Raw genomic sequence first — 59,335 nt, 5'->3', positions numbered from 1 at the left:
AGGTTTCACGACCAGTACATGACCAATTGGGACCCCACCAATCAGATCAAAGGTGGCAGCCTGCACCGGTCAGACCGGTCACAGCCTGCACCGGTCAGACCGGTCACCACTGACCGGTCAGACCAATCTCATCAGAGGCCGGACAAAGCTCATTCTCCAAGACAGGTTTACCTTGTCAAGGAGAAGAAAGAAGAGGTACAACCCACTGTTGATTGATCCAGAGAAAGCTAAAGCCGATGATGTTGTGCAGATCAGCAATATTACAGTGGCTGCCAATGATGCGGGTACAAGACCGATGGTTTTTGAAAAATCGGTCCATCCTTCTATCCAAAGGCCGACCATGGCTAATGATCATGAGGCCAGCGGCAGTAGTTAAACATCAAAGTACTTTCAACCAAGATGGTGTCCTCCAGGGTTGACTCGTACTCAAAAGAGGAAGCTGCAACGCTTACGCTTTCAAGAGAAGGAGTAGGAGTTCAAGAGGCTGAGGGACAAACAATTCAACCTTTACAGACCAATGGTCCCTCAGGGCAAGGTATGGAGGGTCAAAGGAGTTGACAAGCCAGCACGACCAGTCAAACCACCTCAGGCGACCGGTCTGACCGGTACAAGCGACTGGTCTGACCGCCCAGAGCAACCGGTCATACCGTTTGAGGTTGCAGTAGAGCAGAAAGCCGAATTGGCAGTGCCCGTTCTGGCTCCTTGCGATGGAGAAACACCGCTAGCATTCTCGGTATAGGGCGATGAAGAGCTAGTGGATCATGAGGCTTCACAAAAAACGTAGCAATATGGAGCTCGACGACATTTAAGTGCTCGGGGGGCAAAATATTGGCAACTGATGATTTACCTCATGAAGTTTCTATACAACATATCAGTTTGCAAGGGCCTCTCAAGACTTTGATTATGTGTTTGAGGTCTTGAGCTGATTGAAAATTGCAACATCAGCAGATAAAAACCAAATTAGAAGTTTTTCAATTCGAGCTAGAAAATTGGCAAACTATTTGTAATGAGGCATATTGATGCTCTTACTTCTATTCTTTGGTTAAAGAATGAAGCCAAACTTACTTGGGGGGCAGAACAGCAAGAGGCCTTTGAAAAGATGAAGGTTTATTTGTCTTCACCACCTGTACCCAGGGCGTCTAGGAGAGGGGTTCCTTTCAGGCTTTATGTGGCTGTTGAAGATGAGGTCATTGGGGCTGTTTTGACTCAAGAAACCGAAGACAAGGAATATTTTATCACTTATATAAGTTGACGACTTATTGATGCATAGACAAGGTATACTTTTAATAAGAAGTTATGTTTGTCTCTCTATTATGCTTGTACCAAATTGAGGCATTATCTATTATCTAGTACTTGTATAGTAGTATGTCAAACCGATGTGCTCAAGCATATGTTACAAAAGCCGATTTTAAGTGGTAGAATCGGCGAGTGGGCTTAATGCTTTAGTTAAATATGATTTGGGTTGTGGACCCTTGAAATCTATGAGAGGCCAAATTGTAGCGGATTTCATTGTTGAGGATCGGATTAGTGATAAGTATGGTTTGGAAGTCGGTTATGTTACTTGCACACCATGGAACTTATATTTCGATGGATCGGTATGTGATGATGGTCGAGGAATTGGTGCTGCTCTTATTTCTCTGAATGGTGCTATTTTTGAGTTCTCAAACCGATCAAAAGAGGATTGCACAAATAATCAAGTTGAGTATGAAGCGCTTTTATTTGGCTTGCAATTTCTGCAATCTATGGGCGTGGAATGTGTTGAAGCTTTTGGTAATTCACTTCTGGTGGTGCGGCAAACATTCAAGGTATGCTAATGATACAATGGATATTTAAATGCATATCTTGACAATTGCCTCGATATTATTTCTTCCTTTGATGAATTTGTTATAAGATATATACCAAGGGAAGAGAATGGACAGGCTATTGCTCTGGCTAAGCAAGCATCTGGCTAAGTGTGGCAGTACCGCCCTAATTAATCCGGCTCAAGTGCGCTAACCATCATCTTAAAGAGAATCCCGGCTAACACGCACTTAAAACGGAGTAATTCGGCAGTGCTGTCGGGTAAAGTCCCGAAGAATCCACCTTAGCGTCGATCGAACCCAAAGCTTACATGCAACCCACACGAAGGTGAGTCCAGAGAGTACAACATTTCACAAATATATTACATTACAGAGTCTTAACTTAATTATTACAAACCAAGTTCGAAATCTTTGAAAGGTACTTGAAATTCGAAATGAAAGTAGTTTAGAGTTCACTGCAGCGGAAAATAAAACGAGTTCTAAACGACGATACATGATGTCATGATGAAGCCCGTACATGACATCACTCGGCATTGCCATCGTTGGCCGGAGTCGTATCCCACTCCACCGACCAACCAGGGGGGTAAGGTACACGGCCAAGTCAAGCTAGCAATCATGTCCTCAAAAGTATTACCTGAAATAAAATTTAGCCACAAGCAAGGCTGAGTATACTAATACTCCGCAAGGCTTACCCGACTAGGATATAACTAACCCTCTAACTAGACATGCAAGGCTTTTGGCTTGAGGGGTTTGTCTTTGCCGAAAAGCAGTAAGTCCTTATTTTCCGATTTTAGCTTTCAAGTTCTATTATGCTTAACCATTCTACATTAGCATCTATCCTAAAGCATACATGGTGGAAAGCAATTATTTTTCATCATTCAACCATATTTCTCATCATCATTGTTCCACTTCTTACTCTATGTGGCAAAAGGGTTAAGCAGTCTCAATATCCGTGAGAGACGGACGATTCGAATCGAATTTGTTAACCTGGCCAGGCAGACCTAAACACACGCATGGGGAATGCAATCACCCACGCGACTTTTCCCCTTTTTCCCCGGGCATGAAACAGGCCCACCGTCCTAGGGTGCCCTGCACCCGTGCGTGACCATAGACCAGACAGTGGGGAGTATATTCCACGGCCGGTTCCATCAGGTACTTAAGCTTACCGATTACCATATTCTCGGCATGTGATTAGTACGTTCAAACGCTTAACCACCACTACCACACACCGCGGCCTTATCCATTTTCACTAAACAGACGGGGTATCACAAGTACAACAACCCCGCCCGTAAACCTTATATTGCAGTGTGTAGTAAGCATTCAACTCCTATGAGCTCGCGAGTGACAGGAAATCACTCGACTTCTACCGAACCATTAGCATAGCCAACTAGCGACCTACACATACTAGAGTTCAAGCATAGGTACCTAGGATCATGCAACTAAGGTTCCAAACAATTCCTGCAACTTAAATGCATAATAAACAGGAATACAAATAGTTGCATAAATTAAAATAGGTAGGACATGCTCCGGGGCTTGCCTTCCTGAGCGGAGCTAGCCTTGGGCTCTTCTGAACTCGGGTTCAGGTCTGCAGTGGCTTCAGTTAGATTCACTTGAGCTTCACGCTGCTCACTCTCGGACTCCGGCACCAACTCGTACGTACCGTCAGGAAGAGTAGTCGAATCTATATGAAATGCATATGCGTGAGCTATTTTAGTGATACGATTTAATCAATTCTTCACTATAGAGTTGTAATCCAACGCAACTCAAGATGATTTGCAATATATTCTGTTACATCATTTTGGGCAATCATTTATAGAGTAATAAACAACAATTATTAGTTCATAGAGTCACTGTGGGGTTTCCATCATTTACCAACACATACCAAAAGTCATTTTCTTTAACAAACACTAGAGATGCACGTGCTGTCCAAAACTATAGTTACACAGTGCTTATAGGGTTGAAATTTTTAAGTATTGTACTTCAACAAGTGTAGGTCCTACTGTACAAATTTCAGAAAGTTTCACGCAAAAATAAAATTTATGAAAAACAAAATACACAGCCACAGCTAGGAACAAGATTAATTTGTATAGATCAAACCATGTAAGTACTAGTACTGAAAATTTAACTGAGTATTTATGATCCTATTATGAACCTACTGGAAAATTTTCAGATTTAACTAAATATTACACAAGGCATGAAAAATAGCACAATGTACAACTGCAGTAAAGAAAAATAAATTCTATAGGTAGTTACACTGAGTACCAGGAGCTCAAACATTACTAGCATGATTAAATACTCAAAATAAAGGTTTAGTAAAAGTATCAGATTTTTCTAGGCACAGACGCTATTTTTCTCAGTTTAGTGCATTTATTCATAGCATAAATCACTTGAGAATGTTCTGCTTGGGTAAAAAGTCTATAAATTTTTCTAAAGCATCAAACTAACAATTACAAATCACTGAAAAAGTTTCAGCTTATGGTTCAAGGTGGAACAACTTGGAAAATTAAAACTATTTATCCTAGGCATACATAAAGTCCTAAATAAAACCTACATCTAGGAGTGTCAAATGTCTATGAAACTTTTACACAAGGCTATAAATCTAACATGTAACACACTGACCAAAACTGGCTAACATATCATGCATGTAACTTGAGATCTAATAAAAGCTACACTTTATTTGTATTTTTAATATAGCAAAAACTATTGAGCTAAAGAAAAAGTGAATGTAACGAAAGTTGTAGGTTTTGATCTAAGGATTCCAAAACATTTTAGTTTGCATTTTTATGATTTTTCTACGATTTTATATGGAATTTACAAGTTTGCTGTTTTTGAAAACAAAAGAAAAAGGAAACGAACTTTTGCATCTAGGCCCCTGGAACTTCGTTTTCTTTTAACCCGAGGTCCCTGGTTGGACCAGGAACAGAGGAGGGTCGGCGCAGCTTTTTCCCGGCGAGGAGAGGCTCCGGCGGCGTGGGATAGGTGGGGGAGGGGCACGAGGAGGTCGTCGCGCACCTGCTGGCGGCCTTGGCTCGCGAAGAGGTGGTCCGAGGCGGCACCTCCACGAGCACCAGTGGCCGGCGGCGATGGGGCTCACCGGCAGCGGCGCTCCGGCGGGCAAGGGGTGGCGGGCTTTGGCTGATGAGCTTCACTGGGATTCGAGGATCCCGTTCCCGGGCTCCGTTGGGGCAGAAGAAGGCCGGAGGTGGGAGCTCCACGGGAAGCAGGCGGCCGGCGGGGTTCTGTGCCGCGGCGACGGCTTGCCGGCGGCGATTGAGAGGGGCGGACGGGTTTGGGAGGGTCACTGGGAGGCGGTGGTCGTGCTGGGGTACTCGGTTTGGGGAAAGAGAGGGTGATGGCGCGGGGCGCCGCGGTGGCCGTGGGCGGCGGCGGCCATGGCTCACGGCGAGCGTGGCGTGCGAGCAGGGGCCTGCCTCGGCTTTTATGGGCGAGCAGGGTGAAGGAGAAGGGAATGGGCGCGGGCAGGGGGGGTCGGGCAGCTCGGGCAGCGGCTCGGTGCTCGGCCGGACGCGGCTGTCGCCGAGCGTGGCGTGTGCGGCGGAGCGGGGAGTCAGCGAGGGTGGCGTGCGCGCTCGAGTGGGGGTGATGGCGCGGCGCAGCGAGGCAGCAGCGCGGCGGCAGCAAGCGCAGCGAGACAGCAGCGCGGCGTCGCGTGGGCGGCGCAGTGAGGGCAGGCGCTCGAGTGCCCTGCCCTGCTCGGCCCTGCGCCCGGGAAGCAGGGAAGCAGGAGGAGGGAGAAAGGAGGGAGAGAGAGAGAGTAGAGAGAGAAAGAGAGAGAAGTAAGAGAGTTGACTCTAAATTTTCTCAAAATTTTCAATGGGAGCTCGAAAAAGTTTGAATACGAAAGTTGCTCAAAATGTCGAAATCTACAACTTTTGTTTCAGGCATTTTCCCATTTGAGGTTTCATTTGAAAGTTACAAATTCAAATTTAAACGCAAAAGAAATTACCCTAAACACATCGTTTTTCGAATTTCTCTCCAAATTTTGTGTGCTAACTTGAAAAACTTTGAACATGAAAGTTGTTTGTTATATGAAACTCTACAACTCTGGTTTCGGGCAAAAGTTTAGTTGAGCTATGGTTTGAAAATTATTTTTAAAGCATGTTGATAAAGATTTGAATTATTTCATCATTTCATGTGACCACTTTAAAATTTGAATTTGATTATTCTTGCAAAAATTTTAAACATCACCTAAGGTGTATATCGTTACATTCTATTTGTCATTTCATGGTGAGGGTGAAAAATACATGAGCACTCTATTCTACACATACCTTGCACACATACACCTAGATACACATACATACACATGCATTTGTAAACATACAAGAAATGCATTATCTAATTTAATCTTGATGATTATGCATGATGCTATGTTTAATATTTTATGTTTAGTGTTTTAAACACCCGGGGTGTTACAGCCTACCCCCCTTAAATAGAATCTCGTCCCGAGATTCGGGTGAGTAAAATTAGAGGGGAACTTGCGTGTGCCTTGGAATGAGATTGGGGAAACACGAAAATTTTGGTTTGGGTAACTTCCAGTGTTACACGTGGCTTCGTCTTCGGTATGGTGACTTCTGAGGATCTTATATGTACATAATTGAATAGTTGCACCGGCACATGCGTAGCATGGAAAACAACAGGATCAACTCTACTACTACTTGAGGCACTCCTTTTCTAGGCTTGAGATCTTATTCTTGGGTATAAACAAAGTTTTCTCAAGACACTCTTGCTCATGGTTCTTTTATTTAATGGAGTTGATGTTTGTTTGAGAAAGATGCACACTTATTCAATGTCATGATGTGTTATAGAAATGCCAATATGCCATGAGACTGTTGGTACGAGGTGGAAACTTATAGAGCATATGTGTGGTTGCAATTAGTTAAGGCACCCATGGGATTAATGTTTGCGATGACGCATTGCACAGATGCAATAACTTATGCATTGATGAAATAATGCACATGGTGTGAGGCCTTAGTTATGATGTGCCGGTCATGATGCATGACGGATGGTGCACGTGTTGGAATGCATGGTAGCAACCGTGGGAGTCATGCTAGTACTCCTTATTATTTTTTTATTTTGACCCGAATTAGAACCCAAGACATCACATTATGCAGGTTACGAAAAATAGTATGTCGCGGAGTTGCTATCGCGGACCATGGTACCAGCGCGCACCTAGTGACACAAGCGTATGGCTGTAGCGCATACGAGGCCCTAGGTTCCGTCGCGGCACCATATGTCAGTGACAAACACCACGACAAGATGAAAATATAGCAACCAAATAATGTGCATGGCCAGGAAGGAAGATAGAGCCAAGTGATAATCAGAAGTCCTTCCTAGATGCATATGATGTTAACGGAGACGGAGCCCCAAAAATGCAGGTGATTCGGCAATGGCAATGCCACAACCATGCATGTAATGATCCTGCAGGATATTCTCGTATTTGTATGCAGCATTTTTAGTTTTTCAAAAGAATTATATGTGCAAGAAGGGCAATTGAGATTTCCTCAAACTTGTCCAAGGGGGATACCATTACTCCTCTTTGATGGGCTGACTAGGGAGCCAGGCTGGATCCTGGGATCCCCGCAAATATCCTTCTCAAATTCTACCTCCACTTGTTGTCCAACAATTCTCTCAGATTCTACTTACCAGATTCCAACTCAAAGCTAGGCTAAAAGTATGCGGGCTGCTAGGTGCTTGTTCTAAAAATTCAGAAAAGGAGTGGCACAAAGCTGATCATAACTCGAAGTGGGGAAAACGATAAATGCTCAATATCACACAGGAGGTAGGTGACACATTCTCCCCTAGACAGGGTTGGCCCTCTAAAGAAATGATTTGGTGTGTGATATGGGAAAAACTTGTGAATCAAGATGATAAAAACAGATTCTAGGTACTGCACTAAAGTAGCCATAACTCAAGGAGTTGATGTCCAAAAATTCTCAAATTTCACCCGAACATGTCTAAGATAGTTGTGCACACTTTGCTAGTCAACTCAAGAGCTAGATCAGAGCCTAAGAAGGTCTTATCCTTATAGTTTTGCTTTGTTGTCAGCCCGAATTTTTCAGGGACCAGAGAGCCAGTAAACTGAGTGCTGAGGACAAATTACTAAGCCAAAAATTACCAAATTTTTACAGAAGCTTGGTAAATACATTTGGCACAAGTTTTGTGTTGAACACTTCTGCAGAAAATATCTCTAGGAAGGCCTAAAAATTCGTGCAACCCAAGTGCTCAAAGCTGACAGAAAAACTGGGTGTCAAAGTTTCTAGTGTACCCTACTGTATACAAGTCGAAAAATTCTCAAATTTAAACAGAAGCTAGTAGACAAGTTTTGGAGCAAAATTATCCACTGGCGCTTCTACAGATAAAGTCATATACCATGTCAAATAAATTCATCTTCCAGATTATAGCAGAAAATGACAGATTTCTAGATAGACCTTAAGTGAGAGGAGAGGAACCGTGCTCACGTGCAACCTTAACATTCCGACTAACCCACATCTATTTTCATTGGCTTTCAATTTTATGAGAATGATGCATGCACGACCTAATCGTCCTCCCAAAGCAAACAATTGCCAAATAGTTTTGGGCTTACGGGGTTAGCACCGGTGGCATGGCACAACTTACGTCTCTCCCTATATATATATTTCTAGCCGAGTTCTAACCGTGCTTAACTTACGTAATCGCGGTTAGTGTACCTACAGAAAATTGACAGATATAAATTTCATTGAACCTTTCATGCCAGCACACATGAAAGCGTCCCCATACATTACCGCTCACTATAGAAGCGGCATCCATGCGTCCAACACTGCATGGACAGTGCTCATACGCCACCGAGGTGACGTATTTACGGTTTCTTTTACTCCCAATATAATCGACTGAGGGTCGTTATATTGGCAGCAGCTCAAGTAGGCCACTGCTTGAGCGTAGCGTTCGGTTCGCATCACCGACGGGAAGGTCAGACTCTCTCAGCTGACTGAGTATACTTTACTCCCAATATAGCCAACTAAGAGTTGGTATATTGGCAGCACCTCAAGTAAGCCACTGCTTGAGGGCAGCGTTCGGCTCGCATCACCGACGGGAAGGTCAAACTCTCTCAGTTGACTGAGGATCCTTACCGTCTTACCTTAGCGTAGGTGCGTCGTTACATAATGTAAAGTACTGAATTTAAGTACAGAAAGAAATGTGCTGGAAGTCAGTCATAAATAAACCATAAGTTAGATAGCCACCTAAAAACTCCCATAATATCCCTAGGGCTTTACGTACTATACACAATCCTTAACGAACCAACGTATTTATCAAACGCGATTATGTGGCTAAGTTTTAAGTAAAACTTTTAAAATCTAGTCGCACTCTCGGGTGTGCGCTTTATTCGGCTCTGATACCAGCTGTGGCAGTACCGCCCTAATTAATCCGTCTCAAGTGCGCTAACCATCATCTTAAAGAGAATCCCGGCTAACACGCACTTCAAACGGAGTAATTCGGCAGTGCTGTCGGGTAAAGTCCCGAAGAATCCACCTTAGCGTCGATCGAACCCAAAGCTTACATGCAACCCACACGAAGGTGAGTCCAGAGAGTACAACATTTCACAAATATATTACATTACAGAGTCTTAACTTAATTATTACAAACCAAGTTCGAAATCTTTGAAAGGTACTTGAAATTCGAAATGAAAGTAGTTCAGAGTTCACTGCAGCGGAAAATAAAACGAGTTCTAAACGACGATACATGATGTCATGATGAAGCCCGTACATGACATCACTCGGCATTGCCATCGTTGGCCGGAGTCGTATCCCACTCCACCGACCAACCAGGGGGGGTAAGGTACACGGCCAAGTCAAGCTAGCAATCATGTCCTCAAAAGTATTACCTGAAATAAAATTTAGCCACAAGCAAGGCTGAGTATACTAATACTCCGCAAGGCTTACCCGACTAGGATATAACTAACCCTCTAACTAGACATGCAAGGCTTTTGGCTTGAGGGGTTTGTCTTTGCCGAAAAGCAGTAAGTCCTTATTTTCCGATTTTAGCTTTCAAGTTCTATTATGCTTAACCATTCTACATTAGCATCTATCCTAAAGCATACATGGTGGAAAGCAATTATTTTTCATCATTCAACCATATTTCTCATCATCATTGTTCCACTTCTTACTCTATGTGGCAAAAGGGTTAAGCAGTCTCAATATCCGTGAGAGACGGACGATTCGAATCGAATTTGTTAACCTGGCCAGGCAGACCTAAACACACGCATGGGGAATGCAATCACCCACGCGACTTTTCCCCTTTTTCCCCGGGCATGAAACAGGCCCACCGTCCTAGGGTGCCCTGCACCCGTGCGTGACCATAGACCAGACAGTGGGGAGTATATTCCACGGCCGGTTCCATCAGGTACTTAAGCTTACCGATTATCATATTCTCGGCATGTGGTTAGTACGTTCAAACGCTTAACCACCACTACCACACACCGCGGCCTTATCCATTTTCACTAAACAGACGGGGTATCACAAGTACAACAACCCCGCCCGTAAACCTTATATTGCAGTGTGTAGTAAGCATTCAACTCCTATGAGCTCGCGAGTGACAGGAAATCACTCGACTTCTACCGAACCATTAGCATAGCCAACTAGCGACCTACACATACTAGAGTTCAAGCATAGGTACCTAGGATCATGCAACTAAGGTTCCAAACAATTCCTGCAACTTAAATGCATAATAAACAGGAATACAAATAGTTGCATAAATTAAAATAGGTAGGACATGCTCCGGGGCTTGCCTTCCTGAGCGGAGCTAGCCTTGGGCTCTTCTGAACTCGGGTTCAGGTCTGCAGTGGCTTCAGTTAGATTCACTTGAGCTTCACGCTGCTCACTCTCGGACTCCGGCACCAACTCGTACGTACCGTCAGGAAGAGTAGTCGAATCTATATGAAATGCATATGCGTGAGCTATTTTAGTGATACAATTTAATCAATTCTTCACTATAGAGTTGTAATCCAACGCAACTCAAGATGATTTGCAATATATTCTGTTACATCATTTTGGGCAATCATTTATAGAGTAATAAACAACAATTATTAGTTCATAGAGTCACTGTGGGGTTTCCATCATTTACCAACACATACCAAAAGTCATTTTCTTTAACAAACACTAGAGATACACGTGCTGTCCAAAACTATAGTTACACAGTGCTTATAGGGTTCAAATTTTTATGTATTGTACTTCAACAAGTGTAGGTCCTACTGTACAAATTTCAGAAAGTTTCACGCAAAAATAAAATTTATGAAAAACAAAATACACAGCCACAGCTAGGAACAAGATTAATTTGTATAGATCAAACCATGTAAGTACTAGTACTGAAAATTTAACTGAGTATTTATGATCCTATTATGAACCTACTGGAAAATTTTCAGATTTAACTAAATATTACACAAGGCATGAAAAATAGCACAATGTACAACTGCAGTAAAGAAAAATAAATTCTATAGGTAGTTACACTGAGTACCAGGAGCTCAAACATTACTAGCATGATTAAATACTCACAATAAAGATTTAGTAAAAGTATCAGATTTTTTTAGGCACAGAAGCTATTTTTCTCAGTTTAGTGCATTTATTCATAGCATAAATCACTTGAGAATGTTCTGCTTGGGTAAAATGTCTATAAATTTTTATAAAGCATCAAAGTAACAATTAAAAATCACTGAAAAAGTTTCAGCTTATGGTTCAAGGTGGAACAACTTGGAAAATTAAAACTATTTATCCTAGGCATACATAAAGTCCTAAATAAAACCTACATCTAGGAGTGTAAAATGTCTATGAAACTTTTACACAAGGCTATAAATCTAACATGTAACACACTGACCAAAAATGGCTAACATATCATGCATGTAACTTGAGATCTAATAAAAGCTACACTTTCTTTGTATTTTTAATATAGCAAAAACTATTGAGCTAAAGAAAAAGTGAATGTAACGAAAGTTGTAGGTTTTGATCTAAGGATTCCAAAACATTTTAGTTTGCATTTTTATGATTTTTCTACGATTTTATATGGAATTTACAAGTTTGCTGTTTTTGAAAACAAAAGAAAAAGGAAACGAACTTTTGCATCTAGGCCCCTGGAACTTCGTTTTCTTTTAACCCGAGGTCCCTGGTCGGACCAGGAACAGAGGAGGGTCCGCGCAGCTTTTTCCCGGCGAGGAGAGGCTCCGGCGGAGTGGGATAGGTGGGGGAGGGGCACGAGGAGGTCGTCGCGCACCTGCTGGCGGCCTTGGCTCGCGAAGAGGTGGTCCGAGGCGGCACCTCCACGAGCACCAGTGGCCGGCGGCGATGGGGCTCACCGGCAGCGGCGCTCCGGCGGGCAAGGGGTGGCGGGCTTTGGCCGATGAGCTTCACTGGGATTCGAGGATCCCGTTCCCGGGCTCCGTTGGGGCAGAAGAAGGCCGGAGGTGGGAGCTCCACGGGAAGCAGGCGGCCGGCGGGGTTCTGTGCCGCGGCGACGGCTTGCCGGCGGCGATTGAGAGGGGCGGACGGGTTTGGGAGGGTCACTGAGAGGCGGTGGTCGTGCTGGGGTACTCGGTTTGGGGAAAGAGAGGGTGATGGCGCGGGGCGCCGCGGCGGCGGCCATGGCTCACGGCGAGCGTGGCGTGCGAGCAGGGGCCTGCCTCGGCTTTTATGGGCGAGCAGGGTGAAGGAGAAGGGAATGGGCGCGGGCAGGGGGGGTCAGGCAGCTCGGGCAGCGGCTCGGCGCTCGGCCGGACGCGGCTGTCGCCGAGCGTGGCGTGTGCGGCGGAGCGGGGAGTCAGCGAGGGTGGCGTGCGCGCTCGAGTGGGGGTGATGGCACGACGCAGCGAGGCAGCAGCGCGGCGGCAGCAAGCGCAGCGAGACAGCAGCGCGGCGTCGCGTGGGCGGCGCAGTGAGGGCAGGCGCTCGAGTGCCCTGCCCTGCTCGGCCCTGCGCCCGGGAAGCAGGGAAGCAGGAGGAGGGAGAAAGGAGGGAGAGAGAGAGTAGAGAGAGAAAGAGAGAGAAGTAAGAGAGTTGACTCTAAATTTTCTCAAAATTTTCAATGGGAGCTCGAAAAAGTTTGAATACGAAAGTTGCTCAAAATGTCGAAATCTACAACTTTTGTTTCAGGCATTTTCCCATTTGAGGTTTCATTTGAAAGTTACAAATTCAAATTTAAACGCAAAAGAAATTACCCTAAACACATCGTTTTTCGAATTTCTCTCCAAATTTTGTGTGCTAACTTGAAAAACTTTGAACATGAAAGTTGTTTGTTATATGAAACTCTACAACTCTGGTTTCGGGCAAAAGTTTAGTTGAGCTATGGTTTGAAAATTATTTTTAAAGCATGTTGATAAAGATTTGAATTATTTCATCATTTCATGTGACCACTTTAAAATTTGAATTTGATTATTCTTGCAAAAATTTTAAACATCACCTAAGGTGTATATCGTTACATTCTATTTGTCATTTCATGGTGAGGGTGAAAAATACATGAGCACTCTATTCTACACATACCTTGCACACATACACCTAGATACACATACATACACATGCATTTGTAAACATACAAGAAATGCATTATCTAATTTAATCTTGATGATTATGCATGATGCTATGTTTAATATTTTATGTTTAGTGTTTTAAACACCCGGGGTGTTACAGCCTAGCCCCCTTAAAAAGAATCTCGTCCCGAGATTCGGGTGAGTAAAATTAGAGGGGAACGTGCGTGTGCCTTGGAATGAGATTGGGGAAACACGAAAATTTTGGTTTGGGTAACTTCCAGTGTTACACGTGGCTTCGTCTTCGGTATGGTGACTTCTGAGGATCTTATATGTACATAATTGAATAGTTGCACCGGCACATGCGTAGCATGGAAAACAACAGGATCAACTCTACTACTACTTGAGGCACTCCTTTTCTAGGCTTGAGATCTTATTCTTGGGTATAAACAAAGTTTTCTCAAGACACTCTTGCTCATGGTTCTTTTATTTAATGGAGTTGATGTTTGTTTGAGAAAGATGCACACTTATTCAATGCCATGATGTGTTATAGAAATGCCAATATGCCATGAGACTGTTGGTACGAGGTGGAAACTTATAGAGCATATGTGTGGTTGCAATTAGTTAAGGCACCCATGGGATTAATGTTTGCGATGATGCATTGCACAGATGCAATAACTTATGCATTGATGAAATAATGCACATGGTGTGAGGCCTTAGTTATGATGTGCCGGTCATGATGCATGACGGATGGTGCACGTGTTGGAATGCATGGTAGCAACCGTGGGAGTCATGCTAGTACTCCTTATTATTTTTTTATTTTGACCCGAATTAGAACCCAAGTCATCACATTATGCAGGTTACGAAAAATAGTATGTCGCGGAGTTGCTATCGCGGACCATGGTACCAGCGCGCACCTAGTGACACAAGCGTATGGCTGTAGCGCATACGAGGCCCTAGGTTCCGTCGCGGCACCATATGTCAGTGACAAACACCACGACAAGATGAAAATATAGCAACCAAATAATGTGCATGGCCAGGAAGGAAGATAGAGCCAGGTGATAATCAGAAGTCCTTCCTAGATGCATATGATGTTAACGGAGACGGAGCCCCAAAAATGCAGGTGATTCGGCAATGGCAATGCCACAACCATGCATGTAATGATCCTGCAGGATATTCTCGTATTTGTATGCAGCATTTTTAGTTTTTCAAAAGAATTATATGTGCAAGAAGGGCAATTGAGATTTCCTCAAACTTGTCCAAGGGGGATACCATTACTCCTCTTTGATGGGCTGACTAGGGAGCCAGGCTGGATCCTGGGATCCCCGCAAATATCCTTCTCAAATTCTACCTCCACTTGTTGTCCAACAATTCTCTCAGATTCTACTTACCAGATTCCAACTCAAAGCTAGGCTAAAAGTGTGCGGGCTGCTAGGTGCTTGTTCTAAAAATTCAGAAAAGGAGTGGCACAAAGCTGATCATAACTCGAAGTGGGGAAAACGATAAATGCTCAATATCACACAGGAGGTAGGTGACACATTCTCCCCTAGACAGGGTTGGCCCTCTAAAGAAATGATTTGGTGTGTGATATGGGAAAAACTTGTGAATCAAGATGATAAAAACAGATTCTAGGTACTGCACTAAAGTAGCCATAACTCAAGGAGTTGATGTCCAAAAATTCTCAAATTTCACCCGAACATGTCTAAGATAGTTGTGCACACTTTGCTAGTCAACTCAAGAGCTAGATCAGAGCCTAAGAAGGTCTTATCCTTATAGTTTTGCTTTGTTGTCAGCCCGAATTTTTCAGGGACCAGAGAGCCAGTAAACTGAGTGCTGAGGACAAATTACTAAGCCAAAAATTACCAAATTTTTACAGAAGCTTGGTAAATACATTTGGCACAAGTTTTGTGTTGAACACTTCTGCAGAAAATATCTCTAGGAAGGCCTAAAAATTCGTGCAACCCAAGTGCTCAAAGCTGACAGAAAAACTGGGTGTCAAAGTTTCTAGTGTACCCTACTGTATACAAGTCGAAAAATTCTCAAATTTAAACAGAAGCTAGTAGACAAGTTTTGGAGCAAAATTATCCACTGGCGCTTCTACAGATAAAGTCATATACCATGTCAAATAAATTCATCTTCCAGATTATAGCAGAAAATGACAGATTTCTAGATAGACCTTAAGTGAGAGGAGAGGAACCGTGCTCACGTGCAACCTTAACATTCCGACTAACCCACATCTATTTTCATTGGCTTTCAATTTTATGAGAATGATGCATGCACGACCTAATCGTCCTCCCAAAGCAAACAATTGCCAAATAGTTTTGGGCTTACGGGGTTAGCACCGGTGGCATGGCACAACTTACGTCTCTCCCTATATATATATTTCTAGCCGAGTTCTAACCGTGCTTAACTTACGTAATCGCGGTTAGTGTACCTACAGAAAATTGACAGATATAAATTTCATTGAACCTTTCATGCCAGCACACATGAAAGCGTCCCCATACATTACCGCTCACTATAGAAGCGGCATCCATGCGTCCAACACTGCATGGACAGTGCTCATACGCCACCGAGGTGACGTATTTACGGTTTCTTTTACTCCCAATATAATCGACTGAGGGTCGTTATATTGGCAGCAGCTCAAGTAGGCCACTGCTTGAGCGTAGCGTTCGGTTCGCATCACCGACGGGAAGGTCAGACTCTCTCAGCTGACTGAGTATACTTTACTCCCAATATAGCCAACTAAGAGTTGGTATATTGGCAGCACCTCAAGTAAGCCACTGCTTGAGGGCAGCGTTCGGCTCGCATCACCGACGGGAAGGTCAAACTCTCTCAGTTGACTGAGGATCCTTACCGTCTTACCTTAGCGTAGGTGCGTCGTTACATAATGTAAAGTACTGAATTTAAGTACAGAAAGAAATGTGCTGGAAGTCAGTCATAAATAAACCATAAGTTAGATAGCCACCTAAAAACTCCCATAATATCCCTAGGGCTTTACGTACTATACACAATCCTTAACGAACCAACGTATTTATCAAACGCGATTATGTGGCTAAGTTTTAAGTAAAACTTTTAAAATCTAGTCGCACTCTCGGGTGTGCGCTTTATTCGGCTCTGATACCAGCTGTGGCAGTACCGCCCTAATTAATCCGTCTCAAGTGCGCTAACCATCATCTTAAAGAGAATCCCGGCTAACACGCACTTCAAACGGAGTAATTCGGCAGTGCTGTCGGGTAAAGTCCCGAAGAATCCACCTTAGCGTCGATCGAACCCAAAGCTTACATGCAACCCACACGAAGGTGAGTCCAGAGAGTACAACATTTCACAAATATATTACATTACAGAGTCTTAACTTAATTATTACAAACCAAGTTCGAAATCTTTGAAAGGTACTTGAAATTCGAAATGAAAGTAGTTCAGAGTTCACTGCAGCGGAAAATAAAACGAGTTCTAAACGACGATACATGATGTCATGATGAAGCCCGTACATGACATCACTCGGCATTGCCATCGTTGGCCGGAGTCGTATCCCACTCCACCGACCAACCAGGGGGGTAAGGTACACGGCCAAGTCAAGCTAGCAATCATGTCCTCAAAAGTATTACCTGAAATAAAATTTAGCCACAAGCAAGGCTGAGTATACTAATACTCCGCAAGGCTTACCCGACTAGGATATAACTAACCCTCTAACTAGACATGCAAGGCTTTTGGCTTGAGGGGTTTGTCTTTGCCGAAAAGCAGTAAGTCCTTATTTTCCGATTTTAGCTTTCAAGTTCTATTATGCTTAACCATTCTACATTAGCATCTATCCTAAAGCATACATGGTGGAAAGCAATTATTTTTCATCATTCAACCATATTTCTCATCATCATTGTTCCACTTCTTACTCTATGTGGCAAAAGGGTTAAGCAGTCTCAATATCCGTGAGAGACGGACGATTCGAATCGAATTTGTTAACCTGGCCAGGCAGACCTAAACACACGCATGGGGAATGCAATCACCCACGCGACTTTTCCCCTTTTTCCCCGGGCATGAAACAGGCCCACCGTCCTAGGGTGCCCTGCACCCGTGCGTGACCATAGACCAGACAGTGGGGAGTATATTCCACGGCCGGTTCCATCAGGTACTTAAGCTTACCGATTATCATATTCTCGGCATGTGGTTAGTACGTTCAAACGCTTAACCACCACTACCACACACCGCGGCCTTATCCATTTTCACTAAACAGACGGGGTATCACAAGTACAACAACCCCGCCCGTAAACCTTATATTGCAGTGTGTAGTAAGCATTCAACTCCTATGAGCTCGCGAGTGACAGGAAATCACTCGACTTCTACCGAACCATTAGCATAGCCAACTAGCGACCTACACATACTAGAGTTCAAGCATAGGTACCTATGATCATGCAACTAAGGTTCCAAACAATTCCTGCAACTTAAATGCATAATAAACAGGAATACAAATAGTTGCATAAATTAAAATAGGTAGGACATGCTCCGGGGCTTGCCTTCCTGAGCGGAGCTAGCCTTGGGCTCTTCTGAACTCGGGTTCAGGTCTGCAGTGGCTTCAGTTAGATTCACTTGAGCTTCACGCTGCTCACTCTCGGACTCCGGCACCAACTCGTACGTACCGTCAGGAAGAGTAGTCGAATCTATATGAAATGCATATGCGTGAGCTATTTTAGTGATACGATTTAATCAATTCTTCACTATAGAGTTGTAATCCAACGCAACTCAAGATGATTTGCAATATATTCTGTTACATCATTTTGGGCAATCATTTATAGAGTAATAAACAACAATTATTAGTTCATAGAGTCACTGTGGGGTTTCCATCATTTACCAACACATACCAAAAGTCATTTTCTTTAACAAACACTAGAGATACACGTGCTGTCCAAAACTATAGTTACACAGTGCTTATAGGGTTGAAATTTTTATGTATTGTACTTCAACAAGTGTAGGTCCTACTGTACAAATTTCAGAAAGTTTCACGCAAAAATAAAATTTATGAAAAACAAAATACACAGCCACAGCTAGGAACAAGATTAATTTGTATAGATCAAACCATGTAAGTACTAGTACTGAAAATTTAACTGAGTATTTATGATCCTATTATGAACCTACTGGAAAATTTTCAGATTTAACTAAATATTACACAAGGCATGAAAAATAGCACAATGTACAACTGCAGTAAAGAAAAATAAATTCTATAGGTAGTTACACTAAGTACCAGGAGCTCAAACATTACTAGCATGATTAAATACTCAAAATAAAGCTTTAGTAAAAGTATCAGATTTTTCTAGGCACAGAAGCTATTTTTCTCAGTTTAGTGCATTTATTCATAGCATAAATCACTTGAGAATGTTCTGCTTGGGTAAAAAGTCTATAAATTTTTCTAAAGCATCAAAGTAACAATTACAAATCACTGAAAAAGTTTCAGCTTATGGTTCAAGGTGGAACAACTTGGAAAATTAAAACTATTTATCCTAGGCATACATAAAGTCCTAACTAAAACCTACATCTAGGAGTGTCAAATGTCTATGAAACTTTTACACAAGGCTATAAATCTAACATGTAACACACTGACCAAAAATGGATAACATATCATGCATGTAACTTGAGATCTAATAAAAGCTACACTTTCTTTGTATTTTTAATATAGCAAAAAATATTGAGCTAAAGAAAAAGTGAATGTAACGAAAGTTGTAGGTTTTGATCTAAGGATTCCAAAACATTTTAGTTTGCATTTTTATGATTTTTCTACTATTTTATATGGAATTTACAAGTTTGCTGTTTTTGAAAACAAAAGAAAAAGGAAACAAACTTTTGCATCTAGGCCCCTGGAACTTCGTTTTCTTTTAACCCGAGGTCCCTGGTCGGACCAGGAACAGAGGAGGGTCGGCGCAGCTTTTTCCCGGCGAGGAGAGGCTCCGGCGGCGTGGGATAGGTGGGGGAGGGGCACGAGGAGGTCGTCGCGCACCTGCTGGCGGCCTTGGCTCGCGAAGAGGTGGTCCGAGGCGGCACCTCCACGAGCACCAGTGGCCGGCGGCGATGGGGCTCACCGGCAGCGGCGCTCCGGCGGGCAAGGGGTGGCGGGCCTTGGCCGATGAGCTTCACTGGAATTCGAGGATCCCGTTCCCGGGCTCCGTTGGGGCAGAAGAAGGCCGGAGGTGGGAGCTCCACGGGAAGCAGGCGGCCGGCGGGGTTCTGTGCCGCGGCGACGGCTTGCCGGCGGCGATTGAGAGGGGCGGACGGGTTTGGGAGGGTCACTGGGAGGCGGTGGTCGTGCTGGGGTACTCGGTTTGGGGAAAGAGAGGGTGATGGCGCGGGGCGCCGCGGTGGCCGTGGGCGGCGGCGGCCATGGCTCACGGCGAGCGTGGCGTGCGAGTAGGGGCCTGCCTCGGCTTTTATGGGCGAGCAGGGTGAAGGAGAAGGGAATGGGCGCGGGCAGGGGGGGTCGGGCAGCTCGGGCAGCGGCTCGGCGCTCGGCCGGACGCGGCTGTCGCCGAGCGTGGCGTGTGCGGCGGAGCGGGGAGTCAGCGAGGGTGGCGTGCGCGCTCGAGTGGGGGTGATGGCGCGGCGCAGCGAGGCAGCAGCGCGGCAGCAGCAAGCGCAGCGAGACAGCAGCGCGGCGTCGCGTGGGCGGCGCAGTGAGGGCAGGCGCTCGAGTGCCCTGCCCTGCTCGGCCCTGCGCCCGGGAAGCAGGGAAGCAGGAGGAGGGAGAAAGGAGGGAGAGAGAGAGTAGAGAGAGAAAGAGAGAGAAGTAAGAGAGTTGACTCTAAATTTTCTCAAAATTTTCAATGGGAGCTCGAAAAAGTTTGAATACGAAAGTTGCTCAAAATGTCGAAATCTACAACTTTTGTTTCAGGCATTTTCCCATTTGAGGTTTCATTTGAAAGTTACAAATTCAAATTTAAACGCAAAAGAAATTACCCTAAACACATCGTTTTTCGAATTTCTCTCCAAATTTTGTGTGCTAACTTGAAAAACTTTGAACATGAAAGTTGTTTGTTATATGAAACTCTACAACTCTGGTTTCGGGCAAAAGTTTAGTTGAGCTATGGTTTGAAAATTATTTTTAAAGCATGTTGATAAAGATTTGAATTATTTCATCATTTCATGTGACCACTTTAAAATTTGAATTTGATTATTCTTGCAAAAATTTTAAACATCACCTAAGGTGTATATCGTTACATTCTATTTGTCATTTCATGGTGAGGGTGAAAAATACATGAGCACTCTATTCTACACATACCTTGCACACATACACCTAGATACACATACATACACATGTATTTGTAAACATACAAGAAATGCATTATCTAATTTAATCTTGATGATTATGCATGATGCTATGTTTAATATTTTATGTTTAGTGTTTTAAACACCCGGGGTGTTACACTAAGTAATTGTGAAGAAATATTGTGATATTCGAAAGCCGATGCAAGCAAAAGTCGAGTTGCAGGTTCTGGACGAACCGGTCCGACCGGTCGATGCAACCGGTCTGACCGCCTAGACCCGTCTGACCGGTCATGAGGCCGGTATGACCGGTCTGATCGCCCAGACTGCTGGAGACACCAATTCGGCTATGGAAGGTGATTCATCACTAAAGCCGAAGATCAGGACAGGAGGTTCCTGTAGTCTCCTATCTAAGGATCCTGGTCGCGGTGCAGAAAAGGGATATTCGGCGGATAACACCCAAAAAGATTTTAGTCGATGATAAGCTCTATCGTTGAACAGCCGAAGATTTATTTCTTAGATGTTTGAGCTTGGATCAGGCCAGAGTTGCCAAGAGGAAAGTTCATGAAGCCATTTGTGGTACACATCAATCGGCTCCCAAGATGAAGTGATTGTTTGAAACAGCCGATTTGTACTAGCTTGTCATGATGTCTGATTGAAAGAAGTATAAAGAGTGTGAAGAATGTCAGCGGTTTGCCCGCTGTGATGATACATCCTATTATCAAATCATGGTCGTTCCGAGGTTGAGTATTGGATTTCATTGTTAAAATTAATCCTCCATCTTCAAAGAGACATTGCTTCGTGTTAGTTGCTACAGATTATTTTACTAAATGGACCGAAGCAGTTCCTTTGAAGGATATCATTCACAGCCGAGGTTGTATATACTCAGGCTTGTCTCACTTACACAAGATGACATGGCCGATATATGATATCGTCCTTCAAAGCAAGACATGATTGGTGCGTAGGTGCTTCTCATTGTTCAAGTGCATTTTTTGAGCTTGGAGATATCATTCTTGATATGCAAGCTTTACCAAGAAACAGGGGGCATATGCTGACACCCAAAAGTGGCACGATTCAGGTCTTCCGGACAATCTGGGCAGACCGGTCAGACCTCTCATATAAACCAGTCAGACCGGTCTAGACAAGTTTCTCAAATTCCAATTGGACTGCACCATTGCGTAGATCTCGTCGAGACGATCGAAATGCATATATAGAACGTCGAATTTGGAGTCCGGATGGTAAAGTTATGCCTCTCGGAAGACCTGCACCCCAGTCTGACCGGTCAGACCGGTCCGAAACGACCAATCTGAGTTAGGAGTTGTATTTTGACACGGGATTTGATAGGGTTTCGACTCCTAACGGGTACAAACCTCCCCACCCTATATATATGAAGGCCACGACCGATTGAGGGTAATCCCAATCGATTCAACAACTCGTACCTTACTTTTTTATCTCCAAACCCTAGATTTTCCAATCCCATCTGCTGTTCTTTGCTCGTCTCTACGGCGTTCGAGGATGTTCTGAGTGGCATGCCGACCTCAGAGCAACTCTAGATCCACGAGCTCCGACGGGGTCCCTCCCGAGCTTGAGGTCCTAGGTTTTTGCCGTCTTCCTGAAGCACCGGTCGGCGTGGGAAGGCTGCTGGTGTTGATCGTTTTGACGATCTTGCTACGCGTTCTAGCGCATTCGAGTGTGTGACCAGATTTTGCGTCAACATATATATTATCCTTGTCTTTAAAAGAATATACTATCCTTGTCTTTAAAAGAATGCAACTCTCATTTTCTGAGGAGTCAAACAACTACAAATTTGACAAAATTATTAAAAAATAGTAAGAATTAGATCTCCAAATAGATTTAGTATGAAAATATATTATATAATTAATCTAATGATACTTATTTTGTAATATAAATGTTAATATTATTTTGTACAAATTTTAAAAAAATTATTTGACTCCTCGTTAAGTGAGACTTAGGGCATGTTTGGCAGGACTTCGGGTTCTTCAAAACATGCTCCGGCTCCGGCTTCTCTGGTAGAGCGACTTCTTTGGTGGAGCTGGAGTCGTTTTGCAAAAGATTGGCAAAACAGCTTCGCCTGCTAGATTGATATTGTAAAATGTCTAAATTTCCCTTCTCTATTTTTTTCTTTTACCTTTTTCTTTTTTCCCTTTTCTTTTTTTTCTTTTTTTCTCCTCTTCATTTCATTTTTCTTTCCTTTTCTTTTTTTCCTCCTCTCCTCTTATCCATTCGCCCCCTCCCCCGTCCCCGTCTTCTTCCTCGCGCCCGTTCTAGTCCAGCCCTCTGCGCCTCCTCCGGTCGCTCGTCAAGGTCACCATCGTCAGCCCCCGCATCAAGCTCCGTCCACCGCCGCTCGGCCACGGCGTGCCCACGCTCCTCCCCCTCGAAGCTGGCATCGCGTGCGCTGCCGTGCCTTGGCCACCCGCCAAAGCTCCGCCTGGGCGCAGATCCGTTGATTACGCCCTCCTCCAGCTCCGCTTGGCCGCGTCCTCCTCCCGCTCCGCTCGGCCATGGCGGCACCGGCACCTCCGCAATAGGCCACCTCCTCGCCCAGAGCCGGCCTCATTGTCCGCCTCCTCAGCTACCGCCGGTCGCGCCGGCCCTATGCCCTCCCTAGCTTCTTCCTCCCCTTCCCTGATGGACTGCTGCCTACCAAGGAGGAGCTCAAGCCCGAGCGATGGAGGTGTCTGCGTCCGTCGGGGGCTTCACTGCTGGACTCGGAGCCAAGCATACGTTTGGGAGGGCTCCAGCAGAAGCCGGTTTTGGAGCCCTGCCAAAACAGGGCCTTACATTCTTGGGGGGGGGGGGCGTGAGTACTTCATTGTGTGCTCTTCATAAGAAAATAGAAGTGGATGCAATTGATAAGATCAATCAGTGCTGCGCGCTGCGCTGCTAACTTGGTAGTTTGGACAATCCAAAATGATTGCAGATTAGGAAGATGTCTTGCCACATCATTTATGTCAAGCGTAAATTTGTCAGATTGGACGTCGTTGGAGATCAGCACCAAACCATACATGCGTTGCTTGTGGCGGTCTTGACTTTCGAATCACACACGATTACGGTCATGCACGGCTAGAGCAAATGATGCCACGAGGCTCTAGTGTTGCTGGTACGAGCTAGTTGTCGTACTTGATGGCCCAATCTCCAGTGCATGCCACGTTGTTCATATGGTCCTGATAAGCTTCGCATTCAATTCTTCGCCTTCCATTGTTCATATACACTTATAAGGGATTTCTCTTTTAGAACGTTGTCACCTGGGAGAAAAACATTATTAATACATGCCTGCAGGCTGCAGCAGACGACGACACAACATATATATGAGTGATCATATAATCACTACCGTCTTCACAAGAAAACTAAAGAGACTTTATTCCTAACAAAAAATAGTTTTTTCCCCAATTTCTACTGTCAAATAGAAGTTGTTATATTACCCTATGATCACGCAAAGTTATCTAGCTATTGATCGAGCTGTGCAATTAGAAGAAGCTACTCAGATCACAAGTATCATAGGGGTGGTAATGAGCCATGGTTTTAATGCTCTTTTCACAATCCAACTTAGCCTTTAATATTTTTAGCTCAAAATTGTATAAGATTAGAGCCCGGCTCTTTTTAGACCTGGCTCTTAGATTATATGTATAGACTAAAAATTAAGAAAACCCTTTACTACCCTTTGTATGCATGGCATGGCAAGGCTGCCTCCTGTATATATTTGTACAGGCGTACAACTGCGACGCGGGCAATCATGTCCTGGAAGCAGCTGATCAACCAGGCAGGCATAAATCCACGCCCCCACACAGGCACCATGCATCTATCAATACCAAAATAAATGCGCGATGTTCCCTGCTTGCAGTACGTAATTTAGTAGTTCTCACCTTCTCCCTTTCTTGCAAATTATATTGTCCATTGGAAATGTTTTTTTTCTATTGTAACAAGAGTGGTACGTACAGTGTGATGCCCCATACAGCAAGGACAAGAGTTGACTGCAGACCTAATCATACTTATCACAAATGAATGACTTTGTGCAGACCTAATCCAACTGAAGCTGAGTTGAAAGGTCTATCACCTTATTTGCTGCTGGTGGCAGATTTAATATAATTACACTGTCACTATCACTAAACATCAGTAAGTTCTTTATTTTTGCTGTTCGATGTAACCAGGTTGGAGAGCCAAGCATACATTGCTCTGCACTCCCATCATCTCAGATCTTACCCCCCCCCCCCCCCCCCCACCCCTTCAGATTTTTCAGATCTTATTTAGGTGGCATCCTTAGCTTGCATATATACAACAGTTACTAATTAATTTACTGGATAAGAACGGCACTTACATTTTGGTAGTTGGACTTGTGAATGAAGCAATGGTGGCAAAAGAAATAGAGCTGCACGATGTCATTTCTTCAGGTTACAGACAGGACTAGCTCAGTACAGCAGCAACTTTCAGTATCACGTACAGTTACACTTGTTTGTGTATATAAATGCAAATTTATATCGCTGGGTACTAAGTGAGGATCTTGTATGTTTTTTTTTAGATTAAGGAAGATCCAGCCTTGACCTCTCACAGCTGAGAGGCTACAGCTAAACATACAGAAATACGGTACGCAGACCGCTGTTTAGCACACACTAACATCCAATATAGTTAAGATAAAAGAAGATACAAGACGGAAGACCAGACCAAACTAAACATAGCCGCTAGTGTGTTAGTCTTTGTCTAAAGTTCCAACCCCTTTTAGCAAAAAGTTCCATGACCAGTCCTTCAATCTCTCGGCATTTGTTCATCATGTGCACCTTCTCTTCTTCCTTAGAAAGCTGAGACCAGGATCCTGCCCAGTGCGTCCCCCTGAATATCACCTGCAAATATGAGTTAGGATGCTTTCGGTTGAAAACTACATCATTTCTACTTAGCCAGTGAGGATCTTGTATGTATGTACCAAAAGGAACATTTTGCAATGTCCATGCTGCGCGATATTTATTTCTTTGGCAGGCAGCCAATAAGTGTGAGGGGTGTTTATTTGGAGTATTGAAGTGGTAAAGGGACAATATTAATTTTAAATGCTTCTTATGAGCCAGCAAATTTAATGGTGGTTTCAACGGGAGTTGAAATGAATCTTGAGGTTAGGGAGCAACTTAACTATAATAATGAGCTAGTGGAACAATTATGATGATGACATGTCTGGAGTTTATTTTGGAAGACCATAATAATGTCTGTGGCATTTATGATCTAGTATCAGGATTATTTAACTATAAAACCATGTCTTACAAAGGAAACCTTTCGCTTTTTTACTTGGTATATACTCGCTCGATCCTGAAATGTAGGGCGTTGTAGCATTTTGCCAACAAAATAAAGAGATAAAAAAGACGCATGTACCTCTCGTTAGTTCTCTATTTGGTTAATTAATTGCAAGATTATCAGCCAGCTATTGGTTGCCGCAACAAAACCTAGGAAATCTTCAGTCCTTTTATTACTTCTTGGCCCACTAGAATTAATAGTTGCGAGAGAGATTGGACCCAAAGGACCTTATGATGCCTTACATTTGGGTACAAATTTTAAACTCTCTAATGCCTTACATTTCAGGACACAAGGAGTATTCTTTTGTCCATAGGATTGAAGGTGTTTAAATTGTATATATGTACGCCAACATATATGACAGAAGTAAAATGAATTAGACTCTCACCTTTTCTCACAACATATATGAAGTAACTAATATGGAAGCAATTTAATTATTCAAAAAAGTGGAAGGAATTCCACGACAAATATCAAATGCAACTTAATATGTAAAATCTCAATATTTTTATATTGTTTGCATGCAGGAGTCATGAGCTGTCTTTTCTAATAAGAATGAGTAGTCGTCCACCAGACACATACTCTTTAATGACTAATATACCACCATTACATCAGAAACTATACTCTTTCATGACTGATATACCACCACTATATCACAAAATATACATACTCGTTCCAAGTCCAAAAGAAACGTGCACACACACAAAAATTTGGAAATAAATTACTCCACATCAATTAACACAAGGAGTACAGCTTATCTTGAAGAGGGACAATTAAATGTTTGATCCCTTATGGTGAGACATCATGAACCATGCACAATGTAATGCTCCCTATTAAGCTATCTCTAGGGGATATGAGCAATTATTGCAAGAACCATACTGCTATAGTGGAAAATTGAAGCCTTGCATCATGGGGAATTGAAGTTGGTATTTCCACATCAACCAGCACATTAATACCAAGGACATGGAGACCCACATATCAATGTCAATGTCAATGTAGCATTAGTGATGATCAAGACTTGTTTGATTTTGAATGGTGTGTAGGGCACCAACATATGTGTGGTTTTGTAACAAAAGAAAACTGATTATATATTTATGATGCTGACTCAAAGTATTGACTGGATTTCATAATTCCAATTCATAATGTCTCGTTTTATTGGTAAGTAGTCTTAATATTAATTAAAAGAACAAATTAAACCTAGGTACTTGCACTACATTTGATATCTATCATGAATATTTTTATGTCAATGTTTTTTAAGGCTTGTTACAGTGGTTGAAAGGTACAAGACGGTACCTTCCAGAATATTTTTATTGAGTGTTGCTGACCGTTGATTTGATATGTGATTTTTTAAAAAAATGATTTTCAGAGAAAAGGTATTTTCATAATCTGAACAGATTAAAAAGTCAATTAATGTTCATACCGGTCCCACATATTTGATACCTTTTTTGAGGTACCTCTCGGTACCTCTTATATCTCATCCATTGATTTTACCGCGATGAATGGTCCTTATTTATTCAAATTATTAAAAAATTCTCTTATTATTAGGAGTAATTGTAGTTTATGTTAGAGAAATAATATAGTGGGTTATACTAGTGGCATTTGAGTTGATAACTCCTATTTGTGGGGTTCATGGGTTACACAACATGTTTTGGTTTACACATCAACAAGGGAAAAGGACGTATACCAATAATTTGGAGTCAAAAGCTACATGGTGTGGTTGCATCCATGTATTCACTGTATGGGAAACAAGATGCTGTGCATGTTCTGCCTATGCGATGAATTAGAGGTATCACTTTTGTAGTTAATATAATTATTAATCATTCAATACTTTCAAATAAATTAAAGACATGTATATGTAACCACATAAAGTTTGCAAAGTATGCATGCTTAAAGGATGGACCTTCAAATGGCAAAAAAGGCCAATTGTACGTGAGGAGATATTGGCTGATCAGTAATCATTAAGGATCCATCAAGAGGTCAAAATATTCCAGCATGTAGATCATTAAAAGCTAGATAGCAAGAGTTTTCTCTTGACTAAATATTCAGTTGTGCATTCTTGCCAAACTATTGGACATCTCTCCAATTTTCTCCAAGCTTTGTCATCATGGGTGTTATTGTGCAATGTCTAGTTGCCTACATATTTGGACAATACCTTGAATTGCTTCGTTTTGGTTTTTTCTCACATTTACTTAATTTCACCTTTGTTGATCACAGTTCTCTTTTATCCTTGTACAATACGCATAAAATGTTTCATAAAGAGGATATAGTATGTACATTTTCCTTTAGTGTGCCATCATCATTGATACTACTTCGATGCTTAGAACCCGTTTATTGGTAGGATTCTCCATACCATTTCTCACTACAAGCATGTGAATTCCTACCAAACGAGAAATAGAGAATCCCTACCGGATTCAAAGATAAATACTAAAAATATATCTCTGATTCTACCATAAACAAAAAAGGCATGTTTCTCATATACCTTTTCCAACACTACTATGTCATGGTATAGTCGATCCCCTTGCTTTTCTTATTCAGAACTTCTTTAATGCTAAATATAATACCATTTTTATTTATGTATTAGTAATTGAAATGTGTTATTTTCACATAGTCTAGGCTTGAAATGGGTACCTAGATTATTAATTTTGATTTATTTGTTTTGCACTATTTTCGAATAGTAGTACTCGTGTTACTCATTTGATGACCATGAAAGTGTAGCCAAGTTCCTATTTCTGGCTAGAGAAAGTACTTGATTCCATTTTCAAGATAATATCAATCTAGCACCTATGTATCGGGTATCATTTTCTTGTTTTGAAACAATAGTACACATGCAGAGTCTCAATATATACACAATTTTACTCTTCAAGTCCTTAGGGCAATCCTAACCTATTGTATCCATGAGTAGTGTTTATGTTGTCATATCATCAAGACACGGTCTTTAGAAACTACTCATGGTGTCTTTGTGTGGTTTTCTATTAAATTCATTCTCTTTTCTCCACCTATCATATTTGTTCTCCATTTATTATGAAGACATCACCTCACTCCTAATGCACAAATTAATAGTGTTTAGTGTATAGGTTCTCGTGTCAACACTAGGAGACCCGGCCGGTGTATTCCTCTCTCTCTCTCACTCACACAGTATACACTCTCTCTTTTATTATGGTGCCACATAAGCTAAAAGTTGTGGTATATTTAATGCTATGGAAAACATCCTACATGGAGGGTTGTGGGTGCCCTTATGACCCTAGCTAAGAAAACAAAAATATGTGAACACTTAAACATTGAAGCTAGAAATAAAAAGCCACACGCATAATTAACCATATGTCATTTCTTGAATGCATCTATGATTAATCCAAGTAAATAGTATTAATCCTGATCATCCATCCAAACGTGAAGTTGACTTATTCCATGAAACTAATGAATTTGAGTCCAAGAAGTCTTACTATAGTCTAGTAGCGTTGGACCACCTCAAAGTTCATAATAAAAGCCTGTATAAGGTCATCCTCGATCTTGACCAAGTCAATAAAAAAGAGAAGACTGTGTTTAATGTAGTACCATCACAAGTTGACATGAATGAGTAATGACTATATTCAATGTAATTTGAATTCTAGATGAGAACATAAGAACACTTGGTTGTTAGTTACTGCAGGTGTCCCATCAACCAGATTACAATTATGCAAGTATATGCTTACCAGCTTACGTAGGGTACCAGTAGTCCAGTACTAATTATTCAAAAAAAGTAGTCCTTTGAACTTTAGCAAGTAATATTGTCATAAAACAATGATTTATATACACACGGGCAACAATAGAGATCAAGATTGCCCTTTTCATTATAGACTCATAATTTTGAAAAGAAAAAAAAACCGGTACATTATTCTTAGGTTACAAGTTGAAAGTCTTATGGATCATGTTATATGAGCATTGGTGCCCCATAATTTTCAGAAAGCAAAAGAAAAATGGTTATTCTCATTTTATTATCTGATATGTGCAAATGCCATAGTTTTGTTCAATTCTCTCTTTTCTCTGCTGTAGCAATTTGTTATCTGAAGGATTCTTTAAAATTTTGCAGGGAGTCTTTTAAAGTCTAAGTAAATGAGGAATATAAATGAAAAGTAGTGTTTAGTGTTTTGATTGGATACATAAAATTATTTTTCAAATTGGAAGTAAATAAAGAAAAGCTACTGTAAGTTTCATGATGAAAAAGCTTGTATATGTTGAGCATTCAACGTTTGTCTCATGTTTAATGAATTTACATTATTCGGTACGAATTGAGGTGCATTTAATTTAAATGAATCGAAGGAAGCAAACATCAAAAATGAACTCCACATCCCCTCCTGTTTCATAAAAAACCAACCTCTGTGTGTGTGAGTGGGGGTTGGAATCGTAGCTGCAAAAATTTGGACTCTAGTCCTTGAAGTCCTTTTGCTTCATAAATATTGTCAACCACCAAACTGATGGTCATACCTTATATGACACCATTGAGCCAAATCACATAACGATGAATCATATATATAGGTTAAGATTGATTCATTAACGCAATAGTCACTACTAGAAACCGCCAGTATGCCGAGTGGCAGGCACTCGGCAAATAAAGTCTTTACCGAGTGCACAATAAAAAACACTTGGCAAAAAATAAACACTCGTCAAACATACTCTTTGCCGAGTGCTGGACCAAGGGCACTCGGCAAACAATCTCTTTGCTGAGTGCGAACTAAACAATACTATGCAAACATGGGCACTGCACACAACATGTCGTGCCCGTGAGACGGCCGTCCCAGCCGTTAGTGTTCGCCAAGTGTCACGCTGGTGGCACTCGACAAACACTAACCTTTGCCTTTGCCGAGTGTCACGCTAGGACACTCTGCAAGCATCGCACGCTTTTGCCGAGTGCCTGCCGTTATGGTACTTGGCAAAAGCCTCTCACTATCAGTTGACCGTTCCTGGCCTCTTCTTTTCTTTTTTTTCTTTTTGCCCAGAGCTCTCTCAACACTTGGCAAAGACTTTGCCGAGTGTCCAATAGAAAGCACTCAACAAATAGCTCTTTGCCGTCACTTTGGATGTTGTGTGACGTATACCGTGGGTGGCACTCGGCAAAACCTTTGCCGAGTGCATTTAGGACTTAGCCGAGTGGGCACTAGGCAAATGTGACGAAGCCGATTGGGAGTCATCCAGACCATATGTTCTGCCATTTAAATAGTCATTTCATACATCATTTTTTACTCGCATGTACTTCATTTTTTGTCCAAAGTGTCATGACTGGAGGTAGTATTAGCTTATGATACAAAACATACATACGTTCTTACCATTTTCGGCCTTTTCGTATATCGGTTATATATGTATATTTCTTTTACAATCTTATCATGATTTTTCCCTTTTTTCCCACGCAACCCTAACTGCACCCCCCCTTAAGCAAAACTTTTGCATCGGTCCACGGATGCATATCAAGATGTAAAATTAGCCTCTTGATTTGGAAATTATTTTATGATTTGAGTTGAAAAATTATTCAAATTGGACCCGCATAGCCACACGTTAAAATATAATTTTTCCACTTTGGTTTAAAATTTTAGTTAGAGTCTAAATTATGAAAAGCAATGCTCTTGGGAAAACAGTTGAACACGGAAGATGTATGTGCTGTGGACTTGTGGTTGTGGGCAGAGGATAGTACTCTCCAGCTCATGATGCTGTCCATCGTCAAACCGCAGCGTACCGTGAGTAGTGAAGGCTTTGGAGGTAAAGCTCTAGGTGAATATTTATTTTGTAAAAAATAAGGTATGAGTATTCTAAAAATACTGACAACCTATGTAAACCAAGTTTCTAATAGACATGATATGTGTCTTAGGCCCTTCCAAGACAAATATAATGTCCGTTTTCCTAGACATTCTGTGAACTACTAAAACAAAAACCATGGCTGAAATTCGACGAATAATTCTCACGTCCTACTTGAGGCGCCATGCCTCTGCCCTCACATGAACAACATGACCGGCGCCATGCCTGTTAATTTTTTAAGGCACAGCCAAGCAGCAGCACTGTAAATTTGGCAGGAGCCAAAGTTCCAGAGAGAAAAACAGGTCATGTATGAAGTGGTAGTAAGCTGTCACCGGCTCACCGCGTACGTTACTAGTGTCACTCTCTCTCTCTCTCTCTCTTCTCTAGCTCGATCTCTCTCCCCTCTCCTCTCGCTGCCTGAGCAATAACGCTGCACCCTCTCCCAATAAATGCGTTTGCATCCATCCACTCGCCACTGCCCAGCTCGCAATAACTCCTTCCACCCCATCTCCACATTCTCCCATCCGCCGTTCCCCTTCCTCCCCTCCTCCTCCCCCTCCCATGGCGGCGAGATCTCTCCACGCGCTTCCGCCCGGCTCCTGCTAGCCAGCTTCGTGCCCGGTTCCCGCAGCTTCTCGCATGCGATATCACCAGACGACGGATTCTTCACAAGGCACCGGCGAGCAGGGATCGGAGGTACAGATCGCCTGTCTCAGATCTCACGGCCTAGCTGCCGGGCTTCCTCCTCTTCCTCGCCGAGTTTTTGGCCCGGGAGCTCCTGCGTGCGCGTGCCCTAGATCTGCTGTTACGTGGCGTGTAAGGCAGTGTGATCTGTGGGGACATTTCTGGGCTGCCGCTTACTTCTTTCGTTCTCTCCTGGTTGACTTGGGCGGACAGACATACATGTATATGTAACATGCATCTTTTTTTTTTCCTTTTTGCAGAATGGGCACGAGCTAGGGCTTGGGAGGCACTAGGAGCGGGCTGCCATCGTTCATGACGCCGGCGAGGCACATGCCGGCGATGATCGGCCGGAATGGCGTCGCGTATGGGTCCTCGTCGGCGCTGTCTTTGAGCCAGGTAATTCCAGTGAGAGACCTCGATCTTTTGGAGCTTGTAGGATCAGTGTCTGAGTAGATACTTCTTTTTTTTTTGGGGGGGGGGGGGGTTGGAAAAAGAAAAGATTTTTTTTTCTCTTCTGCTTTTTTTTTTGCTAGCATAGGTTTTGTTTAAATGCAGTGCCTCTCTTAAAACAAACTAACAAAGGGAGGAAGGTCCTTGTTCATGTGTTCGAGTGTGTGTTTTTTTGTCCTTGCTAGTAGTTTTTGGTGTCTTGTTCTTTAATGTTCTTGCTTATGCACCTTTTTCCTGGATTAATTTCGGTGTGAAACGGTAGGCTGTTGTACATATATGCTCGTATTGATGGCCGCCACATTCAAGATATACTGACCTTCTTAATGAAAACATTCAAGATGCTGACCAGTTGATCTGCTATTTAATGTAAGCTGGGTAGTACTGGTAGGAGGAAGAAAGAGTAGACAAGCTGATCTCACGGGGTGTATGTTCTTGATCAAAGTTGTACCGCTCCAAATAGGTTTTTGTTTGATTTCCTGTTGTATATCTTTAATATTCCATTTACTTTATATAATCCCCGGTATCATCTCGCTCCTTGATTGCATTCCCCATCCTCAGTTTATTCATATACTAATTCATAAATTATTCATATCATCTGAAACTCTGACTCTTACATTTGTGACTGAACAAATTGCAGGCTGACCTGCTAGACAGCCATCAGCTGCAGCAAGAGTTCCAGCAGCAACTCTTTGATCAGATCCCAGCCGGTGGAGTGGACAGCGGCGACAACATCATCCATGGCCGCTCCGACACACTGGCAGATGAGTTCGAGAGCAAGTCGTGCAGCGAGAACCCTGATGGCACCTCTGGCGATGACGGTCAGGAAGACCCCAACCAGCGGCCGAACAAGAAGAAGCGGTACCACCGCCACACCCAGCATCAGATCCAAGAAATGGAAGCGTAAGAACCATGACTTCAGCTATTCTTCTACCTTCAAGCACCACTGAAAAGCTTGTTTATTTTTCTGGTTCATGTCTGATTGTTTGGAGGGTTTTGATGAATTGCCATTGATCAGGTTCTTTAAGGAGTGCCCACACCCAGATGACAAGCAGAGGAAGGAGCTGAGCCGGGAGCTTGGCCTCGAGCCACTGCAAGTCAAGTTTTGGTTCCAGAACAAGCGCACACAGATGAAGGCAAGTTCTACTACAACACCGGATACATTGTTCTTGATTCCATGGCATTATATGTGATGCAAGAAAACGATCCGATTTCTTTTGGACAAATTTCAGTCCATTTGTTCATATTTGTGTTGGGTCATGACCTGAAAACGTCATAGGCATGTCAACCTGTACACAACTGAACAAGAGCCAGAATTCTCAGTTGCATCATATAATCACATGACATGTGCAAGTATATATGTAATAATGTAACTGATCATGTCAATGTGATTTTGGGTGTGTGCAGAACCAGCATGAGCGGCAGGAGAACGCGCAACTGCGTGCGGAGAACGACAAGCTGCGCGCTGAGAACATGCGGTACAAGGAGGCGCTCAGCACGGCTTCCTGCCCCAGTTGCGGTGGCCCTGCTGCCCTTGGCGAGATGTCCTTCGACGAGCACCACCTCCGGCTCGAGAACGCCCGCCTCCGCGATGAGATCGACCGGATCTCGGGCATTGCTGCCAAGCACGTCGGCAAGCCCATGGTCTCCTTCCCAGTGCTCTCCAGCCCGCTCGCCGCCGCTGCAGCCCGCTCCCCGCTGGACGTCGTCGGTGCGTTCGGGTCGGCTGGCCTTGGCCCCGACCCCCTATTCGGTGTTGGCACCGGCGCGGGAGAGCTGTTGAGGAGCATGTCAACCGGACAGCTCGATGCTGACAAGCCCATGATCGTGGAGCTGGCCGTCGCTGCGATGGATGAGCTCCTACGGATGGCCCGTCTGGATGCGCCGCTGTGGACCACCGGCGCCGCTGGGGCACAGCTTGACGAGGAGGAGTACGGCCGGATGTTCCCAGGCGGGCTTGGGCCGAGGCAGTACGGGCTACGGCCGGAGGCATCACGCGATGGCGCTGTGGTGATCATGACGCGCGACAGCCTCGTTGAGATACTCATGGACGCGGTCAGTACCCAGGCACGAATTGACCGTTGGTCTAAACTGGCTGAACTCGTTTGATTGATCACTGATTCACTGCTTTGCTGATCCGTGTGATTTCATTTTCTGTGTGCAGAACCGATTCGCTGCTGTGTTCTCAAGCATTGTGTCGAGGGCTTCGACACATGAGGTGCTGTCAACTGGTGTGGCAGGGAGCTATAATGGTGCATTGCAAGTGGTGTGTATCTATCTTTCATTTCTGTCCACGATACATTATTTGATCAAAGTATGCTCGCTAGCTGACAATAATGCTGATTATTATCACCTTGCAGATGTCAATGGAGTTTCAGGTGCCGTCGCCGCTGGTGCCGACACGGGAGAGCTACTTTGCAAGGTACTGCAAGAACAACCCAGATGGGACGTGGGCTGTTGTTGATGTCTCGCTTGACAGCCTCCGCCCTAACCCTGTCTTGAAGTGCCGGCGCAGGCCGTCCGGCTGCCTTATCCAAGAAATGCCCAATGGCTACTCAAAGGTTAACTAACTCCTTGACAAATTTCTTGCTCAATTAACTTCATGGAATAATAGTAGCACTTTTCGAAAGCCTGCCCTCATATTCAACAAATTCTTGCCAGCAATTGTGTTTGCTGTCAGGAAACTCATGTTGATACCAGTATGCCTTTTTGTACATGCAGGTGACCTGGGTGGAGCATGTTGAGGTCGATGACAGGTCAGTGCACAATCTCTACAGGCCTTTGGTGAATTCAGGGCTTGCATTTGGTGCGAAACGGTGGGTCGGCAGCCTGGACCGACAATGTGAGCGCCTTGCCAGCGCCATGGCCAGCAACATCCCCAACGGTGACCTTGGTGGTAAGTACCTCCCCAACTTTACCCAGTGCAAATCATTGGCTGATGTTAACACAGTTGTGCACAAATTGCATATATATAGTTTACATCTGTGTGCATCCATGAAACTGCAGTGATCACAAGCATAGAAGGGAGGAAGAGCATGCTTAAGCTGGCAGAGCGGATGGTGGCGAGCTTCTGCGGTGGCGTGACAGCGTCCGCTGCACACCAGTGGACGACGCTCTCGGGCAGTGGTGCTGAAGATGTGCGTGTCATGACCAGGAAGAGCGTGGATGACCCTGGCAGGCCCCCAGGCATCGTGCTCAACGCTGCTACCTCCTTCTGGCTCCCAGTCCCGCCCAAGAGGGTCTTTGACTTCCTCCGTGATGAGACCTCTCGCAGCGAGGTATGCACGCAGCCACATCACTGAAATTCTCCCTACGGCACGCTTGCGATTGCCGAGAGAAGTGTTTTCTAACAAAATTTTGATTCTGCAGTGGGACATTCTCTCAAATGGTGGTGCTGTCCAAGAAATGGCTCACATTGCCAATGGCCGGGACCATGGCAACTGCGTCTCCCTTCTTCGTGTCAATGTAAGGACCTGTTTGGTAGAGCTCTATCTGATTTTGATTCTTTATGGGAGCTGATTCTCTAAGAGAAGTGATTCTCTATGATTGTTTAAGATTAATTCTATGAAACAGATTCAGTGTGAAAAGTGAATTAGGAGAAGCTTTTTTTTCCAGCTCCTTGCTACTTGGTTCATTTCAGAGAATCACTCCACAAAGTCAACATAGAATCGCTTCTATCAGAAATTATTTGGCAGTGTTTCTCCTGGATTCAGCCTATAAGCTGCTCCGAGAGCTCTGCCAAACAAGGCCTAAGTGCTCACAACCCAAATTATTGTATCCAGTTTCTTTGGGAAAATTCCTCTAAATAATCCTACAAATTTACTGTAGTTACTTTGGGGTCCAATACACATGAAACTGAATCATTATGTTTTTTCTGAATTTTGATAATGCACTGTTAACTATTCATGCTCATGATTTTTTCAGTACTAATTGTGCACATCGCACATGTAACATATGGATCTTCTTTCTGAATGTGTTGTGCAGAGTGCAAACTCGAACCAGAGCAACATGCTGATCCTGCAGGAGAGCTGCACTGACGCGTCGGGGTCCTACGTCGTGTACGCGCCGGTGGATGTGGTGGCGATGAACGTGGTGCTCAACGGCGGTGACCCGGATTACGTGGCCCTGCTGCCGTCGGGCTTCGCAATCCTCCCCGACGGACCACCTGGTGCTTCTCCCCATGGAGAGATAAGTGCCGGCTTGGAGGCCGGCGGTGGATCCCTCCTGACTGTGGCGTTTCAGATCTTGGTGGACTCAGTCCCCACAGCCAAGCTCTCACTGGGCTCTGTCGCCACCGTGAACAGCCTCATCGCCTGCACCGTGGAGCGCATCAAGGCCGCCGTCTGCGCGGAAGGCCCACAGTAGCCATCCATATGATTTCAAGGTACACGCCACTGCTTTGCAGCCTCCCGTCTTAAACAGATGCCATCCTAGAATGCTGTCTGAATTTTGTACACTAGAATAGTATTTGAATCTTTTTATTTGCAGGAAGGGAGCAGCTAGATTTTTGGAGAATTCATCATTTGGGAGTCAAGAACGCACCTCAGACTCTCCTTGCCATGTGGTGCTCATACTGCTAGTGTTCAAGAAACCTTGCGAAAACGTCGCCGAAAGGGAGGCGGTCACCACTATGCAAGGGGGGATGGTTCGGGTATTGACTTCCCCGTCGATTCTACTACAGAATGGATGCTGCTGAGATGATGCTAGCTATGTCGTCTGGGTCTCTTTCCATAATGTTAGGGTTTTCGATTCGCCGCTGTGTACCGTGTCATGTTTGTGCTGTTGCTGTTGTTCAGGCTAAGGTGCCTGCCTGCATGCTGCTGGTAGCTAGAGAACAGAGATTTGTTGTCTCTCTTTTTTTGGATTTGCAAAGATTTGTAGAATCTAGGTGTTCGGTCATAACCAATCCTGAGCTAAAACCTGCCTGTCGTTGCTTGTAGCTTTTTCGCTATTGAAACATTGCAATTTCGATTTCTTTGTGTTTCTTGTTGGTCCTAGTTTGTTGCATTCAGATGATCTATAAAACTGCTGGGCTCCTAGTCTAACAGAAGTTCCTGACGGTGGGTAACCTAACCGCAAGAGGATGGCAGAGGGATCCAGTCTTCTCTCTGTGTAGTAAATAATGTCTGCAGCAGAGTGACAGTGAGCACGAATGGAGTTGTTCAAGTTCCTGAACAAGGAATGGAGATTGAGGATTGGTGGAAAAAAGAAAAAGAAAGAAGGCTCAAGGCAGCAGAGTGACAGAAGAGTGTTTGAAGCACGCCAGACAGACCCAGCGCAGGTCATTAGATTCAATCAGGAGATCAAGCGCGGAGATGATGGTGGGGAAGATGGCTTGTCGAAACCCGGAGGTCATTTGAGTACTATGAGTTAATTGATCTTTCATCTTTTACTATGTTATTGCTATGCAACAACTCCCTCGCTTACATCCGCTTAAATGACAGTGCAGTGCTTCCAAACTTTTTTTTAAAGGCAGGTTTTACATGACAGGAAGTTCTCATCGTCAAAATGGGTCCATCCAAAGATGCTAAGCTGAGTAGATAGATCATACAAGAAAATATTTCCATCTGAAAGAAGTGCCCTTGGATGCAACCCACAACTGCACAGTTTGAGGAAAATGAACATAATTAAGAAACTGAATGCAATCCTAGCTCTTAAACTAAAGCCATGTTACACCTAACCACATCAAAGGATGATAAAGGATCAAATGCTAGCACACATAATTTAGAAATTATACAGGAATTAGACCAATGTTGATATTACTTGTAACCACATTCCTAGTCATTTTATTGGCACACCATGACGGTGTAGTGTACGGTTAGTTTTGTCCACAATACTGTCGTCCGGACAGCACAGCAGAATTTCAACAGAAATGTTTTACAGCGACGCAAGTTACATGATCATCTGCACTTTCACCAGTTATCTACCATCACAGGTCACACAACTCGACACTTCTCAAGATGAAAGTATACATCCATACACATCGACAACCTTAATGTCCATCAACGTCCATAAATGTCAGCTCCTGCAGTTCCAGCATTTCACCAGGAAAGCAAAAACTTCATATAAAAAATCAGTTGATGATACATTTTAATTCACAGTCGAGAAAGTCCAGTTCAATTCAGACGGCAATACAGCAATAGCAATTCTCAACTTCAGTGACAAATAAAATACTTCCATAGGGCAATTTGCATATCTTTCTGAACAAATTATAAAGTCTGAAAACCATCTGAGCCGGATTTGCCTGGCACAAATAAATCCAGTAAGATGGTATTATACAAGCGACCAATAATAATCTTCACCACACTTTATACATTGCTCTCGACTTACAAAGAAAATACTGGGAAGACAATAAAAGAAAAGGCAACGGTAGCATCTAGTCCCTTCAGTAGTTCAGGAGAGCCATAGACAGATGCCATCACTCAAGGTCATCTTGCATGATCCCTTCGATGTTGCAGAAGCTAGCAGCCAACTAAGAGACTGATATTGTCCTGCACAAAATATTAACAAGGGGAAAGAAAGCAGAACAATACGAAGATATTGTTTTTCACGTCCACTGAAACCATGGTCCACTGAAACCATGGTTACATATACACTAACTGGGCTGCCTGAAACCCTAGACATGAAGCTTATATGTAGATCGCACTACCGTAGTAATGCATTGCAACTACAGAAGGACAAAAATGACAGGGCACAAGCACAATATGACAATAGTGATTGTATGGCAGATTACTGATGCTCAATCACTGAATTACAGAAAGATTTTACAGTTTTACACTATTGTCGCATTAACAATCTATGCACTGGCTGTCAAGAAGGCCAGATAGGAAAGAAGCTAATCATACCAAAATCTGAGTTTCCAGTAGTTTACAGGTCATGTCTACAGCCGCATCCAAAAAAGAACTATTAGTCAAACCTGTGACATATAAAAGAATAGTCAGCAAATCAGCATGATTATATCTTTTATGGTGCGCTTCTAAGGGAAAGGGATTGTTTCAGATGACGTGCATGATTTGTTACAACAAGCATATACATTTCAAAGAAATCTAACTATTGCAAAAGGAGCAAACCAATGAGCCCCATTTCATATACACTATCCAAGGCAATCCAGCAGGCAAGTCTACAAGCTTTATAAAATACACTTCATCTTTCTATGTCAGCATAGCATGAAAGGACCCTTTCTAGAGACATAACAGAATAAAACTTATTGCAACTAGTTAGTATTCCAGAAAATATCTAAATTCTACAGTACAGCACAGAGCAAATAGGCCTCAATTATAACTCAATTTTACCACCATTTCTAATCAGCCATACAGTATACCACGATCCAAAAGGACAAGTTTACAGAAGAAAGAAAAGGTAATAAACATATCAGCAAGCCAGTCATCACCTGCAGTTATGTGCTTGCATGTACACATGTGGCTCACACGTGAATACTAAACACAGTTACACAAATATAATGTTTGCGAATATCCCCAGAGCCAGCACAAAAACAACATATAAAATCCTCGCAACAAAGAAAAGAGAATAAAAGAAAACAGCAAAAGGAACACCATGTGCACCATGACAAAAATGAAACAAAAATGCTATTACTGTCATTCTGTAAATGTGTATTCTCTGAATCTCTGATTGGTACTATAGTTTGCAGCTTAGTGATGCCATAATGAACAAAAACAGTAAAAATATAAATACACAGGAACTTCAGTATTCCTGATAATCCCCCAATTCTACAAATTAAACCAAAGCCTTTTAGTTATATCCACCCTAGATACTGGATATCAAAAGGTGAAAAATATTAACAGCTTAGTCCTGCTACGAAATTAAGAATTATACAAATTATCAGATCAATTAAATGATATGTATAGAATTGTGAGTTTGCATGTACTCCTTACATACTTTACACTATTTAAATGATAATACTTAAACAAGCAAATGATCACATTTTTATTATAAATGGATGGGGGCCTAAGAATCCTTCAGTGGGTAACTGACTGCTCAATGGAGCAACTGATGGATCATTTTATTGATTTGGAAATTCTGAAAATCCAATGGGTCTGCAAAATAATTGCAAACAACAAAAAAACGGACACAAAAGAATGGCTCCCAAATATAAGCATGAAAAACATGTTAAGAATTGACAAAAAGCACCATAGAAGTTAAACAAATATCACATAAAATCCGATAACAAAAGGGCGTGCCCAGTGCTGAAAGCTCCCACATAAGGTGGGATCTGGGGAGTGGAAGAATTCCTAGACAGCCTTACCATTACAAAATTCTTTTAAAATACTGCAAAGAGGCTGGCCACAAGTGGAGAGTCTCTACCACTGCACCAGGTCCACCCTTCACATAAAAACTAATAAAAACTGCAAATATTAACTCGTGCAACAGGAGTATCTTCATCTAATAGAGAACATTGAACACAGAATATAATTATCATGAACGAAAACATTGCATATCACATCCAGCATTCTTATTTAGTCAGATAACATCATGATGTCAAATATAACTGTAGCTGAAAACATGTTGCATGCATCCATATACTAGAAAGGAGACAATCTCCCCTACCTCCAGTGAGGTTAAGCTCAAGATATATGTTCCACCTTAAAAGTTAGCAGATGTTTGTTATGACACAATGAAATCCACAGATACTCACCAGCTATGCCCATTCTAAGAAGTATTGCTGGGCGCAGATCGACATTTAGCATGGACAATAGGTCCCAACTGTGACCTTTCCAGACCATCAATATTACCATCTGGTGCATTCATGTAAACTGCACCTTTGTACATCCACTCTTCAGTATCATCACTGTAGAAATCTTCAAATGGTTCTTGACATAATGCACAGGCTGTTTGCTCCTCATCCGCAGGAACAGCAATTTCTTTCTCTTCCTTTATGTCTGGGACTGGCTCTGAGGGTATAAAAGCAGGGACACCGTCGTTTCCAACTGTTTCTGCTGCTCTTAACCATTCCTCTGCCGTGACAAAATATTTACGTGAAGACTGCTTACGGTTCTTGGAATTTCTATTTTTTGTAACATGCCAGTCCATGTGAGCACGATGCTCCTCTTGGCATTTGAACCGAAGGCCACAAGTTTTGCACTGCCTTGAAAGATCCCGATACAAAGCATTGATGACAGGCTCGTTCCGTACCTTGAGGTCTACATTGAAGTCAACTCCGATTGAATCCTACAGGAAAAGATTCAATATATACCATCCAATTAGCACTTAACTCATGCATATGAGCAGAACAAATACTATATACCAGGAATAAGGTGCATGAATGCAAGAGAAGTACCTGAGGTCGCCCAGGTGTTTCCAATGTAATTACACCTTGCCGCATAAGGTTACTCAACAGTCCAGAGACAAATGGTTGAGCGCCGCCAACTTGAGATGATGATGAACCGATCTGCAGTGAAGCAGGTGGTGGTCCGGAAGGTAATGGTGGCCTAGGAAAACTGGGCACAGACGGCATGCCATAGGGTGGCACATCAGGTGGTACAGAAAAGGAACTGGGCAGAAGTGAAACTGGTGGCATCGCTGCAGTACCACCTTGCCCTGAGAACTGGGACACAGATATGCCAGGGGCAAAGCTTCTAAAAGCCTCCTGATGGTGAGGATTGGGATGGGGATGGAATTGTTGAGGATGATGAGGCTGAGCTTGGTTTCCCATACCTTGATTTTGTTGACTCGATGGCAGCAAATCTTGGTGCTGGTATGGTGGTTGAGCTAAGCTACCAGTACTTAATGTTTTCCGATCTAAGGCATCATAATGATGCCGTGGAACAAATACAGATGAACTGGCTCCTTGACTAACAAAAGGCCTAATTTCTAGACTATCTGCTGCATTTCTAACATGTTTTGTATCAGGTGGAATAGGTAGTAAAGTTTGCGACTGAGTGTGATGAAGAGGAGGCCATTCTATTGGAGTAGGAGCAGTTAGCGGCCTGCGCTTCTCCACCAAGGGTATATCTACACCCAAAGCATTGTATGCACCACCAATCTCCAATCTCTTAACTGGCATTTCACCATCAGCAGGCAGTGGTATTCTATCAAGCACTGATGGATGTTCAGGTGCTTGTATTCGCAATGGCAGACCAGAAGGCTGTTGCCAAGGTGGAGTTTGCATGGTAGCAGTTCTACCGTGATTGCGGGTATGCTCAGAAGTCTGGTACTCCAAATGAGCTCCATTCTGAATACCATAATTGCTTGGATATCTCCTACTAGTAGACATGTCAACATGCTGCAGGGGAAGAAAAAAGATGGCAAATTTCAATACACGTTTAGATACAGATAAAACATTGGAAGGTTAATAAGTTTAGGGCTATGTTGTTGTTGTTAATAAGTCTGTATATGAATTACGTTTGACGCATGGATAAAGATGTTGAAAATTTTGTAGTTAAACGTAAGTCAAAAAGGTGGTGAAAGAACGAAGTGTATAAAAACATCTGAGGCTGGGAAATCATGCCCTAATGTGCTCATCCTACTAATGGTATATGCATTTTTTGAAAACTTTAGAAATCAATGTATAACTCAGGACATACATTAGCTAACATCAAATTGTGAAATAAAAGGAGTAAACTGCCAAAGAATTACGACAGGAAAGTTCCTTCCCTAACACATGTATGTGATGGCAGAAAATGTTGTTTTATGATTAATTTTTTTCACAGAACTGTTTTCTAAGTATATAGCTTCGCATAAATACGGTAAGAATCAATAAGAAGTATACACAAAGACTATAACCATTTTTTCAGTAAAGAAGGATAGCCACAGGAAACATGTGATTAAATCTTTCAGAATTTGGCAATATCCTTTTATGTACCTAGATTGGTCAACTGAAGCCAATGAGTACACATTTGACAATACTTAATGCATAGCGGTTTTATTTTTATCATTGTTCTAAAAGGCGCTAGGCTCTAGGCAGGCAGTAGGGGAAGAGGAATACAGGAGGCATGTGACATGTGATCAGGTTAAGACAACTCGGAGATGAATGAAGAATGGAGCACATATGGTCATGGTTTGCTAGTCCTTTGCTGGCTCCTCCTGGCTACTAATACTGCTCCTCTTCTGGTGGCCATGGCAGCCAGCAGATCACAACTAGCTCATCATGCTAGGCAGCAGACAAACTGAATGAACTAATTATGAAAAAAAAAGTGTGGCTAATTGGCATGCAGCACCAAGACGGCTGCCTTTTAGAACAAATCAGCAATCAAACTTGTGCACTGGATATAAAAGCAATGACCGTAACTTTTTTAAAGAGAAAGGAAGCCTTTAATGAATGAAGGGTATGAAAGATAAAAATTATTCATAAACTGCCAGAATGATGACAGGCATATAAAGTGTTATCTAATGTATCTATTCACTATAATTAAAGAAAGATGAGACAATCATACATTTGCAGAAGTAATCCTATCTTCGAGATTTAATGGTGGTCCATCAATCAATGATTGATGAGATTGGCTTGGAAAATTGTGCCTCCCAGTATCAGATTCCAGTAACCCTGCATTTGCTCCAGGAAATCCAGCTCTCATGGTTCCAGGAGTAAAAGATGGCATGCTGCTTCTGACTCGGTCAGTCAAAGTTGGACTCATATCCTCCCAAGAATACTCTTCTTCCTCTGAAGTGAGCCAATTTCTTGCAGTAGATTTGCTAGCCATCCCATTTGAATCCAGGCGCTGCATTTTAGGAACTCTTTCATCAGCATCTCGGCCTTGACAATTCCCATAAGCATCAATAAGTTCTCTTGCACTTTGCTTCCTGTACTCTTCATCAATCATGCTGATTGTTGGCCGCTGTGCACCATCGTCAAAAGTCCATCTCGACCTGCCATTCCGATCAGGCAACCTTCTAGGGTCAGGTCCCAATACAGAATGAGATGGTGGCAGCCTCTCTGGCGCTCTCTTGGGAGACATATTCCTAGGGAACACATCAAGAGGTGGCGACTTCGACAAGTTTCTCCTTGAAGTGGCTAATGGCCCATCTAGAATGACATCAGATGGATGTGTGCTCAACAGATGTGGTGATGTTGCCCTTATTCCAGCAATAGATTGAAATGTATCTTGTTGATCAGGATCACCAGCATACTACACAGCAGATTTTTGCCCACATGATTCCAACACAGATTATTAGACATCACAAAGTAAAAGGCACGAACTACAGTACAGCTTGGATTGAAACAGAAAAGAAATAAGATGAGCAGTTTTTATCAAGTCACTTAGTTCAGCTATTTAAGAGCAAACAGCAATACTAAATTAGGCATAAGAATTGGTAGGAACTCTTGGAAGACTTGGTACAGAAGAGAAGAGTATAGTCGGTAAACATGCCAGAGTCTTAAATAAACATGGCCTTCCCCAAAAATATAAAGACAGCAAAGCTTTTCTCCTTTGTCAACCAATAAGGGGAGCAAAATAAACAGAACACGGTTTCTTTTTCCAAACAAGTATTATTATGTGCCATAAAGCTATACGGAGGTGTGGATGACAGGCTTGGAATAGGAAACTAGTTGAAAGAATGACAAGGAGCAACAAAAGCAGATGTGCTCTCAGTACCTGAAGCATTGAAGACGGACGTCCTCGCAAACCATTAGATGTTAATCCATTCATCAGATCCTCATCCAGATCAGCCATTTGCCTTGTGCCACGAACTGCTGGTTGATGCGCCTGCTTTAGAGGACAAACATGAATAATCAACAACTTAAATAAAATTAAATAAAGAGACTGCAGAATACAACATGTTGTGCAACAATGTAATACAATAATACACTAATTCTAATTGTCATATATTTCTTCTCCAATAGACTAAAATTGTCATGCTTAAATCACAACAAACACACTAATGATTCTACTATCTAGACTTATTATTCACCAAAAATCTTACCACATTGGCCTGCTTCAATTTTTGTTGTGCTTCCAGGTACTTGGGATTTACATGTATGCCATGTGATGGCCTAGGAGATAGCGATTCTGATTGATGCGGATTTGTCGCTATGGCAGGACGCTTATCCTCTGAGGGAGAAAATTGAAGGTCATCCTCAATGCCACGAAGCACAGGAGAAGGAAACACTGGCCACCATGTACGAAAAAGGCGCTGCATTGAAGCATACTGACTGGGATGAACTCTGCAGTATGCATCAACAAATACATTCTGCAACCTAGCAGCAAAATGGTCGACATATTCCCGTCCTATGTTCTTCACAATACTATCTATCAGATACAAAGATGGTAGTATCTGGTCAGGTGGCACCTGCAACAATATCACAGAATATGGTCGTCATGAAAAAGAACTTTGAATGTAGAGGTAAGTTATTAAAATACATGCATATAAGAACTCAAAAAAACTGAATTGAACAGTCTCAAATAGCCAACAGGATCTGAAAGGAAAAATGCAGAGGCCACTCTGATAGCTTATTCCTTGCTCTTAGGGTTAGTTCTCAGATCATTTCCGTTCAAAATTAAAATTGCTGACTCTCATTTTCAAGAAAAGCAGCGAAACAGCCTGTCACCAAATATTTCTAAATCTAAACGAAACCAAATCGACGACAGAACAAGTAAACAAGTATTCAACATGCAAGCATCCTAACCAATAAGCCCAAAGTTTTGAAGTCATTTTACTGTTTTACTGTAAGTTCATATAGAAACCACAAACCAGTGTGACACAATTATAGATTACAGCCTAAACCCCCTTGAATTCCCATCTCAAACAGCATCAATCATAGCGGACGACTTTTGCAATTGCAGTGCCCAGACACATATTTTTACTATGTCATTACATGTTCCAACATGCACGTCTTAGTTATCCACTGGTGCTAAACAGAAAGTTTAAGAGGAATAAATAAACTGTTAAGCACCAATCTCGTAATCGCCATTTCCATTAGTTCAATCCAAACTACAAAACTCCACCCTGATTGCTAGATCCCCAAGTGTATGGGGACAGAAACAGGTACAGCAAGCAGAGAGAGAGAGAGAGAGAGAGAGAGACTGAAATCCGTGTGCATCGCTTCCTCCAAAAGGTAACGAATCTCTACCGAATGCAGCTATTACAAAACCAACAACTAAAAAGCATTCCATCAATTTCACAGAATTCCTCGACTCCCACCACGCCCACACCAATCCCCAAAACCCTAGCTACCACACGGTGCTGACTCCACATAGCCCAGACTACCAGCAGAAGAACAAGAGCTTCCTCGTAGCCAACCCCAGCAGAAGAACAGGAGCAACAGCCGCAGGAGGGGAGCAAAGAAGAGCACGGGACCGACCTCCGCGACGCGGGCGCAGACGGCGTCGGCGATGCCCCTGGCGGCGAGCGCGGCGTGCTGCCCCGCGATGATGGTGAGCTCGGTGATGACCGGCTTGCAGTTGAAGGTGAGCTCCCGGAGCGCCTCCGCGTACGCGCGAACCACCGCGGCGGCGCCCGGCTCGCCGCCCGCCTCCTCGCGCAGCCGCGCGCGGAACCGCTCCACGACCTGGCCCGCCGCGGGGGGGCCCGCCATCGGGCGGGCCGGCGGGAGGATCTGGGGTTCCCGGGGGTGGGGGTGCTAGGGTTTGGGGTGGCGACGACGGCGAGAGGGAGGCCGAGGCATGTGGTGGTGGGAGCCCAAGCGGGGAGGAGGCGGAGGGAAGGGGGACGATTTACGGCGAGGATCGCGTTTCGGCTCCGCCTCCCCTCTCTCTCTCTCTCTCTCTCTCTCTGGGGGTTTCAGGAAGGAATTTAACTCCTGTGGTAACGGAGTACGGCGCCGAGATGGGCCGTCCGATCGAGATCCGATGCACCGGATTGAACGGGGTGTAAATTCTGTTGTACTGCTGTTCAGAGTTCCCTGGAGAGTGGAGCAACCGCAGGAAATCGTGGATTCGTGGAAGTGGAACCATGTTATTTATTCATTTTTTGATCAATTTTAATTAAAAATGATAAGGATTTGTATCGAGAATTTAAATGTTCCGTTTCTATATATAAGTTGTTGAAATGTTGAGTGGTACTGAAAATTGGTATATAGTTTGAATTAGAAGGACAAGATAAGATATCGCATTGACCGGTCGGACCGGTCCAGAGCGGTCAGACCGGTCCAGAGACCAGTCCGACCGATCCGAAACGCCCAGTCCGATTTAGGAGTTCTATTTTGACACGAGATTTGATAGGGTTCCGACTCCTAACGGATACAGACCTCCCCACCCTATATATACGAAGGGTCACGGCCGATTGAGGGTAATCCCAATCGATTCACACATTTATCCTTTACTTTTTACCTCTAAACCCTAACTTTTCCAATCTCATCTGCTGTTCTTCGCTCGTCTCTACGGCGTTCGAGAATGTTCTGAGTGGCCTGCCGACCTCAGAGCAACTCTAAATCCACAAGCTCCGATGGAGTCCCTCCCGAGCTCGAGGTTTTAGGTTTTCGCGGCGTTCTCTGTAGAACTGGTCTTACCGGTCGCCACAACCGGTCTGACCAGTCTGTGCGCAGGGAGCCTGTTGGTGAAAATCGTGTCGACGATCCGCGCGTTCTAGCGCTTTCGAGTGTGTTGGCGCAAATTAGTGTCAACACACTTTTTGGCGACTCCGTTGGGGACAGATTAATCTGATTTTTAAACCGATCTAATCTAGTTTTCAAAGAAGATGGGCGTCATCATCGACCTCGACGAAGGCAACATCTCCACATCTATCGAGGAACTCAATGAGGAGGAGCGCCAAGAGTACTTGGTGGTCAGGGAGCACTTCAAAGCACAATTCTTGAAGGGATTTAAGAAAAATCAGGAAGGCCAGGTCACGAGGATTTAAGACTTCGTGATGCCCTCCTTCACGCTCAAGAATAAGCAAGTCGAGGTAATAAGCAATGTAAGCACTTCATCTTCCGACTTGTTTAGCCAATTATCATCTATTATGGATCAGAAGATTGCTGATATATATAAGCCCATGAATGATTTAAAAGATCAATTAGACATCATCAAAAAAGGCAAATCTGTAGATGATAATTGTGCTTTCCAAATCGTTAGTTCATCGGCTACGCCAGCATCTCCCCAAGAAGCATCGTATGCCATGCCGATGAACTACTATAAAGGGCAAACACTACCACCGCGAGCATCACAGCCAAACATGGCTGGACCGGTCAGACCGGTCTAACAGACCGGTCAGACCGGTGCATCAACGGTCAGCCCAGTAACATCTACACCGAACACGTCTACTCTTTGCTCGGCAATCCTTAGCCGAACCAATGAGATGACAAATTGTGTGCAGCCTTCTCCTTCACAAGAATCTAGTTCTCCACATGTACCGATTTTTATTAATGTACATGAAAATTCTGCGGGGCATGCACCGATAAGTTCGGTTCAGACGATGGTACAAGATAATCCTATAGAACATCGTCTTACTTTTGTAGCACAAGCATCCACGAGTGGTAGATGCAAAGCCGATCCCGCTAGGTTAAAAGAGGATCCGGCTAGTGCGATGAAAACTAAATTCGGTGTGGATATAGGTAATTCTACATTATACCAAAAGTCATATCCTGCTGAATTTGATTTAGTTTCTTTTCCTGCTGGTTGGTTTGTTCCTGATTTTGTGAAATTTAGTGGTGATGATAATAAAGCACCTTGGGAGCACATTGACCAATATATCTTACAACTGGGAAAAGCTGGTTTCCATGAGGCTTTGCGCATTCGCTTATTTTTATTATCTTTGACTAGAACCGCTTTTTCTTGGTTTTCTTCATTGGCCCCGAATTCTATTCAATCTTGGAATCAGTTAGAACGTAAGTTTCATGATAATTTTTATAATGGGCACAATGAAGCTAAACTGTCGGATTTGGCATCGGTTAGGCAAGGCCAAGATGAGCCTGCTTCGGATTACTTCCGAAGGTCTAAAAATATAAAAAACCGATGCTTCAATTTAACAGTTTCTGAAAAGGAATTGGCTGATTTAGCTTTTGATGGTTTGCGTTCTTATTTGAAAAAAGAACTCGAAGGCTTTGAGTACCATACTGTTAATTATTTGCACATGAAAGTCTTGGGTTTAGAATTTAGACTCCAGAACGCCAAAGATGCTCATCGGTCCATACATGTTGATTGTAAATCTGATTCGGACGATGAGAAAAAGGAAGTTACTGAGTTCATATGGCCATCAGAAGCTAAGCCATGTTCTTGTTCATCGCTTAAACCGATTCCAAAGAATCGGCAAGAACAAGTTCGTTTCACATTTGATGTTTCTAAGTGTGAATCGCATGTTTGATGAATTGCTTAGAAGTGGAAACATCAACTTGTCTCATGCCATACCGTCGCTTGAGGAGTTAAAGCGGCATGCATATTGCAAGTGGCATAATACTTTTTCTCATGCAACTAATGATTGCAATATCTTTCGTCGAAAAATCCAATCGCCGTTAATGAAGGACGATTGGCAATGCATGAGGTAAAAGATGACAAGGTGTCATTCCCTATCCATACAATTGATTTGGATAAAGCCAAGATACTCATTCAGCTGGAACAAGCCGAAGGAGCAAAAGAAAAAAAAATATTATCATTGGTGAGCCAAGGTCGAAAAATATCAATGACAAGGTTCGGGCTAGGGAAGTGACGATGGAGAAGACTCCTGATGGAGAGGAGTCACTGAAGATCACTGTCAAAGCTTCAAGCCCCGGGGGGCAAGAGAGTTCCTCACAAGACACGAGTCGGCCTGCTGCCCAGGCACGACCAGTCAGACCGGTCAGGCAAAAAGCCGACCCAGAACTTTCAAGTCTAAGCACCCGAAAGAAGGTACTAGGAAGGTTAATGAGTCAAAGGTGCATGGGAGTTTTACAAAGCAGAAGCTCACCTTTGCTCAGCTATTGAACAAGTACACAAAGACTGTTCCAAAAGATCGGCCACTAGAAAAACAACCAAGTTCACCTCCGCGTCAAGGCAAGCATTCTTCTCCTAGGGGAGAATCTAGCAAGCGTAGGGGTGATAGCACTACAGTGTTGCCTCCTCAGAAGGTGTATGCTACTACGTCATGGGCGTCACCGGCATCGGGTTTTTCTTGTCCTACATGAGGGCATGAAGGAATTTGGATGTATTGTTATCCGATGCTATACCCACCATCTCACCATAGGGAGGAGGATCACAGAAGGCTTGTGTTCAGCAAGGTTTCATGACCAGTGCACGACCGATTGGGACCCCACCAATCAGGTCAGAGGCGGCAGCCTGCACCGGTCAGACCGTTCGCCACTGACCGGTCAGACCGTTCGCCACTGACCGGTCAGACCGGTCTCATCAGAGACCGGACAAAACTCATTCCCCAAGACAGGTTTACCGTGTCAAGGAGAAGAAAGAAGAGGTACAACCCACTATTGATCCAGAGAAAGCTAAAGCCGATGATGTTGTGCAAATCGGCAATATCAAAGTGGTTGTCAATGATGCGGATACAAGACCGATGGTTTTTGATAAATCGGTCAATTCTTCTATCCAAAGGCCGATCATGGCTAATGATCATGAGGCTAGCAGCAGTAGCTCGACATCAAAGTACTTTCAACTAAGATGGTGTCCTTCAGGGTTGACTCGTACTCAAAGAAGGAAGCTGCAGCGTCTACATGCTCAGGAGAAGAAGGAAAAGGAGTTCAAGAGGCTGAGAGACAAACAATCCAACTACTACAGACCAATGGTCCCTCAAGGCAAGGTATGGAGGGTCAAAGAAGTTGACCAGCCAGCATGACCGGTCGAACCGCCTCAGGAAACCGATCTGACTGGTACAAGCGACCGGTCTGACCGCCCAGAGCAACCAGTCAGACCGGTTGAGGTTGCAGCAGAACAGAAAGCCGAATCAGCAATGCCTGTTTCGGTTCCTTGCGATGGAGAAACACCGCTAACATTCTCGGTACAAAGGCAATGTGGAGCAAGTGGATCATGAGGCTACAGCAAAAGAGCAGCAATATGGAGCTCGACGACATTTAAGTGCTCGGGGGGCAAAATATTGGCAAATGATAATTTACCTCATGAAATTTCTATGCAACAGATCAGTTTGCAAGGGGCTGTCAAGACTTTGATCATGTATTTGAGGTCTTGAGCTGGTTGAAAATTGCAACATCAGCGGATAAAAGCCGAATTAGAAGTTTTTCAATTCGAGCTAGAAAATTGACAAACTATTTGTAATGAGGCATATTGATGCTTTTACTTCTATTCTTCGGTTAAAGAATAAAACCGAATTTACTTGGGGGCAGAATAGCAAGAGGTCTTTGAAAAGATCAAGGTTTATTTGTCTTCACCACCTGTGTTAAGGCGCCTAGGAGAGGGTTCCTTTCAGGCTTTATGTGGTGCTGAAGACAAGATCATTGTGGCTGTTTTGACTCAAGAAACCGAAGACAAGGAATATTTCATCACTTATATAAGCCGACGACTTATTGATGCGGAGACAAGGTATACTCTTACTGAGAAGTTATGTTTGTCTCTCAATTATGTTTGTAACAAATTGAAGCATTATCTACTATCTAGTACTTGCATAGTAGTATGTCAAACCGATGTGCTCAAGCGCATGTTATAAAAGTCGATTTTAAGTGATAGAATCGGCGAGTGGGCTTATGCTTTAGTTGAATATGATTTGGCTTGTGAATCCTTGGAATCTATGAGAGGCCAAATCATAGCGGATTTCATTATTGAGCATCGGATTAATGATAAGCATGCTTTGGAAATCGGCTATGTTACTTGCACACCACGGAATTATATTTCGATAGATCGGTTTGTGATGATGGTCAAAGAATTAGTGCTGTCTTGATTTCTCCAAGTGGTGGTATTTTGAGTTCTCAAATCGATCAAAGGAGGATTGCATAAATAATCAAGTTGAGTATGAAGCCCTCTTATTTGGCTTGGAATTTTTGCAATCTACGGGCATGAAACGTGTTAAGCCTTTGGTGATTCACTTCTGATGGTGCAGCAAGTATTCGAGGTATGCTAATGATATAATAGATATTTAAATGCATATCTTGACAAGTGCCTCGATATTATTTCTTCCTTCAATGAATTTGTTATAAGATATATACCAAGGGAAGAGAATGGACAGGCTATTACTCTGGCTAAACAAGCATCTGGCTAAGAAATTGTGAGGAAATATTTCCATATTCAAAAGCCAATGCAAGCGAAAGCCGAATTGCATATTCTGGACAAACTGGTCCGACCGGTCGATACAACCGGTCTGACCGCCCAGACCGGTCTGACCGGTCACGAGACCAGTCTGACCGCCCAGACTACTAGAAATATCAATTCAGTGATCAAAGGTGATTCATCACTAAAGCCGAAGATCATGACTGGAGGGTTCATATAATCTCCTATTTAAAGATCCTGGTCGTGGTGCGAAAATGATATTCGGTGGATAACACTCAAAAACGTTTTAGTCGACGATAAGCTCTATCGTTGAATAGCCGAAGTTTTATTTCATAAATGTTTGAGCTTGGATCGGACCAGAGTTGCCATGAGCAAAGTTCATGAAGACATTTGTGGTACACATCAATCGGCTCCCAAGATGAAGTGGTTGTTTAAAAGAGACGGTTTGTATTAGTTTACCATGATGTCTTATTGTTTCAAGCAGTATAAAGGGGTGTGAAGAATATCAGCGGTTTGGTGATTTACTATTGGTGCCCGCTGTGTTGATACATCCTATTATCGAATCATGGTCGTTCCGAGGTTGAGGATTGGATCTCATTGTTTAAATTAGTCCTCCATCTTCAAAGAGGTATTGCTTCGTGTTAGTTGCTATAGATCATTTTACTAAATGGACCGAAGCAGTTCTTTTGAAGGACATGATTGACAACCGAAATTGCATATACTTAGGCCTGTCTCGCTTACACAAGTTGACATGGCCGATATATGATATCGTCCTTCAAAGCAAGACATGATTGGTGTGTAGGTTCTTCTCGTTGTTCAAGTATATTTTTGGGCTTGGAGATATATTTCTTGGTACGCAAGCTTTACCAAGAAACAGGAGGGCATATGTTGACACTCAAAATTGGCACGATGAAGGTTTTCTGGACAATCTGGGCAGATCGGTCAGACCTCTCCCTTAAACCGGTCAGACCGGTCTAGACAAATTTGTCAAATTGCAAATTAGACTGCACCATTGCGTAGATCTCGTCGAGACGATCGAAATGCATATATAGAACGTCCAATTCAGAGTCCGGATGAGGAAGTTATGCCTCCTGGAAGACCTGCACCCCGGTCAGACCGGTCCAGAGACCGGTCAGACCGGTACAAAACGCCCAGTCCGAGTTAAGAGTTCTATTTTGACACGGGATTTGATAGGGTTCCGACTCCTAACGGATACAGACCTCCACACCCTATATATATGAAGGGCCACGGCCGATTGAGGGTAATCCCAATCGATTCACACATTTATCCTTTACTTTTTACCTCCAAACTCTAACTTTTCCAATCTCATCTGCTGTTCTTCGCTCGTCTCTACGGCGTTCGAGAATGTTCTGAGTGGCCTGCCGACCTCAGAGCAACCCTAGATCCACGAGCTCCGACGGAGTCCCTCCCGAGCTCGAGGTTTTAGGTTTTCGCGGCATTCTCTGTAGAACCGGTCTGACCGGTCGCCACAACCGGTCTGACCGATCTGTGCGCAGGGAGCTCGTTGGTGAAGATCGTGTCGACGATCCGCGCGTTCAAGCGCTTTCGAGTGTGTTGGCGCAAATTAGTGTCAACACCTTCGGAAGCCTACCTTGCAGGATAAACTTATAGCGGCATCTCATTTCTTAGGATTGACAGTCATTAGTGTGGAAGATCATTTGTCAAACTCTTTTAGGCTGTGTGCTGTTTATGCAGAGGTCGAGAAAATTTCAAGATGATGCATCACCTTGATGTATTGTACTTGAAATCAATAAAATTTCCCTTTTCCAAAAAAAAAACATTAACTTTATCCTTACACATAAGTACTCCTACTAGAAGTGAAAATAAACTAGCAGCCCATTATAAGCTCATGATGAGCACATACCAAAAAGAGAAGCAAAAAAAAAAAGCTCCCAGCGCTGTGGGTTCCCCAATGACCTCGGTACTTGCGCTCCGGCGGCTCCGATGGGTACAAAAACAAATCCAGAAGCGCACATCGAAGTGTTCGTCTTCAACCTCGAGGTCGATCGATCAGCTCTGCTCATCAACTCACTGGTGGTGAGTGGTGACAGCTTGCCCAGGCCATGCGTGCTAAGTGCCGCGGCAATGACGCTCGCTTGATGGCTGCTGGGTATCGTCTGATCAAACGAAGCGACCGTACGAGGCGCGCCAACGAACGACCCAGTTCGAGAGAGCGACGACCGCCGTTTTGGCGGGTAGCAGTTCCGTCGGCGTTGGCGCGAGAGCGAGCTCGCTCAGGGGACTCGATGAGTCGAGGGGCGGCGGTTTTCCGGCCAGGCGCGACGCGACCACGAGAGCGGCGGCGGGAAAGCAAACGTCGCCCAAAGGAAGGAGAGGATGAGAAAAGCCATCGCTTTTCCATAACGGGCTCCTTGTTTTATATTCGAAGCTCTCTCTCTCTCGGCTGCTATACACTGGACTCTCTCTCTCTCTCTAGGCTGCTATTGGATAGTGCCCTCACTGGTGTATGGTTTAGGGGATGATTGGTTCCCTCTGACTTATTTTAAGCCATATCACATCAAATGTTTTGATACCAATTTAAAAAATTAAACAAAAACTAATTATAAAATTAGCTGTACTATAAGTTTAGGGTTTATTCATGAGATGAATCTGTTAAGTCTAATTAATTTATAATTAACGTATGTTTACTGTAGCATTATATGAGCTAGTTATGAACGAATTAGGTTTAATAGATTAATCTCGCGAATAAGACTAGGGTTATGTAATTTATTTTGTCATTAATCTATGCTTGATGCTCCTAATTAGCATCCAAACATCTGATGTGATGATCTTAAAATAAACCCCAGAGGAACAAACACCCCTTAATTATATCGATGGTGGACTCGAGAATGATGATTGATGATTGGAGAAAGATGTCTATGCATTCGGAGAGCTAGGTTGGGTGGGCCAATATATATATGTGGCAATCTAGAATTTGGAGTTTGTAGGATAAAATATAGTGATTTAATTAACCAAATACTTGCTCAACTCTCAAATATAAAGTCATTAGGACTAACGCGAGAGGTACAATGACCATGTTTCCCATCTAACATTCTTATATTTAAGATGGCTGTTAAGATTTACTATCTTATTGATTAGTGTGTTTAATCTGAGTAGACATGGAAGAATGAGAGGGATGCAGTGGAGTTGTCATGGACTTTAGTACATTTGGTGGCTTAATAATGAGAAGTCTTCACGGGTTCAGAAGAGTATTTATACCCTTACCATAGGCCATAGCCATAGCGCTTCAAAACATAGAGCTTGGGAAAACCAACTCTAAAGACTCTTTTCTCACATATATGTAGTTTTAGTAACTTTGTGTGAGAAATTAAGTCGCAAGAAAAAAGACTTCGGTGCCCCAAATGAAAACGCTCGCTCCTGCCATCTCCAAATTGGCCAGCAAGAGAGACGTGCATAGATACTTTGGTCGAGGTGTAATACTCCGTGGGATGCTTATATTTCTGGATAAATTTTAAACTCCAGAGGAAATGTTTTATTTTGGACAGTGGAAATAACTAACTCCAGTCATGGTGCTAAAAACAATTGTTTCACATATGAAATTTGGTTCTCGTTTCTTTTTCAACCTTACTCTCGGTTGTTTGGATCAGGGAATCTGGATGAAGAACATATATATATATATATATATATATATATATATATATATATATATATATATATATATATATATTATATATAGATATATATATATATATATATATATAATATATATATAAATCGTAGCTCAAATCTGACCTTGTATTCAGAAAAAAAAGTCAGAAACCATTTCTGCTGTAAAATGGGCATTTGTCTCAGAAATCCATATATACCGATTATTTTTTCTGTTCACATAAAACGAACGTACGGCTGTTGATTCTGTACTTGGGTCCTAGCATAAGAACAATCAGAGTCCTAGCAAAAAAATAGAAAGAATTAATAATCAGAGGGCAAGAGGCCAAATTGGCAAAGGCTTCTACCAACACTTTTGGTGAGGTTACTGTGATGTCATCAGCTCATCCCGGCTTTTTTTTTTTTGGGAACAATCAGCTCATCCCGGCTGTTCAGGTGCTGACCTCTTGGATTAGCAGAAGAGCCGCCGGGTTCAGCAACCGCCAGGCGCCAGAGGTCAAAATTGCCCTCAGACTCCAAAGGGTTCAGGGCTCCACCTACTGTGATGCCACAGCCCTTGATGAAGCTTCATTGGCTCCCCGAGAAAATTGGGGACAGCTTCGGAATATGCTCGCACCAAACCTCTCCCTGGTCAGCGGTTTTGCATTCGCATCCTTTGAAGATGTGAATATCGAGCGATGAGGAATGATGGGGTTGTTTGTGTAAACTGAACCGCAGATTGACCTGAATGGATTGTTTTTTTTAAAGCAGTACGCAAAGTGTTTTTTATTTGGGGTGTTCGTATTTTTTATTAATTGAGTCTGGCTGCATCTGAGATTAGTCCACAAATGCTGCGCATGCTAATTAAAGATGCGAAGAAGCTTATGAAGTACTCCCTTCCTCCTACGAAGAGTGCAATTCTAATTATTTTTCAAATAAGTTAGTGGTGACGTGAAAAGAATTTCATACTCTTATTTATTAGGCAGGTAGTTGAGATTCAAATTCTAAAATTGTACTCTTTGTATGACTTTTTTGAAACACGAGATTGTTATTTTTATACGACACAGGGAGTATATTACATGAATTTGTACCATTTTTCAAACAAAAGAAAGTTAGACAAAGTAATTAGTCATTTGAGGTTTTCATATCAAGAAAAAGAAAAACCAAAAGAATACGTAAATTGGCGAAAATCATCTCATCAATTATTCACAAATGTGGAGGAAGTACTGAAATCAATTATTCACAAATGTGGGGGAAGTACTGAAATCAATTATCATAAGCAGAACGACAGGAAAAAGGTGGAAAGTGACATATGATGTATACTCAGCGATAGGACGATATTCCATATAACAACAAGGAAAAAGGTACAATGTGGAGTTAATTACAATCTAACTACACCAACTTTAGCCACCAATCTCTTTTCATAACGTGAGTTAAAAAGAAAGCTTTATGAGTATACACACACACACACACACATTAAACGTATATTTTATAAACTACAATGATTCTACTTTCTATAAATATGTTATCGCTCAATTCATGTTGTAGGATCACGTCAATATAAAAAAGAAACTTTTTTTGGCAGTGATAGTACCATATTTTCCTCTTGCACTCATGCGGATATTACATACTCCCTCCATTTTTCTTTACACAGCCTATATCTTTTTGTTAGGACAAGTTTTTCACCAATCACCAATAAATACTCTAATTTTATTTTTATTATGATATAATTTGTATTCTTTTGGAAGTATTTTTTGAGTAATGAATCTAATGACATTAAGTCTGTGTCATAATAGGTATGTTTTGACAGAGCAATGGTTGGCCAGAGACTTAGATTATACCAGTAATCAATTCATAAGTTTCCAGTGGGTATCAGCATACTCGTCTCAGGTTAAAGGGTTCTATAATTCTATTTGGCTGGAATCAAGCTATGGCTATGGTACAAGCCCTCAATGATAGTACTCCAAACCAATGGACTAGTTGTTTCATCATAAAAGAAGCAAAGAATAAAAAAAACGATGCTGCAAATATTTTAGCGCTTCAAAATCTCAAAGTGCATCCAAAGTGCAAATGGAGTGGTGGCTCACGAATTAGGGTAGATTTATAGGAGAGAGTTCTTTTCTGGTTTTATTTCTAAAGGCATTCCGCCCTGCGTGTCGACGACTTTAGACATGATTGTAAACTTACTCTGTTAATTTAATATAAACTCTCTCTATTAAAAAATCCATAAATTTTGAAGCACATCTATATAACCTATATAGTTGGCCCCACTACAAACCATTAACTTCTATTTCTCTCAACTCACATTGCGCCACATCATCAACAAAATTGTGTCTATTCGATCTTAAGCCCAAGTTTAATCATGATCGTTGATTCATCATTCTAGCTTATGTTTTTTCATCTTCTGTTCTTCACTCAAAATAAATGCTCACTTTGCTTTAGTTCTCATGTCTTTCTATGTTCTTTCCCTACAACAAGTGCTCCACTCAATAAATGATCGCAAAACCGTACCTTTTTCCACCAGCTCGCGGCAATCAATATAATCAAGCTTGAAAGTTGTACATCGATTATTCAAGGTCACACATGTATCGTCATGCATGATCAAGCCTGAAAGTTGCACGTCGATTATTTACAGTCACACATGTATCGTCATGCAACCGAAACAAAACCTAAATTAGCTTACACATGAACATCACGTCACACTATCCTTATACCAATTTTGTTTCTGCACGTAGTACACATATCTTCTGTGCTCCACTCAAAATAAATAATCACTTTGATTAAAATTATCATGCCTTTCTTATCTCCTTCCCCTAAAGCAAATGCTCCACTCAAAAATAAATTGACTCTCATGTCTTTCTTTCTCCTTCATTCCCCTACATCAATCCCCTACATCAAGTGATCCACTCAAAATAATGATCGCAAAGGCA

The 59,335-nt window shown here is 42.9% G+C and overlaps 2 protein-coding genes across 5 annotated transcripts; one reads left to right on the top strand and one right to left on the bottom strand.

Annotated features, from left to right (window-relative positions):
- The first annotated feature begins 32,036 nt into the window (after positions 1–32,036).
- On the top strand, positions 32,037–37,713 carry LOC120677782 (homeobox-leucine zipper protein ROC1-like). Of its 2 annotated transcripts, none has more exons than XM_039958977.1 (12): positions 32,037–32,295; positions 32,544–32,679; positions 33,371–33,633; positions 33,749–33,866; positions 34,138–34,785; positions 34,895–34,996; positions 35,091–35,291; positions 35,452–35,626; positions 35,737–36,008; positions 36,100–36,195; positions 36,715–37,114; positions 37,219–37,713. In XM_039958977.1, exons 2-11 carry the CDS (start codon positions 32,596–32,598, stop codon positions 37,093–37,095), a joined length of 2,340 nt encoding a protein of 779 aa, XP_039814911.1. In that variant the 5' UTR covers positions 32,037–32,295; positions 32,544–32,595; the 3' UTR covers positions 37,096–37,114; positions 37,219–37,713. The 2 variants fall into 2 exon arrangements, with proteins under 2 accessions (XP_039814911.1, XP_039814910.1); XM_039958976.1 differs by having other exon boundaries at positions 32,061–32,295; positions 34,138–34,797.
- Positions 37,714–38,884: 1,171 nt separating this feature from the next.
- LOC120677780 (polyadenylation and cleavage factor homolog 4-like) lies at positions 38,885–47,391 on the bottom strand. 3 transcript variants are annotated; one of them, XR_005676447.1, is made up of 8 exons: positions 46,982–47,391; positions 45,604–45,969; positions 45,276–45,389; positions 44,121–44,810; positions 42,026–42,970; positions 41,384–41,916; positions 39,061–39,646; positions 38,885–38,974 (listed from the first exon to the last, which is right to left on the bottom strand). XR_005676447.1 is itself a non-coding variant. In XM_039958975.1 (7 exons), exons 1-6 carry the CDS (start codon positions 47,213–47,215, stop codon positions 41,398–41,400), a joined length of 2,865 nt encoding a protein of 954 aa, XP_039814909.1. In that variant the 5' UTR covers positions 47,216–47,391; the 3' UTR covers positions 38,885–39,646; positions 41,384–41,397. The 3 variants fall into 3 exon arrangements, 2 of the variants coding, with proteins under 2 accessions (XP_039814909.1, XP_039814908.1); XM_039958975.1 differs by having other exon boundaries at positions 38,885–39,646; positions 45,276–45,386; XM_039958974.1 differs by having other exon boundaries at positions 38,885–39,646; positions 46,982–47,328.
- Positions 47,392–59,335: the final 11,944 nt, after the last annotated feature.

The sequence above is a fragment of the Panicum virgatum genome, chromosome 6N (assembly GCF_016808335.1).
Source record: "Panicum virgatum strain AP13 chromosome 6N, P.virgatum_v5, whole genome shotgun sequence".
NCBI classification, from domain to species: Eukaryota; Viridiplantae; Streptophyta; class Magnoliopsida; order Poales; family Poaceae; genus Panicum; species Panicum virgatum.
The sequence above is the reverse complement of the archived record's forward strand: the minus strand, read 5'-3'. Positions and strand labels throughout refer to the sequence as shown.

Coding starts and splice junctions, on each gene's coding strand:
- LOC120677782 (XM_039958976.1), top strand. CDS start 32,596: ATGACGCCGGCGAGGCACATGCCGGCGATGATCGGCCGGAATGGCGTC. Junction 34,997..35,090: donor ATAATGGTGCATTGCAAGTG/GTGTGTATCTAT, acceptor ATCACCTTGCAG/ATGTCAATGGAGTTTCAGGT. Junction 35,627..35,736: donor CCCCAACGGTGACCTTGGTG/GTAAGTACCTCC, acceptor ATGAAACTGCAG/TGATCACAAGCATAGAAGGG.
- LOC120677780 (XM_039958974.1), bottom strand. CDS start 47,215: ATGGCGGGCCCCCCCGCGGCGGGCCAGGTCGTGGAGCGGTTCCGCGCG. Junction 45,390..45,603: donor AATTGAAGCAGGCCAATGTG/GTAAGATTTTTG, acceptor TGTCCTCTAAAG/CAGGCGCATCAACCAGCAGT. Junction 44,811..45,275: donor GTCCGTCTTCAATGCTTCAG/GTACTGAGAGCA, acceptor TCTGCTGTGTAG/TATGCTGGTGATCCTGATCA.